Source organism: Ochotona princeps, chromosome 4, assembly GCF_030435755.1.
Source record: "Ochotona princeps isolate mOchPri1 chromosome 4, mOchPri1.hap1, whole genome shotgun sequence".
NCBI lineage: Eukaryota > Metazoa > Chordata > Mammalia > Lagomorpha > Ochotonidae > Ochotona > Ochotona princeps.
Window position 1 is genome coordinate 93,671,329 of NC_080835.1, and position 72,089 is coordinate 93,743,417.

Here is a 72,089-nt window from a genome sequence, read left to right on the forward strand (position 1 = left end):
GCTGTGACCATGCTTGGAGAACAATGTGCAAAGAGCTGATGCAAGACAGGCCCACTAGAGGGTGAGACTGGTACCTTAAACAAGTCTCTGTCACTTTTCAAAAGAGATCATAATAACTTTGAAAACCATTAGTCAGGATTACAGAAAACAAAACAAACCCTTGTTTAGGTACCTGTTTACTCATCACGCCACAGTCAGTTGTCTGAATCACTCAAAGTCGTGCTGTCTCACCTGCAACTCAGCCGCCTGATCTGACAGCTGAGATCCGTAAGGAGAGACCTGGGAATTGAGGGCAAGCCTATTAATTAACCTCATCCATTTCAGAACAAAAGGTCTCCCTCCTCCACTTCAGTCCCTATTTCCATTGCTACCACTCTTACAGGAAACCAAGGGGAAGAGAGGGAGAAGAGAATTTGAAGGGATATCGACTGAGTGGCACACAGCTAGAGCCCGCGGGCTGTGAGATCGCCTAACAGACACAGACCCATAGACACAAGCTTGTGTGGACTATCACCACAAGTTCGGATCTACGGGTTTGTGGCAACAGGCCTCGGCTTCTTCTCTTGTTTGGGGGTTTGGCATGTCTGAAAATAAAATGTTAAAACCATTAGTCCCACGAAAGATTCTGCCATTCCATTGTGTTAGACCGGACTTGGAAAGGGCTCCGACCTGCTCTTCAAAGGGCCAGAATTAAACATCAGTATCAATGTTCTTTCCCACATGTGTCCCTCGGTTTTTCATTTACTCTGCAGGTGCAGTGAGCTTTATGTAAATCTGAGCTCACTGTTCAATGTATGGAAGACTCAGTCTTTGTAACACAACTTTGGCGAAGTGATATCAGTATAGCCAATCAGCAGAATAAAACAATGATTTAAATGATAGGCAGATAGAGTTAGGCAAGGAGACACACAGAAGGACTAAATCCACAAGAGCCTGAATAGAGGATCTATTCTTTTAAATGCCTTTAATCGCATGAAAATGATGGTGAAAAGTTCCTTTTGTGTTTGCATTCTGGGAAACAACTAGAACAGACCAACAAGCACTACCAATAAACTTGGAGGAACATTTTCTGAATACCGAAAAGTTTGTGTTTTTGTTCCCACCTCTTTGCCCACTCCTATTATTGTTTCAAACACATCCAACAGTCAGCAAGTTCGGGTGCGTTTGATAAATGTCGAGCCATGACTGAAATGATACAAAGGCCGCTGCCAACATTGTTTGGAGACACCGGGCTGAATCACTTTCTATGATCTTCTCCCAAAATGATTTCATTCACTGAGGGCTCCTGTTGTAAATTTTACTGAAGGCATCATCCTCTGGGACACAGGATGGAAGGCTCAAAAAGCCCCCTCCTAAGGTGTTAGGAAAAGCAGATGCCTCCAACCCGTTGAAGGACTTAAAAAGAGATCTTTCTCACTGGTGTGAGTTGTGACTAGACATCCAGGCTCTGAAAATAATTATCCCCTCTTCCTTGACCAACGGACATTCACTGCTTTCTCAAGAACGTGGGAGATGAACTGAGGCTTTACTAGTCAAAACAAACAAAAAGAGCTGAGTGAGGGAATTATTGAGATAAAAGAGCAGGCCCTCATGGATACAATCTAGAAGGTAAAATCAAGATATAGGACCAGTCATCTGAGGAAAAGGACCAAGATGCAACCACTCACAAATTCTTCATTGCCTGCCTCTTTCACCACAAGGGAGCTCTGTGTATGACTGCCTGGAGCCTGCTGGTGCTGTGCAGGTTGCCAAAACTGAGAATTTAGTTGTAGCCCTGTGGCTTAATTTTCAGAGCCAAAGAAACAACAATAGCAAGTGGAAGCAAGCAGTATGCAAGACAATCATCTTCAAATGGGGCCTTCATTTGTTGAAAATGTTGGTTTCTTTCTAAACTAAAAGAAGTTTTAAATAAACCCTGAACCTCTTAACTGCCATTGATCTTTCTGACAAAGAAATATCACCAAAAGTATTTTAACAACTGGAAGTTTGAACACGGTCAAATATTGCTCAAATAGGCAGGCTGTAGAACTTTTATTAAATTGGGAAGAAGAGGACGGGATCCCAAATGCAATTGTTATTGCACTGACATAATGCAGCATACTAGCAATGGACTTAGGACTGTCAATGTGATCTATTTAGTCATTCATACACCACCACTTTTCCAAATGTGTACGGCAACCCACAGAATGGAACTCAAATGTTGCCCTGAAACCTTGCATCTCTCTCTTCCTTTGACAAATAAAGGAGAGTGAGAAGTTACTAAGTCCAAACAGTTTGGAGTGTCAGTTTCAGAACAACCCAGGTTTTAAATTCAGAAAACACAAGGATAATCAGATGATACCTAGGTTGCAGAGGCTAAAAAAATCATATTCTGATCTACTAGAGGAGGAAATGCTTGTTTAGGTATAGATACATTCCCTAAAATATTAATTTAATATCTTCTTCAAGACCTGTGTTTGCACTAAGGGAAAATGTGTTCTTTTCCAAGGTTATTTTGGCTTCATTCGCAAGATTCCATGGGGACTGATTAGATAGAAACAGTAATTAAGTCGGAAAATCAGGGCTAATAACTATAAATATTGGTGAAAGCAGGATGAAATAATTTACCAGTTCAACATATCATTTTTATGTGGTACAGACTCCTTAAGAAACACCAAAAGGAAACTGTGCATATTATGATGGCTCATCTCAAACCCCACCTGCTAGATATACATGAGAATAGGCCCTTAGAGTCCAGCTAGGACTAACATTAAATATCAATATTGTAATAATGTGGTTTCGAGAATCCCATCTTTCAGCAATTCAGCAAACTTGGTAGGCTTTTTATAGAGTTAATTCTCTAAAACTTGTACTTTTTAATTAAAATACCAAGATAGCCAGTGAGGTTAAGGACAGTGCCTGCTGGTTTCAAATGACTTCTGTCGAAATGATTATCAAAAGAAGCAAGCACTGTGAAGTAATGAACTTTAAAAATTGTCCCAAGTTTCATACAATTAAATATCATGACTATTTTCCTGAATTATAAAGCCAGCTGTTACTAAAAAAGAATTAAATATAGAATATGCTGATTTCTCATAATTAAATCTTTTGAGCATACTGTAAAAAAAATCACAATACTTGAGGAAATGGAAGGAATTGCTAAATTATAAAAAAAAAAAAAACACCATTACCTAAAAAAGGTAACTTCCTACAAATCCTATTTTCAAACTCACTTCCATCTTGCTAGGCCGATATCTTCGAATCATTCACTTGTTTCTGAAGAAAAAAAAAACAGTAAAAATATTTTAAACTTGATCAAGATTCTTTGGTGGGCTTTCAGTTGGTCCTTTTTTTGTCACTCAATTCTTTCGTGAAATCAAATTTGAAAACAACTCTACAATAAGAGTAAAAATGAACATCAAAAACTGAAATAACTTTCTGGAAAAATACTGGGACACATTACATTTACTTTGCTTCCAGAACTACATGATAAAATTAAAAAATCTGCAAATAAGTAACTTTCACATTCTTCCTGGAATTTCCCTGGCTACCAGCGGTCTCAAGAATGATTTTACCAGAAAAATAACCAAATAGGAAAATTAAGCCTCAGAATACTCCCAAATTCCAATGTTTCACACCAAACCATTGACTTGGGAAACATGCTGATGAAGTTATCAAAGATTAGTGAACGAATAGTCAATGAGGTAGGCAGAGATTACCTGGCTTCATTGAAACACCAGCTTAAGTTTTTGAACTTGAACCAGCTCGGGAGTCATTACTTCTCTCTGATGATGGGCCTATTGAAAAGAAAGCATATCTCTTAGTATGGTGAATTCGGAAATCTATCCCCCTTCTACCTCAGCAGGGTTCTTGGCTTGCATTGCCAGGTTCTTTCATTGGCTGTGCTTTAGATGCCAGGTCTGCCTTTCCTTCATTGTTCCTTTCCCAATGGAAGTGAACTCACTGTGCAGCTGCTTGCAAAGGGGAAAATCTCGTAGAGTTTTACCTGGTCGTGGATATGAACACCAAAGTCATGGTGATATCAGCAGACGCACGCCTACAGAGACAGTTTCTGTCCCCTACTTCCTTTTAGTTTAAAAGATATAACTCCTGTGCGAACTCTAACTAGACCTTCTTTGTCCCGAAGTCTTGGGGAAGTCCCATTGGGTAATTTGTGAGGAAGGAAGGGAGAAAGAAAAAGAAAAGAGAAGGAAATGCAAAAGTAAAACAGGAAAGAAGCGAACAAGCTTCCTCAAATCTAGCCTCTGGCAGTCACCCAGACTCCACACTTGGAGCAAGTGAGGCTCCCCATCCTTGGTGTCTCTACAGCTTCTCCCCTTTTCTGAGCTCTTGCCTCTTACCCTCTGCAGCCTTGCTGTTCTGCTGTGAGATCCGACCGTCTTGATAAAACAGGTACAGCCAGGATTGCTACTCCGGCAGGAATCTGTTGGTGCCACACTCCCCCAGCTAGGCTAGCACCACGAGGACACATCACTGTGCAGGAGCAAGGCAGAGGCTTTCGGCACCAACGCCAGCCAGCCAGTCTAGGCAGCACTGAAGGAAAAATCGACCAGAAGGGAGTAGAGGAGGGAGGAGACTGGCAAGACAGCAATAAAGGAACACTAGCAACTGTTATCTGCCCTGTTCCCACCACACTCCTCACAGTCCACAGCCTGATGGTAATGACAAAGGAAAATGTGAATAGGTCCACTTAGAAATAAAGTCATAAAAATGGCGTATTAGATTGAATGAAAACAAAGATGCCTCCTCAAATCATTTGGACTTATATTTTGTGTAGTTAAACACATTTGACGACAGACCTCTAACAGAAACCAACTATTTAAGAGTGAGAAACTGGAGGTTAATTTGCTTTCGCCATTCCTGACAAAACAAAAGAGGAAGAAACTTCGCCAGTACCCAGTGGTTTCGTGTGATGCTGGCTGGGGGAGACTACTTTCACTTTTAAAAGAACTTTGGTGATGACAACTTTTCTTTCTTTCTAATATGCAATTAATGATGCCAACCCACAATCTCCATCCTAGCTATGTCAGCCGTAAGTCAGGGAAGGAGAATCAAAGTAAAAAAAATATAATAATAAAACCTAAAGAACCTGGCTTTTACATGGAAATACAAGACATATATTGAAGAATTCAGATTTCTGTCATTTCTTTAGTATAACTATCCCATCTACCACAAAAATGCTTCCTGTTTACCAACCAACATGAACACCCCCTACTGAAAGTTATGTTTGCTTCTAAAAAAAAAAAAAAAAAACCTCACATTAGATTAGAAAATAGGGGCGCAGGGTGACTTGGGACATAGAACAAGACAAAATGACTTGCATCCAGTGAGAAAAGAGGCGATAGAAGGAGACGGTATTTCCTTGGCACATGGACTGTAGAACAATGAGGTTCTTGTTCCGGTAAACAAATTACAGCGCCTGGCACCTTCACCATGATACAGTTCAGAAGAAACCCTCAAAGCCAAGAAACTGGGTACAACTGAAACAGAAAACCCCTTGCCCTCCTCTGGGGTGTGGATGCACTTGGGAGAGGCCACAGCCTGCACCCCAGGAGGCAAGCTCCTCTCCTCCAGGGCTCTCCGTGACCCCTGACTCTCCCATTTCCCTTTGAAGCAACACAAACAACCGGACAGCATACAGTTTTAAACTGAAGATGGGAAAGGAAAACATATTAACCTACTTCTTGCTTTCAACTTTTCCTGAAACAGATCTGTTTGCTCTCCAGCCATTCCCAACATTCCCATCTCTCTCCTACAACAGCTTCATGGATCAATCTGGTACTCTCTCGGCAACAGCAGAGTAATAAATAATAACTGTATGTAAAAGACGTGTTATCAACCTACAACATTTTGTGGCTAGATTTCTTTTACTTTTTTTCTCACAGCTTCTTTGGCAGGTGGCAAAAAAAAGACAGAGAGAAATATCAAGATTTACATTTATATTCACCATCAGCCCCAATAAGGCAGTTTTTTGTACTCCCCTGGGGCAATTTCAAGATAAAGTGGATTCAGGTAAAATCACTGCCACATTTAGGGTCGTCTGCCTGGAGCAAGCCCAGTCACATAAAACCCAACATATCAAATCCCTGGAAGTCAGTTTCTGTCTAATTGCTTTCTGTTCATTTTCTAATTAGAATCACAGGGCCTTTTGTGTTTGGGAGGGGAGAGGTGATGCGGAAGAGAAAGGCAGAAAAGCAAACCAGAAACAGAGGAAGGCAGCGCCACGATTCCTCTCCTGCTTTGTAATCCACAGGCGTACCAACAGCCACACTCACACATATGCCACACACAGGAGCCCGCTCGGAGAGCAGCGAGGCTGCAGACGAAATCTGCACAGCTGTGGCCTTAAGAAACAGGCTCTCTCATTTCCCTCACAGAGATGGAGCTTTCTGGAAAGCTACCAACAATCCACAAAGTCACCATGCCAGGGATCAGAGCTGCCGGGATGGTGGAGCAACGGGGGAGGGGGTGCAGGCGCAGAAAGCAAAAGAAAACCTCACTGCCCAGATGAAGTGATATTTTTCTTCAATAGAAGTGACATAGGGGACTGATCAAGACTCCATTCCCATTTCACTCAGGGTTTGGAAGGAACCCACACACATTAAGGGAAAAATAAATTCAGACAGGTTGCTAAGGAGACTTGTGTAAACTCCAAGCACAGACATATCTCTTGGCCTTTCCCCTGAGCTCCATCTTGCATTCTGATCACGCAGCTCTGCAGCGACGTTGCACCAACCCTCTGCATTCAGCTTCATGCAGACTGGCAAAGCACAGTGGTTGCGGAGATCCTCATTTTTCAAACATCACAAGCTAAAATGCTGTGTGCGTGTGTGAGTACGTGTGTGCACACAGGTGTGTATGGGTACAGGTGTAGATGACCAGTTGGTGGGGCAGGGAGAATGGAAGAACCTTATTTTGGGATTCTTATATTTTAGGTGCAAAACAAAGGATGTTTCTACTCTTGTGATTTTTGGGGTTATAGGGGGAAAGAGCAGGTAAAACACTGGAAATTTCCCTTTACTCACGGACTCTGTACTCCTGCGATGCCTAGGACTTCGCTGCCTTGCATCTCCAATTAAGATCACACATCTCTCCCTGAATGTGAGCTGAGGATGAGTCATTGTACATGCTGTTGTGGGGGCCCTGGCCCTGCAGAAAACAGGGCACTCCACAAAGCAAAATTCTGCTCCCTTGTCCCCCTGCCCCCCTGCACCCCTGCAGCCCTGCTCAGGAGGACAACCCAAAGAGACGGGCTTTCTGCTGACTAATTGGGCCAATTTACAAATCCTCTGAAGCAAACAGCATCTCCAAGGAGAGATTCTAGTGTGATCTCCATTCTTCAGAGCAAAGAACTTGTCCCATAGTAACATGTTCTCAGTAGCAGCTGATCTTTGTCAACATTTGATTTAAGGGAAAATTAACGTTCTCGTTCAGGACAGAGATGTTGTACTGTACAAGCCAATATTTTCTTTTCTCAGCTTGCTGCCCTGGACTTTCCATGGCGTTCCCCCTTCCCCAGGACACCGTGAGGGAAGACAACAGACAACCCAAATGTTGTGCACTGAGTCCAGCCTATGTGTATGCATTTGTGTATGCCTTGTGCAAGTTCACGTGTATTGGTGGTTTTGTATGTGTGTTAACATGTATGCATGTGTGAGTACATGTGCATGTCTGCATGTTTCTCTGCCTCACTGCAATGCTGAGATCATCAGGATACAAAGCAAACTGGCCTGATGCTCATTCCTTTCCTCCAAAAAGCCAAGTTCATAGCACTTGCTCACCAACCGCAACAGAAGTCCCAAGGAAGGGCGATCAAGGAGCTTCTTGATGTCATCACAATCCTATGGCACAAGATGTTGGGAAAGAGATGGTACCTTCTCCTGCTCCAAGAAAGCTAAGGAACCTACATCTCTTCCTTCTGCCAGGGTTTATCTGGTTTTCACACTTCAAGGCTAAAGCAAGCTGTGCTGCCTCAGTTGAAACAAGAACACCAGGCAATTCTTTCACTAGCAAGATGGAAAACTTGTTCCAGCCACGTGCAGAGAAACACATAGTCCTACAACTAGCTCTCCAGCCCATCCCCTCCATGTGGACCCCACGAAATAGATTTTGCCCTTGATTTTAGAGGCAGAGAGGATCTTTGGGGTTCTTTGCTTCCTTTTCCTGATAAAGCACATCCTCAGATGTTTTGTAGTTTGAGGCCATCATGACTAAAAATGAAAAATGAACCTAGTGGGAGAGAAGTAGTGTAGGCCTCCCCCAGCAGGCTAAGAGGCAATTACCCTAAGGCCTTACTGGTCTAGGGGTAGGGGAGAGATACCTACATTTTTTGTCCAGGAAGCTACAGTAGCCTGAACCCCAGAAAATCCTGCCTGGTTGCCAGCCTGGTTTATCTATCCTGCCGGCTGAGGCTGGGGGGGATTGTCTTATCTTAACATGAAGACACATTTGGTAAGATAACACATGATTACATATCCTCAAAGAAAGAAGAATTAATTTACAAGAGCAACACCACCACTGCTCCTGAATTGTAGGAGTCTTTTTCTAGATCACCCTCAAAATGATTTCCTTCTTAAGTTGGCCTATGCTTTTTCAAATTCCCTAAAGAATGGAAAACATATGAGATATGAGATCTCTTCCATTATACCACCACCTGCCCTCCTTGCAACCCTGGCATTCTTTTGTGGGAGAAAAAGAAGCAAGAAAATAAATAATAAACATGGCTAGGCTAGCCTAGAAGGGAAACTGCATCAGGTGCTTAAAAAGTGAGTTTGAATTCTGTGAGGATGAAAACTAATATTTTTTATACCCTATTGAAAAATCTGAGTGGAGCCTGCTATTTGAGACACAGAAAAAAAAACAAGTATATTAGCAGTGGCTGCTGACTAACACACTGCTGAAACATAAATCAGTGAATACAACTGCATCTGCTCAATTTTCAGCATAGCTATGAGTATGTACTTGTACATGTGTGTCCATTTGTAAATGGTTTACATTCTAGCCATCCAAATCTCTCGTCTCCAGCTGTGAAGCCAAAGACTACGTCTTTTTCACACTTTGTAAACTCTCTTTCTCCTAGAGCGAGGAACAGAAGATTATACCATTTCAGCTTTACTGAGTTAATGCTGCATACTGCAAACATTTCTATATAGCTCAAAATTTGTCTCCTAGATTGGTATTATTATTCCACTGGGAACAGGAAGCTGACACGGAGCACAATCGTGTATCCTCCCTAAACTCATGGATTAGTATTATAGCAACATCAGAATTCCAGTTCCTCTCCTCTCCTAAGTCTGGCTGAAGGACTCGGGGCGGGGGGGATGCCCCCTTCCACGTACTTTGTTTTCCCCTTCCACTTAATTGGTTTTCCTTGCAAGTCGGCCATTTTATATTGCATGTGACTGCAAGATACAGGAAACACGACAGGCATGAAATCTAGCAGCCCCATCTTTGGTAACTGAGTGGATAGGCAACCAAATGATGCTCAGACTGGGACCTGACATCAGAGATCAAGGACAGTTCTAAGCCTCCAGCAGTGTAGGCAAGCCAGATCAGTTGTGCATTGTTGCTACCCTATAAGTGACAGAAAACAGAACAGTCTCCCAATTCTGCAAAATGATTTAGTCTATCCAGATGCAGACAGATACTTGCGGATCCATTATCTGAACCTTGGCTTTCATATACATGATAGGACTGAGAGGAGAGGAAATGCCACATTTGAAGAGAGGACATCAAATGCAAATTGTGCTACGTGAAGTATTTACATATTTTCTATATTTCTCCAAGGCAAGTACTATTACTGTATCATTTAAAAATCACTAGCATCTCAGGGTGGAGGGTGGCATTCAAGTGGTTAAGATGCTATTCCTGGACAGAATTAATCCTTAATATAATCACATCTTTTTTTTTTCATCTCATAGAAACATTTTACTTATGGGGTTTAATATGGACCAGACATCACCTTATGGATGGCTCATAAAGCCAAAATTATCTTTCCCATTCCTTCTGGTGTGGAACTTTTGGGGTGGGAAATAAGAATGGGTGGAGTAAGTGGAAAGTCAAATCTCAAACCCCATTTAGATGATTTCTAAACAGAAAAGACTGGAAGGAATCACAGATACAGCCCCAAACTCCTTTGTGAAACATCTTAATTACACCATGAAGAGCTCCATTTGCCACCTGTTTGTGTATGCCAACTCACACTTAGCGGTACAGTATGATCTCAGTGAGAAACGCATGTTTTTTAATATATTTGAAAGTCAGAGAGACAGATATAAGGAAAGATGCCCCATCCTCTATTTTTCACTTTCCGAATACCTGCAATAGTCAATGTGAGGTCAGGGTTAAGCCAGGCCAAAGCCAGTCACTCAATATAAGTCTTCCACTTGGGTAACAGGATACCCAACCAGCTGAGTTATCACTGCTAATGTCTACAGAAAGCATTGCCAGGAAATTGGCATTAGGAAGGGAGACAGGCTTCAAACCCAGGCCCTGGTGCACAGGTTCCCAAGGGGTGTCTATTCCTCTAGGTCAACCACCCAGCTTAACGAATGAGTTTTATGAGTACTTAGTAAATGCTATGGTTTGAGCCTGTTATGCCAGAGTATGCGTGTTGCGGGCTTGGTTGCCGGGATTGCAACGTGGAAGGTGGCAGGGTCTTTAGGAGGCAGAGCCCAAGACAGAGGTCACATGGGAAGGATTGTTGTGGAACTTCAGTCAGCTCCTGCACAAGTGAGATTTGCCCCTCACTGTTCTGTGTCCTCCAGTTAGCCATGTGACCTGCCCTTTCACACAGGCTTTCTTCATGACACTCTCTGCGGCAATGGGATGCAGCCTTCAAACTAAGCCAAAGTCAGCGCCATGCTCCTAGACATCCCAAACAGGGAGAACAGCAAACCTCTTTTTCTTACATATTGTCCGGTTACAGGTGTTTGATAGGAGCAATGGAGACAGGCTAACATACTCAGTTATCAGTTACCTCTGCCACAGTGATAACACAGATGGTAAGGGTGACATTCCCAACTGATCTCAGACCTTATTGATGTTTCCTCCTCCTCATGGTATTGGAGAAGCTATTTAGCAGCCTCCATGCTATGAATTTCTAACTTCACAAAATCTACTTATTATTATTATTATTATTATTATTATTATTATTATTACTATATCATCTGGATATTCTAGCTAATAAAAAAGGAGTCATGTCAGGCTGCATGGAGTAGATCCTGCAAATTTTATTCACATGAGCTTTAAAGCATACTCTGAATTACTAGAGTGAAGTGGGAAATGGTAGCAAAAGAATTCCCATCCCCTTCCCCCACCAATGGGAGAGCATGCCTTTTGACATTTAAGTTACTTTTGAAGGCAGGAAAAGAGAAAAAGACATTTCCACGCAGCGACAATCTTCAAGTCCACTAATCCTAACAATGGTTCTCTTCAGTGTCTATGCAAGATGGGATGTTTTGCAACAAAGATATCGCACAGGGCAATGCCACTGAGGCAGGGTGGCATGACTATTTCTACTGGGAAGCTGGAAGGAAGCTGGAGAGGATAAGCAGAGCAGACCATCCCTAGACGCGGATTTGTCCTCTACATCACAGACGCTATCATGCTCCTTCCTGTGAGAAGGCTAAACAACACTAACTGAATGGGACAGATGATAGCAGCCTTGTCCTTCATTTGGGATGCTCAGCTGTGAATCTCTGCAGTTGCAAGCAAACGCTTATGGAAACCTCCAAGGTTCTCCAGTAGGTGGCCACTCCCACGAGGAGGTATTGGCTTCAGTCTGTGGAGTGAGTAATCGCAGTCAAAGCCTCTCTTCAGACATAAAGGTCGAGGAGATCATGGCCAAGACTGTCTCTCCATTGATCTAGATTCCTTCATGAACCTCATGGGATGAGCTGCAAAATCCAACCTCTCCGTGTCGCTTCCAGCCTGTGCAGGAACCAGCTTTGTTTTCACATCTGCAGGATGAGGTGGAGGACAACCCCGGGGAACTAGCAAAATGGCCTCTGAAGATGGAGGCCTTCCAGCCACTGAAGGAAAGTCACCCGTCCTCTGAACAAGCAAAACAGATCCTGCTGAAGTGAGCCAGCCCCCCAGCTCCTCCCCAGCTCCTCCTCTCTTTCAATCTACTTGCTAAATGGACCCAAAGGGTCAGGACTGCCAGATGGTTTTCACTGACCTGTGTGCAGGCAGCCGGGGATTAGGATAGAGTCATTGATGAGTTTTCCTTGTGGACTTGAAGCTGCCAGCGGCAGTGCTGAGCACAGCAGTCAGGAGCCTCTACCTCTGAGGTGGGAGCTGTTGAGGAGAATCAGAGGCTTGACCTCCAAAAAAGGAAGCCTGGTTGGAGACTAGAAGTAAAATACAATAAAATCTCTGTTTGCTACAGGTTTACATAGGCTCCCCGGGGTAACAGAACATGATGAGAAATTCCATCCCGGTGTTCAGCCGAGCATCATAACCTTGCTTTCCGCACATCTGTGAGTTCTATTAGTGCTCAGGAGACAGACTTGCTTGTGGCTGGATTTGGCAACCATAGTTACACAGCAGAGGCCGTGAAGATAGGAGAGCTGACCGACAGCTGTCTCTAGCTCCTGCTAGCTTCCTTTTGGGGGGATAAAAGCAAGTGGGTCACTACCTCCAGCATACCCCTCTCCTAAATTATCATTGCCACACATGTGTAGGACATGTCCCCAGCAGAGCTGTTGAAATCCAGAGCTGGATTTTCTTCTTAGCAATTTACAGTCCCTCTAGACACATGGCAGACAAAGGAATCATCATATCCTCACTAAGCTCACGTAAAAGCCCCAAGAAGGAGAAACACTGACTTACTAACTGCCTTTCTTAAGGCATATGTCTGGCTAGCCTCACTAATGTTAATATGAGCACATTCCCAGTAAAATGTCTTCGCAGAGGGATCCAAAGCTTTGTTGTCTCCACTGTGTGGTTTCCTTTTTTGTTTTTTTGTTTGTTTGTTTGTTTGTTTTTCTCTCTCCACTATGTCTTACCTTCACTAGCCTCTTACTTACACACACACACACACACACACACACACACATCTCACAACCAGGCTGTGCCAGATGGGCTCTCCATCATAGGAAACAGGCAGAACATTAAATGTTAGAAAATCTGGCTAGTCTCTTGAATTTCCCCACTTGAGATTAGGACTGGAGCTGTCACTACACTCTCCATGAAAACAAGGCTGCTGGACCCAGTGCAGTGGCCTAGCAGCCAAAGTCCTCGCCTTGAACACGCCGGGATCCCATATGGGCACCAATTCTAATCCCGGCAGCTCCACTTCCCATCCAGCTCCCTGCTTGTGGCCTGGGAAAGCAGTCAAGGATGGCCCAAAGCTTTGGGACCCTGCACCCAAATGGGAGACCAGGAAGAGGCTTTGGGCTCCTGGTGTCAAATCAGCACAGCACCCGCCATTGCGGCTGCTTGGGGGAGTGAATCAATGAATGGAAGACCTTCCTCTCTGTCTTTCCTCCTCTCTGTATAGCTGACTTTCCAATGAAAATGAATAAATTAAAAAAAAAAAAAGAAAACCAGGCTGCCTTTCAACGAAGGGCTCCAGTACGGGCTTCATGCTTTATGGTTGTTTGCATTTCTTTCCTAGAAATGACTTCAGCTCAGTTCATTTTTGTTTCCATTCTGACAGCTGCTATTAATACCTCCTATTTACAGAACACACACCTCAGAGCAGCTCAAAACATTTACAGAAATGAACCAAGCCTTGCAGCATCCTGTCATGTGGACAGGGACTAGATATTACTTTCTTCATTTTGGAGGGAGACTGAGCTATCGGGAGGGCAAATTTTCTTACTGTACTACCCAGAAAGGACCCAATCACCCACTCATTTCCGAATTTCTGCTTAAGCTGCCAATTGAGGTGGGTATTTGTTTACACTGTACTTGCTAGCGCATTGCTCTAATATTCTCAGCTACACAGGCAGCATACATATGCACACATACACACACATCCATCGTGCTGTGAAATACTGATGCATAAATACGTCTTTCCATGCATCTCCCCATGAGTGCGCACCATGGGCTTGCTCAGTTTGATGACCAGCAGACATGTGAGTGATGGGTTTGTGGTTAACCTGTACCTCTCTGAGTTGTTTGCTTGATCTCTTGCCAGATAACTCCTAGATCTGACCCAAATATCACTTGCTCAGATGATCATGTGGTTCTACCAGGTACCAGATTTTCAGTGACATTGTAGCACCCACTCACACATCCAGCATTCATCCCACTGAAAATACATAAAGCCATTACAACAAAAGAAAAAGTAGTTTGTAGTCTTAGAGACAGACAGGAATCCAGTTAAAGCCCTAGTTCCACCAGTGTTAAGATCATGGACGGTCTCTAACTCCTCATCTGTAAAATGAGTATAATTATTCATTAGGGCATTATTTGCAATTGGCACAAATCTAAACAGTTGAATACATACCAATATTGAAATGGTCAAATACATAATGACTCATCAATATTAGGGGAAATTCAGTGGCCATTACAAAAGAACTACACATACATAAAGAACTGACAGAAAAAGATTTTCAGGATATATTAGTTTTAAAGAACAATTTGCATAGGATATGTTGGCTCTCTAGTGATAAAACACTCATAGACTATGCTTTTATTAGATGTGTGGTTCCTAGAAGGGAGGGAATGAGATAAACCATATAAGCAGGTGCAAATAAAGTGTTCAACTAATTAAAGTGCCATACATTGTTATCATTGGATCCCTACGGGGCTAAGACTATATTTTAATCTTTATTCAAGATCCTGGAACATCATAGTGGCTGATTCATGGAGAGAAATAAAATTATTCAATGAATGCCCCAAACAGGAATTAGATGTGAGTCAAGTAAGAATAGTGTTAATGTCAGTCACAAAGTCACATATTTTTGGCAAATGTTTGTACGTTGGGAGGAAGCAATCCTTTGGGAGGAAGCAGGATTAGGAAGCTTGAGTCCTAGATGCCGGATGAGTATTTCCTCACGTGTGGTCCCAGGACTCCCAGCAGCCAGCATGCCTAGGGGCCTTAGTAACCACAAGGATTCCTAGGACACACCCTGATTAGGATTGCATTCTTTGGGTTAGGTTCCAAGAATCTGTGTTGTACATATTTTTTTTTTCTCTTAAAATGATCTTTAATTGAGAGCTGGAGAGACAGACAATGCACCATCATGGTGCATTCCCAGCTATACTGGAAGGAAGCTGGATAAAAGTTGAGTGCCCAGAATGCAAATTATACTACAATATGGCTGCCAGGATTATATGTGGTGGCTTAAACCACTGTGCCACACATCAGCTTCACTTTCCTTTCTTTCTTTCCATATATGTGGGGGGTGAGAGGGATTTTTCTTTCCTTCCTTCCTTTATCATTCTATATCTTTTTCTTCTTCTTCTCTTTCCCTTCCTTCCTTGACTAATTTTTAAAATCGTGTCTGGCTCTATTATACTCTATGAGATGATAACACTTTGGATATACTCTGTTAGTAGATGAAAAAAGACAAAAATGGAAGGAAAATCATACTGCATTCATTGGTTGGGAGAATTAACATTGTTAAAATGTTCATTCCACCCAAAGTAATCTGCAGATTCAACATAATACATTTCAAAATTCCAATGGCTCTCCAAACAAATAGAAGAAAAAAAATCAACATCCATAACCAAAAAAAAAAAAAAAACCCTCAATATAGCTAACACAATCTTAACAAGAATATTCATGACCTTTTTAAATTTACAAATGTATAATAAAGCAATAGTAATCAAAGCAGTATGGCACTGTCATACAGGCCAAGGATATACTATGGAAAGCCCAGAAATAGTTCTATTCATATGGTCAATCAATGATGGACAGAGTATCAAGAACACAGGGAGAGGGAAAAGAAATTGAAGCCTTTTTGTTTCAACAAATGATATTAGGAAACCTGCTTATCCACATTGGAAGAATGAAACTGGACACATATTTCAAATCATATGCAAATTCAACTCACAGTGCATTAAAGACTAAAGGTTAAGATTGAAAATGAAGCTTTCTAAGAAACAATAGGGACAAAACTCCTTGACACTGGTCTTGGCAATGAATTGTAAAATATTATATCAAAACATAGCCAACAAAAGTAAAATGAGGACAAACTGGGTTGCATCAGACTGAAGATGTCTGCACAGCAAAGAAAACAACACCGGAGAAAGCCAACCTACAGAGTAGAAAACAATCACACAGCAAATGGCCCCTGTGGGGTTAAACTCATTTTTAATCTATACATAAAAGTTCAGAAACCATTGGTTGAGAACAATTTTTTTAATTATATAAAGGGAACACATTTCATGTGTTTGATTAATACCATTGTAGGAACATAATGATTATATCCATTCTGTCCCCTCTCCAATTTGATTTAGAGAAACTCACGAAGTTTTCCAGAATTTGCTCTCTTCTCTAGAAAGTAAGGATGGGATCTTCATATTTTTTCAAGCCTTCAAAATCTTTCCTCTGAGTAATTCAATACCTGACTTTAGGTGGATCTGTGTATAAGCTGCACTAGATGGACTGTCATACCTGGCTGAAGTTGTCCTTCATTTCCTGGAATAACATTTGGACACCCCTAAGTCTCAGGCTGCTTGCTATCTTCTCTGGCTCCTTATAGTCGTTAACCACAAAGCAAACATTAATCAGTAGATGTCCTGAGCATTGGTTCTAAATTGTTCTAGTTGTGTAAGCAAAACAAAATTTTTTCATCTGTGTGCATTTTGTTGTAACTCCAGTAAACATATTAGCATAGTATATCTAAATTAGTATTTATATAGAAATAAAATAATCTTTCTCTCTTGCACATACAAACACAATTGCATGCACACACAAAAATTAGGATTATGTGCAGACTTTGGAAGAGACACTGAAAACAATGTTAACGATAGATTATTGCAGAAAGTCAATAAAAATGCCCCTTGCTAGCCTTGAGTAAGAAGAATGTGTCCAGCTATTTTTAAGGAAATTAAAAGCAATGCCCACTGATGGCTTAGTTGAAAAGGAGCTCTCTAACACAGCTTACATGTATCAAGAAAAAGATGAAAGTGCTAGTATTCATCAATAAATCCCACAGAATTTTTAGGAGGCAAAATCAAGAGCCAAACTAACTTTGTCTTTAGTCTTCAGATATAGAAGAGTTCCTATGAAATCACAAAAAGCACGCTAACACCAAACAAAAATGTTCTGAAAGAAACATCCACCTGCAGAAAGGACTTCGGGATCAACAAAACTGAATTTTAGCCTTATTCACTGCAGTTGCCAAGAGTTATTAAGACATGGCCTTAGACGCTTTCTTTAGTCATTCATACCACCTAATTTCTTCATCTAAAAAGTAGAATAATAATCTATTTTTCTATGTTACAAGACTATTAGGAAATAGGGCACATGAAAGTATCTTGCTGTGTGCTTAAGGCATATTAAGAATTTAGTCAATACTTCCAAGAACTCCCTCTCTCTGTGTCTTTTTTTTTATTTTTTTTTTTTTTGGCAATGGTGGCAGGTAAGTGTCTTGTCTTCCTGTGTAAACCTGGTAAAGTAGAATTAGGGCTACTCAAGGTGTTCATACTATTAAAAATCTTGAAGTTTTAACTCTATAGAGTTTTTTTTTCATTCAATTATGCTCTAAATTCTATTTAGTAATTAAAAGCAAGTCACAGATATGCATTATGAATATTTTTGTCAAATATTGGCGCCTAAAGACAAGGAGACATCATAAATAGATGACCAAGATTACTGAGGCTAACATATAATCAGTGATTTGGGGCTGAGGAATCCTAGGACCAAGGTCACTGCCTGGCTCATAATAAGTATCAAAACAACTATGTGCTCAATGAACACTCGATCTAATACTTCTGGCTATGTAAAAGTGGAAACAGACATTTTTAATGGACAGTTGATAAAGAATGGATGATAAAAATATACCAGTTAAGCCCACAATTTCCCTGGATAATTTATTTCAGAATCACTTTCAAAAGTCAGTCCCTCCCCCGCTTCACACTCCCCCAAAATCTAGACTCCTGGACTTGAAATGCTGTAGTAATTTTAGTAAAGTTGGTGCCATGGTTTGAATTTAGATGTATCTATTAAGTGCTGGGAGCCTTTATAAGGTATTAAGCCATGAGGACTTTTCTTTTGTGGATGTGTTTAAATCCTTGCTATGTTTGGATATGGTTCATCCACAAAGTTACATGTGGAAGCTTGATCTACAACTGCAGTGGGAATTGGTGGTGGGGTAGAAAAGGTATGGACTAGTGAAAGGTTTTTGTTTACTGGAGAAGCTGTCCCAAGACGGGATTGAAGTTATTCATCTGAGGTCCTTCAAGTCTCTCTGGAGCAAGCTGTTGTAAGGGCTAGCCCCAATCATGCCCTGGCATCCTATTTGGCAAAGTGATCTATCATTCTGAGGTCATTACCATGGATGAACTGATGCTGGCACCATGCCCTTACATCTGCAGAAGTGTGAGTTAATAAACCTGTTTTTTTTTTTTTTCTTAAAGTTAGGAGAAGCAGATTAACACAGGACATTGTGAAAGAGGTTCCTCTGCATCTTCCCATCTCTTGCCCTCCTGTCTTTTGCTGTATGAGGACACAGCAGACTCCTACAGACAAACGAGCCTGCTGGCATTTTGATCTTGGAAATACCAGCTTCCCAAAGGGTGAACAGTAAAGTTCTATTCTTTATAAATTAGCTATTCTGTTAGAGAAGTACAGAATGAACTCAAGTTCTGTCACCTCAGTAGTGTTCAAAAGTTTCCAAGAAAGAATGTTCAAATTCTTGAATTACATCTACTACACTTGGAATTCTTCGGCCCTAAATCAGGGGACTGACCGAAAGCAATTAGATTTGGTTTCTCTCCTTATTGCAGCCCTGGCCCCTCTCTTCTCTCTCATCTCTACCCATTCGTACGCACTCTTCCTTTCATCTATGGACAAGACAGTTGTGACGTGCCTACACGACTGTCAGCAGCACAGTCACAGAGTTCATATTCATTGTCATGTGCCTAGCCCAGCATGGGGTCTGACACACACAAGGATGGAAAACAATATTTGCTAAATAAATTACATACTAGCTTCAAAACTCAGGGAAATTTCATATCAGGGAGAAAAATTCACTGTTTTACCTCTACAAGAATCCCCAGCTATTTCTACTACAATCCATTAGTTCATTTTTCTGGCATACATTATGTTACCCTGCATTTCATGTGTATATTTATCTGTTTCTTGCCTTATGAACTGTGAAAGTCTGAAAGGTGTCGGGAAAATCTTTCTTCACATCTTCGCAAAAAAGGGCACTGCAGGCTCCACTGGTGGATGAGTCACCAAGCATGGCTGACTGACTCAACACCAACATGATCTGGGCTGCCCACTCTGAAACTCCAACGGGAAAATGGACCCTGTCTCATACATCTTGGCATCGAGTGCAGTGCCTGACACAGTCAAGATCCTCCGTAAACAATGAGGAAGGAAACAATGTGAATGGAGAATACTCAGAAAAAGTTGCTGTAACAACTACTGATGGGCTTTTCTATTCATTCACAAACACTCACAGAATGTCTAGTTCGCACAGTCACTGTGACTTGCATTGAACTGTATATGGATGAGAGCAAGTGTGCCTGGCATTTCACTCTAGGGAAGAAGAGGGATGCTACAGAGGCATGTGTGCTGGCACTGCCCTCAGGAAGGAGAGAGGGCAAGCCCTTGTGAAGGTGCTAAGGAGGTATGATGGAGATGGTGAATGAATATGGAGAGAAGAAGAAAGAGAAGACTTAGGAATCTCGAGGGAAACTTATCGGCTCCTCTAGCCAAAAACTTCTTATAAAGACAATGTACTCAGGACATCAGCCATCCTTGAAACACTCTAATGGTTTAGAGTGATAGCAATTTTTGAGATATCAAACAGACATCATTTGTACATCACGATACTGACAAGATTCACCCCAAACCCCAACATTCCCAAGTGACTGATTCATTTAACAGCTTCAAGGGTTTGTGCTTAAGCATGGGCTGACATCCTTCACCTTGCCACACCACATTAAGGTGTCTTAATACATGTTAATGCGTATGAAGAAGTGCTAAGGTTTTGTCTCACTTAGTTTTTACAGCGTATCTGTTCCCTTGTGCCTGAAAGTCAATATAATGTTTTGCATCAGGAGTTTGGGCTCAGTAGGAAAGACCACCCAGGATAGTTGAGGATAATGAGGAAAGTTACTTGAGAAATTTTCAAGATAGATGAACAGGAATGGAAAAACTTAATAATTGTTTGAAAAAAAATGTATTGACTTAGAACGAATGTAACTGGTTTGAATATCAAGTTGAGTAAAACAAGAACCGGGATGCCTCTGTATTTGGTCACACAGAATCCACTGCATTGCAAAATCCATCCCTGTGTAAAGTTTTAACTGCCATGACCACCACAGCCTTCACAACACCAGAAGTGTGGTCACAGACCCTGATCTCCACCTCTGCAAAATGGAATCTTTATGGTCGTGTGAATAAGACAGATAAGCTCTGAGACATGGAGTCACATAGAAGTGCCTCTCTGTGTTACCTGACACAAGAGGAGTGCACAGAGGCAAGAAAAGAGGTTTTCACCTAGAAGAATCCTTATCCCCATGTATCTCCTTTCATTCAGTTTCTTGCAGTTGTATGGACTAACGACTAACCAGGTAGAGAGGTAGAGGCAGAGCCCGGAGTTTCAAACTCAGTCCTTCTTTGTGGACAGCACCTCTAAGTAAGGTACTTAAAGTTTTCCTACCCAGTTTTTCTCACCCAAGATACACTGAGTTGGTAAGTACAATAATATTGCATCTATAGATGTCCAATAAATGCTGACCAATTCTCCTTCCCTAGCAGAATGATAAGATAAAGGTCAGTGCTAGGTTTGTTTACACTTCTTGTAAAACAAGGTGTGTTTCAGAGGAACCAAAACACACCTAAAGAATAGCACTGAGTAAACAAAGGTGAGTCCACGTGAGGGTGTTTCAAAGAGTCTGTAGAAAGTGGAATTAAAAGGTAAGCTTGTTTTGATTGAACAATTTGAAATGCATGCAGAGATTTCTCAAAATAAAACTTTTACAAACTTAAAATATTTGAGAGGCAGAGGAATACACAGAGTTTATATCCAAAATGCCCACAGTGGCTGGGGATAGGGTAGGAAAGGCAGGAGCCATGAATTCAGGCCAAACTCCACGTCTCCCACACGGATGATGGAAACCCTATCACGGAAGCCATCATTGCTGCTTCCCAGGATCTTCATTAGCATAAAATGTAAGAGCTGTAGCTGTGTATCAAATCCAGGCACTCCAACAAGGTACTCAGGGGATCTAACTGCCTGCCCAAATGCCCACCCCTTCTCTGAACTTTCTGAAAACCCCTGGGTCTGGGCCTGAGTAGCAACTAAGGAGGGAAGAATGGTGCTGTTCCTTTAAGGCATCACTTCTTTGTTTCATTCTCTTTTGCTCCAAAGACCTCGGTGTTTCTGGTTCTGCGATGTGACGACCCACTGCTGGGTACCAAGGTCCTTGTTGAGGATACCTCACGCAGAATTGGCCTGCTGCCATGCACCCTTTTAGCCACACTACCATCCTGTCTCTCCAACATCTAAGGCAAGTTCTTCCACTGAGACAAGAGACTTTCGAGACTTCTTATAATATGTATTATAGCCTTGACTTGATCTCTCAGCCTGACTCAGGCAAGGCAATGTCATTCTGACTTAGCTCACCATTTCTTTTATGAAAGTCAGGATTGAGAGAAAGAGGGAAGGTTTCACATCTCTAAGACAATTGAGGGCTCCTAGACAATTGTTTTATCTGAATGGATGTAATTGCAAAACTCAACTGTGAACAAATTAGATGGCAATTCACACACTGTCAGAAAGCTCATTCAAAAGCCTTACATTCATATCTCTAAAATTTCTATTTGTCACAGAAAACAGATGGAGAAGGCACTTTCTTTCAGTGGTTTATCAGTCAACTGAGCTTCAGAAATATTATATTCATAAACGCATTACATTGTGGATCCCTGAATTTCCCTTATCAACCAAATACAAATGAAATATAAATATTACATTATTTATAATACAATACAAACAGCATAAATCCACTATTGTACTATTTTCTGAGGATTAGGTACTGAGATAGACCAAGACAAATGCAAATATAGCATGCATTTTTATGTTCCTTGAAATAGTACTTAATTGTTATTATTTTAATCACTTGTCATATTTCTATCATTTGAAAGACAAATGGATAGAAAGAAAAAAAGTTACAGAGGGACAGAGTCTGAGGTAGAGAGAGAGAGAGAAAGAGAGAAAAGAGAGTGGTCCTATCTCCTGCTTCACTACCCAAAAGCCTATAATAGCAACAACTGGATGAGCTTAAAGCCAGGCAGTAGGAACCCAACCCAGCCCTCCTATGAGAGTAGCAGGGACCTGACTATTTAAACCATTACCTGCTGCTTATTGGGGTTCATTAGAAGGAAACTGGATTTGGGAGCAGAACCAAGACATGAGCCCAGGCACTCTGTTAGCAAATGTGAGTGTTCCCAACAGCATCTAACTGGGTGGCCAACATTCAACGCTTTTACTGATACAGTTAAGATGCAGATTTCAACTTTGCATATACAGTGAAATCTACTGTCATGGATCTCAAACATCCATACGAATTTTAAGAGCACTGTAAACTCTCTCCTTAGAGGGAAGCATATTTTGTTCAGGATTTAACATGCATGAGTACTTTTGGGGGATTTACAAACCCCTCAGGGCCAAGGCAAAGAAGCAATGAATTGAAAGTTGTCACTGGGGAAGCACTCTAGACCACAGAAAGGGTGGTCTAGAGTGATGCATGTGATGGTGTGTTTAGAAATTTCTCCTTGTCCAAATCAACCTGGTTGATGCAAACTCTAGCAAAGCAAGTCTTTCTCAAGCACAGAATTGACCTGTAACCTGACTTGTCATACTAGACCTCAGACCACAAGCTACAACCTGATTCAGGAGGAGGTGTGTTTGTGTGGAAGCAGGCGGCGGGGGGTAACTCAAGCGAGCCAGGAGCAATATCTAAGGATATAGGAGAGAATATTTCTAGAATGAATGTTAACCACGTAGTTGGGCTGTGCCCCTTGGTCATGACCTTGAGGTTCTAAAGCATTAGCGCAAACAGTTCTGAACTGAGTAGCCATTTCACAAACAGCCCACTGCTCCGCAGGTTGCTACTCTCTAACTCTATCATCATGACACCGCCATCTGCAGCAACTGAGCTGAGAATTCTCAAGACAAAATTAATCACACCCGAGATTCCACTCTTATATAAGAATCACCTGTCGCTGATACAGAACCTGCAACACCTCGCAGAGCCAAGCATAGTCAGAATAGAAAAGGCAGATTTTCTCTCTGTCTGGCTAATTTTGAAAAAAATCCCTGTGCCCTCCACTGCCCCTCAAAGGACACTGTCATTTGTCTACTTTCTGTCTGCCTCACTACTGTCAGGGGAATGACGCTGCAAGAGCCACAGGCAATCTGTCTTCTCGGAGGTTCTGTGCAAGCAATGACCTCAGTCGGCTGCTGTTGAATCTCTCCCCACAAGCTTCAGCTTGCTCTTGTCACCAGCTATGTTAACCATAAAGCAAAGCCTCAACTCACATTACCAAATCCTGAGAGAAATCAGTGCTACCCTGGAGCTAGACATCGCTGTAGTAAAAGCAGCAGAGCATCCTAAGGAGAAACGCATTGACAGCATTTATATCTTTATATTTACATATCACTTTGACTCATCTAAAGACTCCCTTAGTTTGAGTCCTAATTGTGGAGACACACATTTTAGCTAAGCAATAGAAGGAAGTAGAGCTGTTGAAGAGGTGGTATTCGGACACCAGTGGATGGTGGGGAAGGCATAGAGAGAAAGGTGTGTCCTATATTTTTCAAAGGGCCAAGAAAATTACATGGAGTACCATTTGGTCAAATTTGGGAGAGTCAAATTAGGGTTAATACGTGTGTCTGAGAATGTTTGAGCGTGTGACCTTGGGCAGAGCTCCCTCCTCTGGGTTTCCATTTGTAACATGTAGGAATAGAAGGAAGTCTTCTTCCTGCACTGGCTTGCCAGAATGGAAGATAGAAGAAAAGGCCTTTGAAGCCAATAGAATTATGCCTCTGTCCATGGAAATATAAACAACAATAACTCCAAGCCTTCAGCACTGTTTCTGAATGAGTTCTTTGCTTCCTTCTGAGAGGTAAAGTAGTTCATTCCATGGGGAAAAGTCAAATGAGGAATGGGAAGCCATGCCCTGTTCATTCTGGCTTAATGTTATGCTGCGTTATTATTAACAGAGAGGATATTCAATATAAGTTAGACAAGGTTTTACTGCAAGTTCGCCATGCACTAAGTGCTGCAATAGGTTTCCAATTTTTCACTCAAGTGCAATGTTTTATGACATGAAAGTAAAATAAAGGAATCATTTTCTGGAAACTTCTCTAATTCCGGAGACTGCACTTTGGTTAATAGTTTTGCACCTCTGAGTAGCACCAGCTCTGCTTCCCATTAATTCCCAGTAAGGTATTATCATTCTTTGGCGTGTCCTTGTTTTTCTGATAGCAAATATATGCCTAGTTTAGCCACCTTCTTCAGTTATTTTGTTTCCCTTAAATGGTTTCTAAGACAAAGCACTAGTAATTTTACCGAAAACAGTAGTCTCTTCCCAAATACGGCTTGTATGCACAAATTAATTTCAATACAAATCATCGTCCTTCTAACCTGAAAGTACTTGTCCTAAATGTTCTGTATGAATGCAATTGTGTATATTTGCATTTACACATAACCAAATGCATAAAGATTATATAAATGATGGTGTTACCTTTAGTAGGATTTCCTCATCACATTATGTATTTCTGAGAAAGTTACAAAATGGTGCACTAAGCGTTAAGGTATATGGGCCTTCCTGAAGAGAAGTAGCCTGGTGATCACCTTTGGAGCCACAGATAACATAAGCCAACATTTGCTGAGGGGTGATTGCAAGACTGGGCACCATGCTTAAAGGTTCACACAGTCAAGGTTCCTTAAGCCTCCCAACCACTTCATGATGTGCCAACTATAATTTTCCCATTTCGGAGATAAGAAGTATGGAGCTAAGAGGAGTTAAGTAACTCAACCACAGAGCTGAAAAGGGTTGGAGTCTAGGTTTCAACCGTAGCAGTCTGATTCCCAAAAGATGGTGCTTATCTCCCCACTACATCACCTGCAGTAAAAGCAGATAAACAAGAACCAGTCTGTCCAGTGCTCAATGTCCAGTTCCCGAGGAGCTCATTCAGCACTGAACGAACACTATCTGGACTACACATGCTAGGAAGCACAGCAGGAGTGTCTGTCTACCTGTTTGGGTCAAAAGGCATGAAGCTTTCTGCTCACAGGTATTAAAGCAGCTGAAGAAAGAGGGTTTTATCTGTTGATTAAATCAGAAATGAGCTAAATTGTCTTGCCATGCTGTAATTTCTTTAGTACCCCTATTTCCTTTTCTGAAAAAAAAAAGTAAATAATATGTTCTAGGGCTCTGTGAGAAGTGACTGGGTAAAATAATCGGAAAGCGCTATGCAAACTGTAAAGTGCTTTAAGACAATTATCCCATATGTTAAGCAGCTTCCAAAATAGCAATTTCTTCAAATGCCCTTGCAAAGTAAATGAGCCACAGCTGCTAGGATGCGCAGCAAAGAGACGGAAATCCAGCTCTTTACAACATGCAAGGAGAAAATACACACCGTAAAATTACCCCAGAGATGAATGTTACAAGAAGCATGGAAGTGCCATCAAGTTGCTTTGCATGGTTAATTCTAACAGAGAACCAGCATCAAAAAGATCAAACAGGACAGTTCTTCAGGCAACCTGGGGAAAGGCTCCTTACTAACACCTTCAGTCTAGTTAGAAACGCAGAGTGACACTCACCTGAGGAGTAGAAGTGAGGTGGCCAAGTTTATTGGCTCTTCTTAGCCTTTTCCAATAGCAAGTCTGTTGGGAAAAAAAAAAGGAAGATTTAAGAGAAAAGGAGAGGAAAGAAGGATGGGGTGTCCGTGGAATGCTGAGAAGCCTTGAAAGTGACTCAGCACTTGCCGAGGGGCAGTGAAAATAAAATGAGTTTGTTGAAAGATCTCTAATAAAACTCAGCTTCCCTGTAATCTCAGAACAAGATTGCACCACTAAAGAAAATGTTAACACAGGGCAAAGGGTGTGGGGGGGTGAGGAGGTTGGTTTGGGGGGGTAGGCGCTGTGGTTTCAAGGAGGTTGCTTGGGGGTAGGGGAATTTGGGAATGAGTCAGTTTTTTTTTTTTTCAGATGGAGTTGTCTAAAGCTGGAGGAAGCTGGGTTGGATCTCTGCCCTCATCCCGGTCTCAGTGTACATGCCAAGCCCTGATACTGAGTGACGGCAAGACCTTGGCCTCACCCTTAGCACGCATGACAATCCTTAGTACCCTCAGTACAGATTCCTGTCACAGGTTATCTGAGATGGATGCTTAGCAGATTTTAAAAGTATTTTCGGGAAAAAGAAAATTTCAGCTCTTCTGAATGACCAATTTCTATCTTAAGCTACTCTTTTAGCCATTAAGCTCTATGCTACAACTGCCCTAAATTTTTTCTAAACTGGCCTTTGTGAACAAGGATGAACAACTTTTTTTTTGTTACTATTAAAAAACTAAATCCTTCATATATGCAGAACTTCAAAAGTTTCTGGGAAAGGGAATTAAAAGATAAATTCATTTCACTGCAAAATTTTTGAAATCCCAGTTTTTTGGGATAATACACATTTTCTGTGAACTATTTGAAAATCCCTCTTATTTATATCCAGTTGATCCTATATTAAATGCATCATGAAAACCCAATCAGTTATTTTCCTTCCAGAATGGGAACTCTCAACTCCCTACCATAGCTTATAAATAGAAAAAAATAAATATTTTGGCATTATTTTTCCTATTTTGTGTGACTGCTAACTTGGTGAAGGGTTTGTTTTTATATCTTATAAAAGCTGAAAGGTGACAAGGTACGGAGACTGTAAACTCCACCTCCCACACACCATATAATGGCTCAATGGCTAAATTTTCACCTTACAAGTGCCAGGATCCCATACGGGTACTGGTTCATGTCCCAGCTATTGCACTTCCCATCCAGCTCCCTCCTTGTGGCCTGGGAAAACAGTAGAGGATGGCTCAAGAACCTGGGACCCTGCATTCATGTGGGAAACCTAGAAGAAACACCTGGCTCCTGGTTTCAGATCAGCTTAGTTCCATCCACGGTGGTCAAATAGGGAGTGAACCAATGAATGGAGGATCTTCCTCTCTGTCTCTCCTCTCTATAAATCTGATCTGTCTTTCCAGTAAAAATAAATAAATCTTTTTTAAAAAAAACAGTGAAAAAATTTTAGAACTAGAAATTTGATGTTTCTGTATTGTTTTCAAAATGTTTGTATTAATGTATTTTTTTTTTTTTTAGTTTTAAAGTAAGATTTATTAGAAAAGCTGAGAAAGGAGACTCCCGTCCTAGTGACGAGAGGGGGTTCTGAGATAGAAAAAGACCCTTACCCCCTGCCATAGTGGCAGGAGGAAAAGCAAAAAGACCCTAGTCCCCTGCCATAGTGGCAGGAGGAAAAGCTAAGAGAGAAAAAAAACCCATACTAATGGTGGGGAAAGCATCTTTTAAAGGTTCCCCTCAAAGATGTTTCTCCATAAACAAAGGAAATTCCTGGTTTCCATGTATTAATGTATTTTATTATTTTTCTAGAACAAACTCAGGTATCAAACAGCTGACGACTATTTTTCATCTATAAAGGAAGTTGCTTGGTGTTCAACAACTAACTACCATGGGAGAACCCAGTGTGACATCATCCATTATCTTCAAAAAAAATGCTTCTCAAACCAAGTTACTACTGTTTGTTCTTTCCCTTGGAAAAATTATTGGTCTGGTTGGTTTTCCTTTGTTCTGAAAAGAAAAAAAATTGGAGTCTTCCTTCCTTCCTTCCTTCCTTCCTTCCTTCCTTCCTTCCTTCCTTCCTTCCTTCCTTCTCTTTCTCTCCGTCTTTCATGTTGGAATTTCTATTCACAGAGAGGGAAACTCTACTTTTCATCAACCAGAGCAATACTCAGTTAAGTTTGAAAGGATCAGGTTCCAAAGACAGTATATTTTGGTCTTCTGAAAAGTGAAGAACATGTCCTCTCATGGGACAAAGATGAGATTTTCCTTTTGTTTTTAACTTTAATCAATGCCAAAAGCTGAACCATCCCCAAACACATGTTCACAAGGATGAACTGAAATCCATGACCAATCGCAAAGTAAGCTGACACTTTCATTCTGACTATGCTAGGAACATGCATTTGAATTTGACTTGGATTTACATGAGCAATTCAATAACTCAGTATAGTGAAAAGAAGACTTGGGGCTTAGAAATCAAATCCTGTAGTGACCTTGGTGAGGATTTTGCTCTTTTATGGGCAGCTTAGTAGAGAGGGTCAGTTTTTTAATTTACTTAACAATCTGCAGAGAGCTTTCCCATTGTAGCACTTAATCATTTCTCTCAACTCAATTTCCTCACACATACAATTGAGTTAATACAACTGTCTGTGTAGGCTATCATAAGACTAAATAAAATGTATATATAAGGTGCTTACTATAGTGCCTGGCACATAAAAGCTGAGGGATTGTTGCTTGTCCACCTGGCTCTATATGATTCCGCTGCCAAATTTTCGTTACCAACAAAGAGATGTTGGCCATGGTAACCATGTACTCCTACTCTTTACCAAAATGCACACATACGCATGCACACACACACAGAGAATAGTTCCTTAAACAACTTTAATGGTTCTTACTTAAGGAAGCCTGTCACCTAATACTTTTATTTACTGGACACTTACAATGGGCCATGAATTTTAATGAATGGTTTGTATGAAGAGTCTCACTTTTCCCCCCTACAACTCTGAATCCATTACTATGATCATTCCTCTTTGTATTGAATGCACATGTTACTCATATTAAAGAATCCTAATAAGTATATTTTAAACATCTATCTTCCATAATTATATTTTATTAAAACAGTAGATTAATGTTTGTGTTCCTCCAAAATTCATGTGTTGAAATCCTAATCCCAACATGATGGGATTAGGAAAAAGGCTTTTTGGAAAAACAAAACTAGATTGTAAGGGTGCAGCCTGCATGAATGGGAATAGTTTGCTTACCAATGGGAGCTCAGAGAATTCTCTTATCCTCTTCCCACCATGAAAGGACACAAGCACAGGTCAGTACTGGATGAAGCACAAGAGGACATTCTGATACTCTACCCTTGGACTCTGTCATTTATGAGCAAGCTACTTTGTGGCATTTTGTTATACCAGCCTCAACTAAGAAAATGATTATCATTGCAAAACACCTATGCAATGTGTTACTGAGTTACATTTTATAAATTCTGTTTCAGCAATGTACTCAGACATAAATCTCTATCCTGAAAGTGACAGGTGTTTTGTGTTTTGTTTTGTCTTGTTTTGTAACCCAGAAAAGAAACAGAATTTATCTATTTGGAGTCGCAAGTCCACTACATTTCTTTGCAAAATCAGGTAGGTGCTTTCTACTGTCGTTAGAAGTTTATGGACTACAAAAAATAAGGTTAATCAAAACTTCTATTTATATACGTTGAGGAACTAAATTCAGTATGTAAAAGTTGCCAACACTGATGAGGTTTGATCCCAATCATCTTTTTGAAGCAAAGAATCATTGAAGAAGATTTCTCATAAAAAGTGCTCCACTCACATTTATCATGAAAAAAAGTATTATGAACATGCATACACCCTGAGTTGAAAAACAAAAATTTTCTATACAAATAACCTAATTTTAAACATTTTGAAGGTTAGTGAAGCAATGAGGAATGTCTATGTGAGGTATAGAAACAATTACCAGAAAAAGGATTCCTTGTTGAAAAAATATAAGATTCCTGTTTTAAAAGTGCACTTTAAAAAGAAAAAAAACAAACACAAAAAAACCACTTAAAATGACATACTCACAGCATTGTATTTTGTTTCACTTCAACTAATTTTTTAAATAAATATTTGTAGAGGCATATACTGAAGCTTTGTTTTCTTCTAAACAATTGTTTGACATTTTAGTAGAGAATGCTCATTTCTTTGAATCTGAAGCAATGAAATGAATTTACACAGGTTCTCACTGCTGCTCCCAGCAGCATTACAACTCTTAATGTGGATGATACTATCTACTTTAAAGTCAAATATACTGCTAGAATCCAAATACCATTACTATTTCCCAACCCAACAGAATTGCGTGAGGAATTTTTTTCCCGGGGCGGATGTTGTGGTGGAATGGTTTAAGCTGCTCCTTGGGATGTCTGCATCCCACATCACAGTAGCAAACTGCTGACTTCATTTCTGATTCAGTTTCCTGCTACTGTGCCTGGTAAGGCAGTAGATGAAAGTCCAAGTACATGGGGCCCTGCTCCCTATGTGACTAATGCAGTTGGAATTCTAGGCTCTTGGTTTCAGCTTGGACCACCCTTGCTTCTGTGGCTATTTGGATCTTGGACCATACTGAAGCCAGGAATCATATATTGAAGTCTCGGTCTCCCACGTAAATGGCAGGGACTAAACTACTTGAGCAATTACCTACTGCTTCCCAAGGTATGCATTAATAGGACGATGAAACTGGAGTAGAGCTGGGATTCAAACCTGGATACTATTTAGGATGTGAGTGGCCCAGGTGGCATCAACTGCTGAGCCAAATGTTGGTGTCTGTCTTGGCACCTATAAGGATCATCAAGTAGCACAGTGTTCTTAGCATATAACCCTGTACATATCACATTAGCACAATCGGGAAACTTACTATAGTTGTACGTTTCTGAGGTCAACCCCGCCCCAGACTGAAATAATCAGAATTTTTTTTTTTTTTTGGTAATGCCCAGTCATCTATAACTGTGCAAGTTCTCCAGATAAGTCAGATTCTCATTCAGGGTTGAGAAATATTGAGGAAGAAAAAGTGTTCATTTACAAGTGTATGATGACTTCCTTCTGGAGACAATGTTAGAATACAGACTTTTATCTCTTCTTGGCCTTTTAAGATCAACTCTGGAATACAGATGTTTCCCATGGGTAAATGCTATAATTGGATGCAACATCCAACAGTGTCTCCATGGCCTGCTCTCTTTCACTAACCTTTGGAAATGCTCTTTCTGGGCATTTGCCTCGAATTAATGAGAAAGTGCTAGGCTACTCACATATTCCGGAGCCCTGGTTTAATTGATTTCACAATGCTCTGAGTTGTGTGACCCTAAGACTTTTCCTGTTGAGATTTAGGATTCTGGATTGTGACAAATCATTCCCCAATGCATCTTTAAATTGGCAATCCCATTGTGAATGGAGGGAAAAGGCCAGAATTGGAAGATTATAAGAATTTGTAAAAAAAGAAAAATGACTTCTTCATTAAAAAGCTAACTCCTCAAGTACCTCACCAAGAGCACTTTTGCGTTGATTATTCACACAGCAATCATCAATATGTAAACTAATAAAGAATAGAACTCCACACAATCCATTCAAGTCGAATTCTCTCTTAGGCCAAATATTTTTAGGATTCTAACATTACTACTAATCCTAAAAAGGTAGACAAGCATCCCATTTTACAAATGATCTAGCAAATTTTTGGTGAGTTACCTAAGGCCTCATTGCTATGGACAAATTCCCAAATGATACCAAGTTTCTTAGATAATAGAAATGATGTCTGAAGTCCCAACTTGGTGACAGATCCTGGCACTGACCACACATTTAGGGAACTCAGTATAACAAACCCTGATCACTCAGTGTTAACTTTTGCTGATTTTGAACCCCAGAAGAGTAATAAAAGGCGTAGAAGAAATCTTGGAGTAACCAAGACGTCATGAAGACATGCAACAAGGTCCTCACATTGACCATGGATCATTTAACTGAGGCACCACATTGTCTCATATCGCAATGAAGGAGAATTTAAACTGTTACATTATGTTCTTTAAGGATTTCACACCCAGAACAAAACGTACAGACAATACATAGAAGCATAAGCTTGTAGAATGTGCTTGGGTCAATGGTAGATAAAATCTGGCTATGAACAAGTTTGGCTCAGTGGTAAATAAAAACTAGCTGTGGAGCCCAGCAAAATAGCCTGGTGCCTAAAGTTCTTGCCTTTCATGTGTCAGAATTGCAAATGGGAGCCGATTCGGTTCCCGAATGCACTGCTTCCTATCCAGTTCCCTGCTTGTGGTCTGGGAAAGTAGTAGAGGATGGCCCAAAGCCTTGGGACCCTGTACCCATGTGGAGGAGACTCCTGGCTTCGGATCAGTTTAGCTCCAGCCTTTGCTGCCACTTGGGGAGTGAACCAGCAGATGGAAGATCCTTCTGTTTCTCCTTCTCTCTGTATATCTACCTTTCTAATAAAAATAAATAAATACATTTTTAAAAAAGTTAGCTCCAAACAAGTCACACTTCACAATTACAAAGAAATATCACTTCCAAAAATAGCATACTTCCCAAACTCGCCTGAATTCCTTCCTCATTAGCTGAGTGAGCTGTTAAGTTTGGATCCACACTGTTTCAAGTCCCTAGCAGCTCTATTTTAGCAAATATTCAGAGTAAGTCAATACATCTATGTGACTGGAAGTTAGAGACCAAGTTCAGGTCTCCTCTCTGACACTTACTGGCTTCATACACAAAGGCAAATGTTTCTGAAGGTGGAGGCATGAAAATGAGATAACCTCATACAAAAATTTTTGAGGGGCCCGGCGGCGTGGCCTAGCGGCTAAAGTCCTCACCTTGAATGCCCCGGGATCCCATATGGGCGCTGGTTCTAATCCCAGCAGCTCCACTTCCCATCAGCTCCCTGCTTGTGGCCTGGGAAAGCAGTTGAGGACGGCCTAGTGCATTGGGACCCTGCACCCGCGTGGGAGACCCGGAAGAGGTTCCTGGTTCCCGGCTTCGGATCGGCGCGCACCGGCCGTTGCGGCTCACTTGGGGAGTGAATCATCAGACGGAAGATCTTCCTCTCTGTCTCTCCTCCTCTCTGTATATCTGGCTGTAATAAAATGAATAAATCTTTAAAAAAAAAGTTTTTGAGAAAGTTAAAAATTTTAAAAAATGAATATAAGCTATATAAAATGAGACCATATTTATCAACTCAGTTAATATTTTGAGCTTCTGCAATGTATTCTGAGTGGTACCAAGTCTGTGAGGTGTCTAAGTAAACAAAGAGGACGTTGGTGCTTTCTATTCTGTCATTAGAATAGATGACAGATCTTCAAAATTAGTAGCCTAAAGTGGCTTGAAATAATAATTTAAAAAAAAAAGACAGGACAGGAGCTTTATAAATGAGTTGGATTTGTTTTATGAGGAAGAATAAAAAGCGAAGGATGCTACACTTAATGTTTTGAAAAGGTTGCAGTATCATTTTAAGATTAACTTAGTTCAGTGAAAATGAAAGGGAAAAGGGACAAGTTAGTCTGAAGTCATAGAAAAGGAAAAAAGATTTAGGCGAGCGATTAGAAAATGTTTTTTTTTGTTTTTTTTTTTTTTTTTTTTTTTATTCTGGAGCTGGTTACCACAAAACTGTGCCGAGTGTCTCCTGAAAAATTTTTAAAAGCTAATTACCCCTCTCAAGGGGTTTAAAAATATGTCTTAAAAATGGAGCCATTTTCTAGAATTTCTGCTTCCAGAACTCTGTGAATGGTAACTAGGTGAATTAAACGTCTGTTTTCTTATCCCTCCCTTATTTGACTTGTGTGTATAATTCCAGAATTGGAAATTCATAGACATTGCTATGAAATGCATCACACACCATGACTCATTATGAAAAGGACAAGTGTGTAAATTGCCTTAGCAGTGAAAAATCCTCTGCCTCTCCTCCCCTTTCTTCCTGGGACAAGACTTCAGTTCTTTCTCTCTGATTCATATCCTGAGGAAATCAACATGACACAAAATAGCTGTGTTCAATAAAACATGTCTCCAACCCACACTTTAAGAACATAAGCTAAATTCAGATATTTATTCTCTGCCCAAGTCAAGTCTCCATTCTAGAAGAATTTGGTGTCATTTCACAGAGTTAACACATCAAGAACGCCATCCATATAACCAAAATTAATTCTCCTTATTGACAGAACCACAAAGTCCATCTGCTATGACCACAACAGCCTTTGGAGTCCATTGGTGTTAAATGTGTAAGATGATTTTTCAGAGTAATAAATAACATTAATAGGATGCCTACTAGGTATCAGAAACCATCCTGAGGTTCACATACTGTTTTATTTGATCCAAACAATTCCAGGAGATGGATTCTATGAACATTAACTCAGAAAAGAGGGAGTTCAGGTTCTGAGATGGTGTAGCAAACAACAGAAATAGGATTCAAGCTCAGAACTTGAGGTAGAATTTAAACTTCTATTTTTCATTTAGTCTTTTTAGAAAGGGCACATACAACATATCATCATGTATGTGAGGAAATGGAAGCTCAGGAAGACAATAATTTAATCAATAACCTGAAGACTAGTGATGGTTTGGACCTAGAATCTGAACCCCAGGCAGATGATCCCATGGTTCATATTCTGGTTTCATGAAAGTAAATCCCAAGGAGGTGAGTGTATGCTTTCACATTCACTCCATGCAAATTATTCTTAATTAAATTTGAATAAACAAACATTTACTATGCACTGAACATTGTATGTGGGAGACTTCTCACATAGTACGAGAGAACAAAATATTCTCTATCTGCCTCTAATGAACTTTAAATTCTAATTGGCAGAGAAAATGCACAAACGACAGGCTAAGGTTAGTTGCGAAAAAATGTGTTATCCTAGGTCAAATAATCTCCTATTATTGAATGAATTTTACTGTAGGCAGAATAATATCCTATGACTGAATAAATTGTGATTGAGTAGAAAATGGATTGAGGAAAGTTTCTTGGAGGAGGTATAAAATTATGCAAAGCCTGGTGCAGTAGCCTGGTGGCTAAATCCTTGCCTTGCAAGTACCAGTATCCCAAATGGGGGCCGGTTCATGCCCCAGCTGCTCTATTTCCCATACAGCTCCCTTCTTGTGGCTTGGGAAAGCAGTAGAGGACAGCCTAAAGCCTTGAGACTCTGCACCTGTGTGGAAGACCCAGAAGAAGCTCCTGGCACCCGGCTTTAGGTCAACTTAGCTCTGGCCATTGTGGCCACTTGGGGAGTGAATCAGTTGATGGAAGATCTTTCTCTCTGTTCCTCTTTCTCTCTATAAATCTTCTTTTCGAATAAAAAAAATCATTAAAAATTATGCACATGATATTTGCTATTATCCTCCTGGCTATTTTGTGGGTAGGAAGCAAACATACTTTGGAGAGCCTGTGAAAAGAAAATGGAATCTTAGCCTTTAATGGTAAGGTTCTCTTAAAAATATGGCTAATGACCTCAGAGAAACAGAAAGGTTGAAAGAGAGGAGTTTTCTTTGATTGTAGTTCTATTAGCCATTACTCTTCCCCTTGGCTAGGTTTCTGTAGGATCTCATCAAATAAGAACTACAACAGTTCTCAATAAAACTCATGCTCATTTTTTATTAAGAAAAGGGCAGGGCAGAGAGAGGGAAATAGTCAATTTTAATATTATCAAGAGATTTTTCTAAGACATCTACCCAGTGTAACAGCAAAGAAGAAGAAATGTCCCCAAATTAATCCTGGGAGTAATGCTTTTCTGGATAAATGGAGTAAAACCTTGATTGTCTTACCCCTTCCTCCAATTTAATCTAGGAAGAGTTTGCTTTAAAAAGCTTCTGGCATGGTAAACATCACTCCCTGTTTAGAAGATTTATCTAAGCAATGTTTGCCATTTCTATTCTCAGTATGCATTCAACCTTTAATAGGATCATTTGCTGAACATTCTCTATTAATATTATCTTCCTACTATCTAGCAACAATACACATTCAAATTGTTAACAACTAATACAAAATGTCACCATTTTCAGAGCAAATAACTTTGGGAAACCTGAATCCAAATATTCTGCCTATTTTACTTAAAAACCTTACATACACATATATGCATTTGGCATCTCCCATGAAGACATAGGATTTCTTAAACTTGTTTGACCTTAGAATACCTGCTGACTTTGTGGAATTTGTCTTGATATCTCATAGACCTCTTGTTCCAAGAAAGCCGTTGTGTTCTCCATCCTTACATAAGTTATAAAAGGTAACTTTCAGGAGAGTTAGATCCAAATGGACAGAAGAGTGAGTGAAGAGACAGGACTACCAACTGACCATGTCACTGACCCCATACCTGGAAGTGATGAGCCTTCAAATATAGGCTCGCTGAATTCACTGCAGAGGAGGAATGACATGTCTCTGGCATTTAATTGTGTGCTTCTTAGTGCCACCTTCACAGAGAGCCAGAGAGTCAAGGTTGCTACAGAACCAAGGAAACACAAGATGAAGGAAAAGATGACGCACAGCCTGTTCTACCCACTGTCTTTGAGGGGGACTCGAAGAGCTCAGATTCTGCATTTGTTCAGTGTGCTCCCCACACCTCATCAGAAGGTAGGACTCATTCACACTGAATACCAGAAAGCGTTAACAAATCCACGACATAATGGAACTAAAAGTAGGAGTTGTTTTTGTGCAAACTTTTTCTTAAATCCATGCATAGTGTTCTTCATAATACATGTTTCCCATGTGCTATGAGAAAAAACGCACCAGAATAAATTCGATCTTTCAATCCCATTTTAAATGAAATTTTTGAAGTATATTAAAGTCACAATTCCCTAAAGATCATTTATCTGAGTGTGACTTTAAAATGCCATTATTGGGACAGGCGTGTATAGTTAACTGCTGCTAGGGGTGTCCACATCCTACACCACAAAGAGGGACTCCAGTCCCCACTTCCCTGCACTGCCTAGCCAGCTCTGCTTATGTGCGTGAAAGGCAGCAGAAAACGGTCCAAGAACTTGGGTTCTTGTACTTGTGTGGGAGACACTGCAGGAGGCCTGGCCTCCAGATTCTACCTGGCCTAACCCCAGCTATTACATATATTTGGAAGTGAACCAGTGGATGGAAGTTGTGTCTCTCCCTTTCTGTCACTGTGTTTTTTCAATAAATAAAGTTTTGGAATAATAACTAAAATAAAATGCTGTCCTCGTGTTATAAATTCTGATCATTTAAAGAGAAGAAAATGAAGACATTGAAGGGAAAAGTGCGCCTCTTACAGTATATTGAAAGAGAGTCTCAAGTGAAATGTCTATTTTCAAGAAAGCGGTCAGCATAGCAGAGAGAATCCCTTCTAATCAGAAAACCCAAGCTACTCCATTCCTATCAGATCACGGATACAGCTGAGTCAGACTACCATATCCTTGGAGTCATAAATGTACTAAAAAGCCCTGTCAACCCACATATTTTATGCACTTACCAATAGTACTAACTAAGACTTTTAGCCAGTAAGTAAAATTAACTTATGATTTAAAAAATACATATATTAATTTTTATTCAAAACGAACTTACAGAGAGAAGGAGAGACAAAGAGAGAGCTTCCATCTGCTGATTCACTCTCCAGTTGTTTGGTAGATCTGGGACAAAGCCAGGAGCCAGGAGTTTTTCTGGGTGGCCTACATGGGTGTAGGGGCCCAAGCATTTGGGACATCATTCACTGCTTTCCCAGGCATATCAAATGGAACTGGCTTGGAAGTGGAACAGCCAAGACCCAAACCATACCCATTTGGGATGTTGACACTGCAGTAAGAGGCTTAACTTATGTCACAGGACCAGCCCCAACTTACCTCTAATTACAAGCATTCCCAAATAACTATATTCACATCATACCTCCCAAATATCTTTGCCAATAAATGAGGTTCTATTGTACAGATACAGTCTTGAAGAATATCCGGAATGGCAAATGTTGAAGCACAGTCACTTACACTAGTGATTGGGAACCCTACATCAAGGTGCCTGGGTTCAAGTCCCACCTCTTCCTCCAATTTGGCTTCCTGATAATTACACCTTGAGAGGCACCAGAGCATGGCTTGAGTATTGAATCACTGTCACCCAAATGAAAGGCTCAGCTTGAGTTCTTGGCCTCAGTCTGACCCAGTACCAACTGCCGAGGGCATTTGGTAATCAAAAAACTCCTGGTACACTTCTCTCTCTTGCACTCTCTGCTCCTTAATGTTCTCTCTTGCTCTCTGCCCCTCCATGTTAAATAAATAAAAATAAAACACAAAGATTAACTTTTTGAGAGACAGAGAAAGAAAGATACCTCTTGCCTTTCGGCTCCCTCTCTTCAATAGCTCTGCATTAAAAGTTTGAGCTTGGATCAGAACCAAAAATGTAACCCAGATGCCCTACATACACGGCACTTAAAAAAAAGATTCATTTATTTTTATTGCAAAGTCAGATTTTATTGCAAAGTACAGAGCAAAGGAGAGACAGAGAGAAAGATCTTTCAGCATGAATGTTGCATTTTTTAAGAGATTTATTTTTTATTGGAAAGTCAGATATACAGAGAGGAGAAGAGACAAGAGAAAGATATTCCATCCAATGATTCCCTCCCCAAGTGACCGCAGTGGCCGGAGCTGTGCCGATCTGACACCAGGAACCCAAACCCTCTTGCTGGTCTCCCTTTTGGGAGCAGGGTCCCAAGGCTTTGGGTCATCCTCAACTGCTTTCCCAGGCCATAAGAAGGGAACTGAATGGGAAATGGGGCTGCCAGGATTAGAAACATCACCCATATGGGATCCTGGCGCATACAAGGTGAGGCCACCGTGCGGGCCCACATGGCACTTTTAATTGAGACAAAACTGCTGCCTCCCAGGTTCCATCTTGACAGAAGCTGGAATTAAAAGCCAGAACTGGAAAGCAAACCCTGGAACTCCACTTGGGACACAAGCATTTAATCACTAGGCTAAGCGCCTGCTCCTGACTTAATGAATAACCTATGTTTATATAATCCCTTACAGTTCAGTGAGAATTTTTATTGACATTTGTTATTTTTATCCTCAGTGTAACTTTCAGAGATGTGCTTAGCGTCTTCATTCTAGGACCCCCAAACTAGAGTTGGAGAAACTGTCACCAAAGTAATACCTGGAAGAGCAAGGTTGAAATTCAGACTTTTTGATTTCAGATTTTGTTCTGTCAGCTATTCATGAAGTAAATCAGTGACCTACATTTTCTGGGAGAGTTTCTGGACAAGTGAATGGTGATCCCAAACCTTTCATATGTAATATAATAGATAAAATAATATATATAATATAATATAATATAATATAATATAATATAATATAATATAATATAATATATATGATATAATATAATATATTATATAGTATATAGTATATATAATATAATATATAATATAACATATAAAATGTATTATATAATATATAATATATATTTATATATAAAATAATATTAAATAATTATTTTCTAATTGTTTCACGTGTTCTTGTCTATCACATATATAATATAATATAATATATATTATATAATATAGAATAACATATAATATAATATATAATATAATATATATTATATATAACATATAAATATATAATATTTAAATATATAGTATATAAATATAATACGTAATATATATTTATATATATAAAATAATATAAAATAATTATTTTCTAATTGTTTCACGTGTTCTTGTCTATCTTACTGAGACTGAAGCTTTACAGGAATCTCCTGAATTTCCCATACTGTGTTGTCACTACAGATAATGTTTTTTCCCTCTAGACTAAGCAGTCACAGTCCATGGACTTGGCACAGGCTGGTGGTCATCCATTTCCATCACTTCCCCTGCTTCTCGTCTCATCCCTGGTTTAGGCAGAGTCATCGCCTGTGTGCTCTTGTAACACCTAGCACTGATGTCCGTGCTGCACTCCTCCCACCATACTGTGAACGTTTTCCACTTAGTCACCTGGGGAACAGGAATCTGATATTACTGCCCTTGGAAACCAGAATATAGTACTAAATAGACTGTGAATGATGGATAAATAACAGTAAATAACATAACACAAAACCAGTTGAGGCAAGTAGAGAATTTGAGGAGTTCTCAGTATTCTCAGAGAGAAAAATCAATCAGAGCTAGTGCTGTGGTATATAAAGCTAAGCCTCTGTTTGTGGTGCCAGCATCCCATATGGGTACAGGCTCATGCCTGGCTCATCCTCTTCTTATCCAGCTCCTTGGTCACAGCCTGGAAAGAAACAGAGTGCGGCCCAAGTGCTTGGGTTCCTGTACCCACATGGGAGACCCAGGGGAGGTTACTGGCTCCTGACTACAGATCAGTTCAGCTCTGGCCGTTGCAACCATTTGGGGAGTAAATCAATAGATGCAAGATCTTTCTGTCTCCCCTTCTCTTCATAACTCTTCCTTTCAAATAAAGATATTTTTTAATCCATCAGAGACCACAAAAAGCAACACATCAATTGTAGTTCCCCAGTGCATGTGGGTTCAATATGCTTTGGGTGCCTACACAGGTAGGGATTAGACAGGTCCCAAAGATAATGAAGGTGTTTAGGTTTTGAAAAAAAAAAAAAGAAGGAAGTTACCAAACTGCTCATGGGGCTGAGATGACAAATGTAAGGCTGGGTTGAAATGAAGGAAAGCATTGGTCTCCATCTAACCTAGGGCTTCCAAGAGCAGTAGTTTGTCCTGTTACCTTGTTTCCCTGCCTCAAAAGACTTCCCAGAGACTTTGCAGCATTTCTTCAGCCGCAAGGAGACAACAGATCTGCATGAACAAAGCTGATTCAGTAAGAGAAGCCAAGCACCAAGGACGTGGGCCTCTGATTACAGTTCTTTCTGGAGGATCATGTGCCTCTATCCTTCCTGGAAGTTGGCTGTTGAACCTTAGCTAGATCGTGCTGGGTTTCCATCATTCAAAAGCACAGGAGTCCTGACAGATGCTTAGACCTGCTACACATGGAGATTAACACAAACAGGTTTTATTTCTCAAATAGACGTTTTCCTATCATCTAGTTCAATAGCTTTATGTAAAGGTGAAGTACAAAAAAGCTTAAGTGCCTTTCCTAAGGCTAACTATCTTACTGTAAGAGTTAACACCAGAAACTGAACATTTTTTGCAGGATGATATCCCATCCACTACAGACTGCCTTCTTTGTATTTGCCTGGCAAAGTAGCCTCAATTAAAAAAAATCAACCTGAAAAATTATTCACATATTGGCTATAAAGTATTGACATTATTATTTTTTTTAATTCATTCAAAAAATAGTCCCCGATAGGTACTTGCCTCTATATTAGGTGGGTGCTTTGTAATAAATAGGTCATGCTCCTTGACCTCAGAGTTCACCAAATCTAGGGAGATGTACTATAAGATTCCAAAGCCCATATATCATCATAGTAGCCACCTGCAAGAATTTGCACTTATTACTTTTGCAATTGCCACTAGGTACCTTTTGAGTCAGTTATGAGGCAAAGAAAAACACCAGCTCGGAATTTTATAACTGCATTTAAATTCATTTTTACTAAAAATAAAAAAGAGTGATACAAAGCTGGACCAATTGGATATGACACTTGGTTATTTTTTAAAAACACAAAATACAATCTAAAGACAATGATTTTCTCTACTCAGTATGTTGATATGCTGCAGGTTCTGAGGTCTACTGTAACATGCCATGTTCAAAGATGTTTTGCCCAAGGCTGTGCAGCGTCACTATCCTGGAGGAAATCATACTCTTCAAGATGGGTATTTTTTTCCTTGCATTTGTTAAAATAATGAGTTCAAGAGTTTATATTAACTTCACAGACAGGCATGCTTCTGCCTAGAGGCAGGTGCCAGTATCACCTTAAGTCACTTCCAATGTCTTCCAGGTCTGTGATTCTGCGATGGCTTATGCTGGATTTGCCCAAGCCTGTGATGGGCAGAAGAGCTATTTCTGTCCTATTTCTCTTCCTTATATAGGTCACACTCCATTGCAGTGAGTACCATAACAGTAAGTACCTTGTGGCCTGGTTATTGGAGACAACCTGAAAAAGTGAAAAGCAAGTTTGACCTCCAAGGCAGAGTTGGCTGCTGCAGAATTTGACCTGAATATTATTTAAGCAAAAGAAGTAGCTGGTGTCTGAGACTATCATTGCAGAAGAGTCAAAGCAAAGGCACAGCAAAAACGATCCATGAGTCCAAGGCACTGTAGCCGGAGCCCTAAATCAATGACTCCAGCTGCCTGATAGGTACTGCTACTGCAAAGACTAGAATGTCAGGGGATTCTAGCAGTGCTAATGAGCCTTTCTAGAAGAATGGCATGCATCTTGCGTCTGCCCACTCCAGCCATGGTGGTCAAGAAACTTCCCCAGCCTATTAATCCAGGCCTGTGGGTAAACCCTCCTGTTGAACCTTAAAGTGACTTTCTTCATTCTTTCCAAGAGGACTTGAATCACGCTGCTTTTGCTTACATTGTTCTTCACTGAAATAAGATGCTCGTCGCTGCTCTCTGAAATATTCCTTTCCTGGAATGTAAACTCCCTGAGGGCAGATGCTTATTTAGCTGATTCCCAGACTTATTTAATACCTAAGTCTTCTTATAGGACTGTAAGTTTCAAGCAAGCATGAAAGCTCACGCCTAACACATGTAACATGTGCTCAGTGATTATTGTTGGAAATAACTAATGAACAACGATGGGCAGTTATTCTTTATGGTCCATATCGCTTGCTACCCTGCTTCTCCCAACACAGCTATGAGTCTTTTTCCTGAACCTTTAGCACTGCTCACATTCTTCTACTATTATATTTACAGAATACTCTCTTTACTACTCATGTTATATCTATTTTCACACCAAACTGGGGGATATTTTATATCAGGAGCTATATATCACAATGCCATATTTTTGACACATGAAACAGTAGGAATTTAACATGTGTTTACTGCTTGTATGATTGAAACAATGACTAAGAATTCTTCTCACAGCAAATATTAAAAACTCACGATTTAACCTCACACCAATCCTGCCTCAACTTAGAACCTTCCACGAATCGTATTGAAGCTGCTGTGAGTCACAGGGCTTGGCAGGGGGAAGGGAGGGGAAGGGAGTGTTTGTGGAGGATTTGTTTTCTGGCCTCAGTGAATCACACGTATAATCACCCGCACTGCATCCTGTCTGGGGAAGTAACCAAAATCCCTATTTCTGGCCCCAATGGCTTTTTGGTTTTATGAGTAAATGCCACTGACACTCCACTAAATAAATGCCCCTGAGAGGTCCTCATCTGATGCTCTAACCTACAGTAGTTAGGGTCATGACGGAGAAGCAGTCTAGCCACCACAGCACAAGACAAAGATGTCCGCCCTTCTTGTCTTGTCTCTGAATTCTTTTCTAACACCTAAGACACAATAGTTCTTGCCCCCTACCCAGTAAAGAACAGATTTTTAACCCGCTACTTTGGGCCTCAAGAATCTGCCTTTGATCTGCTTCCCTCTCCACATTCCCAGGTGCCTGGCCTAAAGGGAACGGCATTCTAAGAACACACACACCCTACCCCTGCTGGGTCTCATCCTTCCCTCTGCTTCTTCCTACAGTGCCAACCCTCTTCCATTCCCAAGTGTTTCAAGCTTATATGTCTTTAAAATATCACTAATTACCTCTTCCTGCACAATACCTCTCTCCCATGATTGTCCCACAAGGAAAAATAACTTCATCTTTGAGCCTGCTTAAGATTCAATCTCTCTTCCCATCCCACTGCTCATTTAGACTGTGTGTAATAAGCACAAATGTGCATATTCTTCACTCTAATAAACAATTTCCTGAAGAAACTAAATCTTGATCAATGAGATACTTCTTTAACTCCTAGTGGTACTGATAAAATGGAAACTACGAAATGAAAGCTGGTTGAGTAGAAACCCTTGTTCACTTAATTAAATCCTTACCTTTGACTTGGAGTTTTGGGAATGGTTGAATGTGGGAGTTTCTTATTCTTATCTCTCTTAATTTATATCTCACTTATTTTCCAATAAAATATAATGTTAAGAAACTATGTGTTAGCACAATGGCTTAACAGGCTAATCCTCTGGCAATGGCACTAGCATCCCATATGGGTGCTGGTTCATGTGCCAACTGCTCCACTTCTGATCCAGCTACCTGTCTGTGACCTGAGAAAGCAGAGGAGAATGGCTCAACACTCTGGACCCTTGCAACTATGTGGAGGATTTAGAGGAAGCACTTGCCTCCTGGTTTCAGACTGACTTGGCTCAACTCTAGCTGTTGGGGGCATGAGGGGAGTGAACCAGTGGCTGGGAGATAGCGCGCTCTCTCTCTGTAAACCTACATCTTATATAAAAATAAATCTTAAAAAACAATAAATCTTTCATCCTTGCAAACCAGTGGTGTTTGTATCTATGGACTTCAAGTGTTAGGTTAGGTTTACATTCTTTTTTTTTTTTTAATTTATGGATTTTTTTTTTAAATTTTCACCTTTTATGTTCCATGGGTTCCATAGATTCCATAGGTTATGTTCCATAGGTTCAGGTATTTTCCCTTCCACCCTCCCCACATCTCCACCTGCTCCCCCTCACTGTTTTCTGCTTTATTATTATATTAGTATAGTTCTTCAGCAACAGTCAAAGTCCATCTTTCTTCCATTTAAATGTATCCTGACACTGTTGTTACAGACAACGGCAGAGAGTCCAGCATCCTATTGTTAAGATATATTTAGCAGTTCATTGGGAGTCCATCTTTGATTTGGGAGAAGGGATGCATACTGCAGTGTATCTTCATTTTCTGGTATGATAGTCTGTTACATAGGTCCTCTAGGTAACTATATGTACAAGCATATTTACCTCTAAATCTATTGATCTTGTATTTTGCATAACGTTTGTAAGGTCTGCATTTTAAGACTCCTTCCTTCTGCAATCTAGCACCTTGTGGCCTATTTTCATGATAAAAATTACAGCTCAGAAGGGAAAAATACACTATTGACGTTAACTTGAATAAAAAGAAATATAATTAACAGGGTATCCACTATTTAGAAAAGCAACTTTTTAAAAACGATAACACATTTGAAAAACAAAGGATTTTTGGTTACTGACTGTTTTGATGTATCCTTGTCACAATGTCAGTTTTAGGGCAGATACACATTCCTTCGATGTGGATAAATGAGAATTGGTGCAATAGAGCTTAGCTCTGTTTGGTGACTAAGCACCCTGCTTTCCTTTCTGCTTACTAGTATAACTCTGGTGATGAGAATGGGGACATGGACGCAGACAAGGTCAAGAGTATCCAGGCCAAGGTCAGATGCAGAGAGAACAGCCTGTTGTCAGCTTCGTTCCCTCATTGTTTTTTGGCACCGATTCATCTGTATGGATGCAAGACACAGGCAGCCTTTCTTATAGTTTCAAAGCTATCTCCTTGACTGCTTTCCTAGAGACAGCCACTTCCTCCTTAGAGGACAAGTTCTGCCTGTGCCATTTAATAGCTGAATGACACTGGAGAACTCTCAGTTCCTCCATCAGTTAAGTAAAGATAGCAATACTGTTACAATGGCAACAGATTCTACAGTGCTGCTCAAATATTAGTTGCTGTTCAAAGATGGCTTTTTGCTTTTCATTAGATCCTATACCAGGGGATAGAAAACTTTGGAAGGGTCCAGTAATGAGTGTTTTAAGCTCTGATACAACTAGTCAACTCAGCCTTTGTAGTAGGAAGGCAGCCACAGGTGGCATGTCACTGAATAGGTATACCATGTGCCAAAAAAACTTTATTTACAAAACAAGAGCTAGATTGGATTTGGCCCACAGGTCATGTTTGAAAATCCCTACTCTACACCTTCAGTGAGAATGAAACACCAAAGGCAAGGGCGGATATCTCAACTCTTTCTCTGGCACGAAGAAGTTAAGATTTCTGAGCAATTGTCCCAATATTTTCAGACATCATTTGGTGTCATATTTTGAAATCAGAGTTTTAATCTTGTACATGACTATCTCCATCTTTGTCCCCTCTCCCCATTATTACATACCTCCCTAGAAATACGAGTGAGAAGCACAAACAAACCCGAGCTTTCCACACATCCTTGACCACACTGTCTTCAGGGAAAGACAGTCCTGATGATGGTTAAGGAAAATATTAATCATACTTGTGAAAGGTCGCTACATTTTTTTCAACAAATTGGTCCTTTGAGCAAGATGAATTTTAATGGATTGGTTTATTAACCTAAAGGTTGAAGCAGACTTAGACTAACCAAGTGATTTGTTCATAATTAGTATTATTTATAATTATTTTACGTGGGAAAAATATCACCTTAAATGTCAGGATGTTGTTTAATTGCTTCAGATGAGATTCAAAATAATTGACTTTGCAAATGTACTTTTAAAAACTCATTTAAAAATATCTGAAGCTACTGACAGACTGTCTAAGAGAAGAAAATTATTGATATTCATTGCTAGGAACAGGGAAGAAACTAATCCCTGATTTTTCTTTTAATCACATGAATTGTGGTCACTCTTGGATTCAAAAGTAGCCAAAGTTCTGATACAGCAATGGGTAGGATCCTTTTGCTCACTAACTCTGCTAAGTGAGCATGCCATGTGGATACTGATATTTGTTATTTGTTAAAACAATAATTTGCACATATTTTGTACTAAACTGAGTATAAGTACCATGTTAAAAGGAGAAGGAATATATGTAGGAAGGATTTTCAAAATATTCATGGAAAATGCATTGCAAAAATTCTGTGCATGGATTTTAATTTATTTCCATGAACTTCTCAACTTTCCATGAACTTTCCAAAGCCCTCTTACATGTGTTCAATGGTTTAAGAAAAAACACAAATAGGCCGTGTACACATCGCACATCCATACATGTGACTGAGCTAGGATTTTGAGGGTGATTGGGCATATGGTGACTGAAAACAGCATATCCATCCATATTCAAGCAATTAGTTAAGGGGTAGACATGAAAAGTAGAAAAAGTATATTAACATCTGGGGAAAGTCAGCTTTTAAAATAATTCAGAGTGCAAAATACGGGTGATACAGTAGTAAGAAACATACGGCAGAGTTCTGAGGCCTAGCAGTGCCACAGCCCCCTAAGAGTTATGACTCGTTAGGAGCAAGGGGGAAGAGGAGCCACACCTGTATCTGGTACATGAAGAAGACAAGCAAGTCATGTGGCTTTGGTCTACACTGCCTTCCCCATCCACCACACAACCTCAGAAACCCAGGGGAACACCGAACGTGTCTCCAGGCATCAAAGCCGCCTTCAATTTTCCCAGGTAGGTTCTACCAGCCAGCCCCATTCTGAGCCATTTTCCAGCTGAGCCACTTCAATAACAAGGGGACAACTGACCCAGAAAGCACACACCAGGCAGGGACTACAGCGATGGGACTATTAGCAGAGCCTCTCGCGTGTTCCCCCCAAGCACATTCAGTCTGATCATGTACCTGAGGCACGTGTGCCACTGACTAGAGCTGCAGGGTCCAGGATACAGACAAATCCTACTCCCAGGCAGCCAGGAAGACACCATCAATCATTATCTGCATTTTGAGCAATAGAAAAATGGATTCAAGGTTAGGAAGAAGAACAGTTCATGGTGGCTCAGACCCTAAGAACATAATGTTTTCCACTTATCTGCTGCACTCTGAAAAGTGCTAAGAAAACACCGGGTGGAATCCAAACTCTCCCACAAAGAGTGGAATTAGATATACATGAAGAAATCTGTGGAGGTGGGATTAAAAGAGACATTTATTTTGGCGCAAGAAAAGTCGCAGTCCTGGTATGATCTTTTTAGCATATGAATTTCCCCTGATTTCTGAAGTCCTCGCAGATAAACCTTGTGTTTGAATTCCATTCTCCATGAACTTTTTGAAGTACTAGGCAAATCCCCAGCTGGGAATGGGAAGGGAATATTAACTGATTAATTATTATTAATGCCATCTTCTATTTAGCTAGCAATTATAATCTATTAAGAGCATTTCTCCACATTGTTCTTCCTGATCAACCCTCAGAAAAACCCTGTGAGGCTCATCAGCAATATATTATTATCTCTGTTTCATAGACAAAGAGAGAGGAAACTCAGATGTTTCCTTGCTTTGCTAATCTTGCCAGTGAAAGAAACAGGCCTTACCTAGCGCCACTGGGGAAGAAAGGAAGGAAGAAAGTGTGAAGTAGTTTAGAGGGGAGGAAAGCTGGAAATGCCACCCGAACCAGCAGAGCATTCCTTCCGGTTGAGGTCAGAGTCGCGGTAGGTGTGGCTGTGTGACCAGGTCCTCTGTGAGGCACACCTACTCACCGCCAGTTTCCTGGTGCAGCTGAGCAACTCGCTGTCAATCTTCGTCTCCTGAAGCGTCTGGGGACGCCACGTTGGAACCAACTTCAAACCAACTCAAGTCTCTGATTCAGTTCCCAGACCCTCCCTCTCCCGCTCGCATCATACCCCATGGCCGATTTTTTTTTTTTCTTTTCTTTCATTGCTGCATTCCCTCAGAGCCAGTCACTGCACTCTCATCTCGGCGGAACACGTCTACTTCTCCATCTACTTCTCCAGGCTCTGTGTACCCCACCCCAGCCCCGTCCTCAGCCCTGGAGCCCCCGAGCCATCCTCTCCCGGGTCCTACCTGTAGTCCGCAGCCACGAAGGCTGTTGGTTCTGTCTGCCTGACGCCGCCAGCCTCCATCCAGGGCCTGGGAGCTGTGTATATCTTCAGGCTCTTTGTTACTTTGCTTCCTTCCCTCCTGAGGCAGGCAAATAACAACACACAGTAAAAAATAGTTTCAGCTGTAGTTCCTGCCTGCAGCTGACTGAAGTGTTACCTCAGACCCCAAGAAGCAACAAAGAAATCCCACAGTGGGGTGAGTGAAAACCAGCTAGCCTTACAGGACAGAAGCCGAAAACTTCAGCGCTTCCCAAATTCCGCAGCCCCGGCGGCCCTCCGGGGGCTCCCCCTGGTGGGAGATGCGGGGCACGGCAAGGCAGAGCCCGCTTGGGCCGGTGCCTGGATGGGAGGAGGGTGAGGCCAGGGCGAGCAGGCTCTGCGGCTGGGTCCCTTCAGAGGGCGCGGGCCGGCTCCAGCCGCCAGCAGCCACCGGGAGGCCTGCACTTCGAGGGCCTCCGCAATTAATCAGGGAAATGCTTGGGGGAGACAGTTCTCGGCGTCTGGAGGGTTCCCGGTGCAGGTGAGTGCGGCATGAGTAATACGCTAGTACAGCCCCGGCTTTGTCTGAGAGCTGGTGATTGGCAACCATTTGCCTCGGCTTCAAGTCCAAGTCTCGGCCTGGCACAGATGCATCATCAAGCAGGACATTCACACAGGGCTGTCCTGGAGAGACAGGCGTGGTCTCTGCCGTCTGAGTAAAGAATGATGATGGTCCAGTTCTCTGGCCCAGTGTGGGCACTCGGGTATTTGCTGCCAGGGTAATCCTGGCCGCACACTGCTTCCCACCTTGTTGAAAACAGACTGGATGTTCACAAGAATAGCTTTCTCCAGAAAGATCCAGTCTCATTCATCCTAGCTCACCCTCGCAGGCAAAATAGGACATCATAATATATTACTCTTTTTCTCCAAACAGAATCCTAGAGGCTTGCAACCAAATGACGTTTCTCCCATTCTCCAGAAAAGCCATGGGTGGGGCTGAGATGGAAGCCGGGCTTTCCTGACCTCCACTGCCCTGGTGAGAAGGGGGAGTGATGTTCGCTGACCACCCTTAGTGCAGGGCAATGAGCTGCACCATTAAGGAGCATTGATCAGCTTCCCCACTGGGAGAAAGCTGTGCTAGGCGTGACACAGACAGATAGACCCACATCCAGCCGGCAGGAGAGAACTCGCCATCGGGTCAAATACAGAGGCAGCGACCAAGAGGGCCGGTGGGAAGTTGTCTGTTTGCCAGCACAGTTAGAGGGCCCCAAATCAGGAGACTGCCGAAGGACCGCCGTGTGCTGGCACTGACTGTGGGCTGCCACCTGCCTTAGGACACATCATGTCAGCTGCCATCAGGCCATCGCTGAGAGGGTAATTGTGAAATTAAATTAACCCCATTTTTTGGATGAAAAAACTGAGGTCAGAGATAGAAATCAATTCTGAATCTGTTTATGCCTGGAGGAGCTTAGCTGATCACATTGAACTTTCTAGCAGTTCTGAAAAAGGCTTTCATCTGGGGCTGGTGGGCTAAGATGACACTTCATATTGCCTTCAGCAAACTGACCCTCAGACCAGTTCCCACAGATATCAATTAAATTCTGTCACGTCCCTGATGTGGGTGGCAGCTTTGGACCCAACCATAGACATGAGTAAACTTGGGGTAATCTTAAATCTCCACTTATTAAGAACAATGGCTATTTCTTGGGCTTTTTGTCCTTAGAAGCAACAGCATGGCAAGACAATGCTGCTGCTAAAATGATGATGGTAAGCCAATCAGTATGAAGAGGTCTTCAAAACATTCGTGGGGAATGCTTTATATAAACTCTGGGTAAGCAATATGGTGTGCTGAGTTAAGCCAACACCTGTGACACCAGCATCCTGTAGGGACACCGGTGGCTGTTCTAGTCCCAATCCAGCTTCGTGCTAATGTACTTGGGAAAGTAGCAAAAATGCTCCAAGTGCCTGGACCCCTGAACAATCATGGGAGACCCAGAAGACGCTCAGGGCTCCTGGCTTCAGCCTAGCACAGCCCTGGCCAATCAAAACAGCCATTTGAGATGGAACCAACAGATGGAAGGTCTCTCCTTTTCAATCTATAGCCTTTCAGAAAAAAAAGTATGCATTGAAGTAAACATTCTTTGCACTAAGTAAACTCTTCAGTTTCCTATGAATTCTTAAAGGCCCCTTACTAGCTGTGGTCTCAATAATATTTGGCAGACCTGTATTGGGTTTGGGGATGAATATGTAAGAAGTAAACTGCCTTGCAGATACGTAAATTTTGCTAAAGGCTCAAGGCAAACAAACAAAATGGCAACAAGGATGCAGAGAAATTGAAAAATGTTGAAAAAAAAAAGATTCCTCCCGCATGCAAGTGGAGCTAAAGCAGTGGTGTGTGTGTGTGTGTGTGTGTGTGATAGGCCCACTGTCAAGGTTGGAATCAAAATCTGGAAATGTTGCTCAGAGAGAAAAGAGACCTGGAGCATTGTGGAGGAGAGGTGGGGTGAGGAAGAGTGAGCCCTGGGCCGGGGGTGAGAAATAGGAAAGTGAGTGGGGAGAGACGGGGAGTCTGACCAGAGGAGAACATTCTTGTCTTTCTTTGCCTGTGATCATGTCGGGCAAAACGGAGTACAATAAGAACAGTAAAGCAGAGATTTAATCATATTGTGAGGAATTTGGAAAACAGTCCCTCCTGAGACAGATGCAGATACATCTGTGTGAACGCTATCTTCTAATAGCCAAAGAGCTCTCAGCCAGAAAAGAGATGGGGTTCTCTCTGTTCAGCTTCAGGAAGCAGTACCAACCCAGTGGGGAAGAAACTCCCACCAGAAAGCATCTCGATTCACTGCAAGAAAAAAATAATTCTGCTAGTTTCGTCCAGTATTGAAAAGGTCCCTTCCTGTCTGGAGAAGGCTGTCAGGGATTTGTCCCTGCAAGGGGATGACCGAGGACTAAGGCTGGCTGGACCAGAGCAGCCCCTGCGGCCTGTCGAGCTCTCGGTGTCTCTGGGTCTGTGAGCGAAAGGACAAGCCTTGGGCTAGCAAAGGAGAAAATGTACAGAACCAAAGTGCAGCATCCTCATCCGGAGCATTTTGCTTCCTGCGGAAGGTCGTGTGGTCTGACACGTTTATCAAGTGTCCAGCTCCAAAGCATAAGGCTGTTTCCTCTCTTTCCCTCATGATAGTGTTTGTTTGACTGCTTCAGATAACTTCAGGATTTGGGCATCCCTGGGTGGGACAGCCGCCTTTTAGTATGGTGGAAAACACCAACAACATGGCACAATCCTTACAATCTCAAATTATTTACTTTACAGAACATCTCAGTTTTTAAAAAAAAAAATTGAAAATATTTTGAGTACCCATTGTACTGATTTTCAAGACAGAAAGCGAGAGAGTTCCCATTCACCAAGTCACTCCAGAAATACATGCAACATCAGGGGGTTGAGCCAAGTTACACCAGGAGCTGAGACATCAATCTAGGTATCCCATGATCAACTACTTGATGCCTCATCCATTGCCTCCCAGGCTGTGCATCAGAAGGTAGCTAGAAGTGGGGGGTCAAGACAGGATTCAAAGCCAGAGGCTCCCAAGATGGGTGTGGACTTCCCAAGCAGCGTTGTAACCACTATGTCAAATGCCCACCACTACTGTCAAAGTCTGCTACAGAAACACCACACACGTGGATGAGGTGCCTTGTCGTGCTCTGATACATATAAACATTGTGTGATGCTCAAATCAGGGCACACACATCCTATCTCTGCAGCCATTTGTCATTTTTCATGGTAAAAACATTTTAAATCTTTTCTTCTTCTCTTCAATGCCGCAATACTGTCTGGAGTCACCTTTCTGTGCAAGTGACCGCCAGACCTTCTTCCTCCTGACTACCCATGACTTGGCATTGGTGGTTTAGAAGTCATCTTGTCAAATGCTGCTCCCGCCCCACCCCTGACTTACATCCTTCCATATCTTTAAGCATTGAGTGCTGGCCTCTGGTCCATGCGATAGCACACCATTTAATGGGGCTCAAAGAGAAGCAAAACATGCACAGTCAAAAATGCATCTACAAGACAGTGAAACAAAGGACAAGAAAGCAGGACCTTTAGCATCAGCCCAGACTAGAAAGAAGAGTGGATTCACTGGGACTTTGAAAAGTTAGAACTATAGCATATCTTTAAAAATGCAACCCCTAGGCTCGGTGTGGTAGCCTAGCAGCTAAAGTCCTCCCTATGGGTGCCGGTTCTAATCCCGGTGGTCCCTCTTCCCATCCAGCTCCCTCTTTGTGGCCTGAAGAAGCAGTTGAGGAAGACCCAAAGCCTTGGGACCCTGCACCTGTGTGGGAGACCTGGAAGAGTCTCCTGGCTCCTGGCTTCAGAGTGGCTTAGCTCCAGCCGTAGCCCCCACTTGGGGAGTGAATCAGCAGATGGAAGATCTTCCACTCTGTCTCTTCTCCTCTCTGTATATCTGACTTTCCAATAAATATAAATCCTTTTAAAAATGCAACCTCCATGCGGGGGGAACACACTCAGAACACATATTCCTGTAAAAGCATAGGTGAAATGGTTTCCCTTTCTGTGATTTTTTACAACTATATGTGAGGCTTCTACTGCAGCCTAAGAGGGCAGAGGGGTAGGAGCAGACATAAATGAACATGAAGAAGTTTGCTAATAAGAAAGCAAGCAAGCTTTGGGTGGGCTGGCACGGGACTTGCTCTTGGAGGTGACTGCGTGCTGTGTGCAGGGAGATGGTGGTTGCTATAACACAAATCTGGAGAGGGCAGCACAAGACAGAAGAGGGCGCTCAAGAGTTGACCCAGGTGAGCAAAGGAAATGGGGGGGGGAGAGCGGGGGAGTGAAGGCAAGAAGGAAAATGGAACAACACAAGAACAGAAAGAGAGCTGTGAAGACAGAAACCAACTAGAAGTCCGAAGTAGCCGGGTGTTTCCAAAAGCACATCAGGGTCTCAAGAGGTGATAAGGCAATGCTAAAGGGAGGCCCCAAAAGATCTACATGAGAAGGCAGAAACAGAAACAATACCAGAATCTCCCTCCCCCGACCACCACCATAGAATTAGTTTCCCCATTTCTCTGAACAGTTTATTCCTGACTGCAACAACAACAACAAAAAAAAAGCAGAGTGACAGAATTAGAGAGGTCTGATACCTTCCATCCAATCATTCATTCTCCAAATGACTATCACATCAGTCAGGAGCTAACGACTCCGTCCTGCTCTCCCTTGTGTGCCACAGGGGTGGCAAATATTTGAGCTGTCGTTATCTGCTTTCCCAGGTGCTTCCGTAAGAAGCTGGAGCTGAAGCAGAGCAGACAACTCTGTTTTGGGCTGCCAGTGTTGCAAGGGCTTAGTCTGTTGCACCACAACGCCAGCCAAGAAAGACTGTTACTTTATTTGAAAGATGTGGATATGTTCAGTGTTGATTGAATATCCCGAATGTGCTCAGGTGTGATAGAAGCTGCATAACCATCTTAGTCAAATTCCATGCTGTAAAGCATCCCTACGTAACCCAAATTACCACAGTCCGTTAGCACATCTTTGCTTGGTAACTACAGTGAACCAAGGATCATGGCACACATTAAGAACACACCCAGACAGTCAGGCCCTCCCTCACGGAGGTCCAGGGGTAACAGGCAAGTGTAAAAACTGAAAAGGATTATAGGGTGTCTTGGAGGAAAAGCAGTAGCCAGCAGGGTGTTCCTGCTTCTTACACGTGTGTAGGAGAAATGGGACACTCTGGAGCGTCAAGCGCAGTCAGCCCACAGGCAGACATTTTGTGGCCTGTGGACATCAGAAAGCATCCCCATTTCCCAAGGACCAAATGAAGGGGGTGCAGGCTGAGACAAAAGAGGGTCCCTGAGCAGCTGCTGGGAGCCCAGCTTGGCAGGATGGCCAGCTTTACCCCCAAAGGAATTAGGAGGTTTGCCACGGCAGGAGAAAGCCTCCCACCCAGGAGCTTTGCTTCCCAGACCCCTCACACCCCACCTGGCATGGGCAGCTCAGTAGACCTGACCTCGTTCTGTGGCTCAGGGAGGAAACAGCCTCTCCAAATCTCTCCATTTTCCCAACTTCTTTCCACCTCTGGTTCCCGGATGAGCACAGATCCTTCTACCCACCCCAATGCATTTTCTTCAGGGAAGCACTCGCATGTTCCTTGGCACAGGTACAGCTTGCTGAATACTGTTAGACCAGGCCAATTACAACAAGCCCTAAAACTGCTGAGCCAAGTGGTTTCTTCTGAAATCTGCTTACACTGCCTCCCGGAAAAGAACAGGGGCCAGCTCGGTGCACAAGCTACATACACCAAATGCACATTTCACCAAAAAAGGGATGAGGCACAACCAGTGTGCACTCTGATTTGATGTTGCTCAATTACATTTCATCCAGTTTAGGAGATGGGACAGCATAGCTTCCAGTCAGCACTCTTGAAGACTGGCTTGAGAAAGGGCTGGGAAGGCTGTTAGTGCAGGTCCCATGGGATCTCCAATTGGCAGGACTTCTATGTCAATACTCTCTCTCATGCCAGAACTTTCAATAGCTTCAGGGTTCAATACTGCAATAACATTCTTGCAAGTTCTGACTTTGGGAGGAAGATGGAGTCAGTATAAAGTTACCTTTAGGCTTATTTGGTATAATTGTGAAGGAGGTTGAACAAAAACACCTCAGTTTCAGAAGAGATGACTGAAAAGCTGTTTTCTGGTTTGGAAATTATTTACGCTGTGAGTTTTCAGCTTTTTTTTTTAAAGATCTATTTATTTATTTGAAAGGCAGAGTTATACATGCACACACAGAGGGGGTGCGAAGGAGAGACACAGAGAGATTCTTTCATCAGCTGATTCACTTCCCAGATAACCTCAATAATTGGGATTGTGCTGGGCTCAGTCCAAAATCCAGAGGCTCCTTTCAGATCTCCCAAGTGGGTGACATCAGTAGGGAACTGCAGTGGAAGTGGGACAGGCAAAAAAATTTTGTATCTATACGGGGTGCTAGCCCCACTGGTTGGAGATTAACTTGCTATGCCACAATGCCTCCTCCTCAGTTGGTTGTGTATCATTCTAACAGTAGAAAGTGCGGTGTTCTCTAGCTATTCCTAGCTTAGGGAGATCCATGGGGGGATGTCTTAATGGTAGCATATCAAGTAATGGCATAGCCAGTTCGCAGTTAAAAGTGATCCTTGGGTCAGACATTTGGCCCAGTGGCTAAAACGCCTGAGAAAATTGTTCACATCCCAGATCAGAGTCCTGAATTTGGTTCTTGGCCCTGGTCCCTGTTCTCAGTTTCCTTTTGGTATAGATCCTAGGGGCCACAGAAATGGCTCCGGCAATGATACTCCTGCCACTCACATGGGAGACTGGAATTATTGTGTCCTGGCTTTGGCCAGTCACTGAGAACTGACCAATTCTGAGAGATCACTACAAGAACAGCCAACAGTGTGCTTTCAATAATAAAAATTGTCCTAAAAGTACGTGTGCTCCTGACACTAGCATCAGTTCATGGCGAAATGAAAGGCACCGGGGTTCATCTTCCAGGCATGAGTACATTCTTCATTCTGGGAAACCAGCCTCTAGAAAAGGAAGGCTAGACCCATTTCCCCAGGGGAATGAATCACATGTGTCCTGAGATACTAGAAGCAGTCATTCAGAACCGAACTTGACTTAGAAACTAACATGTCACAAGGTCAAAATTGTCCTTCTTAACTTAGAAGACAAAGAAATTGGGAAGATTTCCTTATTTCCTTTGCAAGTGGGGAAGTGAATTCTAGGAACCTAAGCTGATCTACACATCTGTAATCAGAAAGCTTTGCCATTGTGGGCAGTGGGGAAAAAAATCACCTAAGAGTGGGCTTTGTCAAGATCCCACATCCCTTCTTGATTCAAAAGCCTTCAGCCCCCCCAGTAGGGACTTGGGAATTCAAAGGATCCACATATCCATGCTTTTGAGGAAAACTGACAAGCTGAAATCTGCCTCAACCTAGAAGGATGCTTAGGTTTTCTGTATGAAGTTACGAATACTGGCTACAGTTCCACACCAAGAAGCACCCCAAGCAAGAGCAGCCTCCAGTGTGGGGAACCAAAGGGGACAGAAGAAGAGTTAAATTGTTTGTCTTTAATGAAGAATGTAAGAGAATCCTCTAGAATTTTTTGGGGGTGGGGAGGTGTTTCCATATGTCCTTGGCAAGGACTAAACTGGCTCATAAAAAGAAGAAAGCCTCTTGCGCACAGGTAGGTCTGTAAAGGAAGAGTTTTCATTGACTGGAGTTTGTTGAGCAAAATCATGCCTTTTTCTGCTTTGATGTCAACATCTAAGAATGTGTTGCCACATCACTGGAGACACCCAGAGGGAGACGCCACTGGGATAAACCCAGCAATGCTGGGCCAAAGGATTCCCTCTTGAAAACTGATAAAATGACATCCTCATTCACTCGAAAATGCCCATTGTCTTTGGGTGGCATCCCACCCTCTCCATTGGAAGTTCTCCATTTCATTGTTAAAGCTAAGGAAATCTGGTACCATAGCCTCATATTTGTGAGTACTAGAAGGGAGGATGGGAGCTAATTTAAACAACTAAAGGGCACCTGCCAATGGTGCAGGTTGTAGCCAATGTTAAACTTCTCCCTCAAGAGTCTTTAGGGACATTTCCTCACTTCTTTGTGCAGACAGCTTCACTGACTAAAAGCAATTTCCATATTAGATGTTATTCTCATTAAGAGATGGAGCAGAAGAATAAAAATCAGATTCCTAAAATGGCATTATTTTCTAAGGAAATATATCTTATTTGTACCGCCTCACCAAATTTCTGATTTTGTCCTATACTCTGTGAGTCACCCCACCACCACCCCAAGTGACAAATTCTAGGGGTAAGTTTGCAAAGCTCATAGGTACTGCTGCTTCCTGATTATTTATTAGCAAAAAAAAAAAAAAGGCACAGGAAGTTCAATGGCTTCCAGTGGCCATTGGACAAATTTCCAGTTACTCTCTGGGGAAATCTGGTTGTGACTATGTCATAGTTACTCCTGTACCCATGCCCTTTCGGCTGAGTTGCCAACCTCTGCCTGTTCATTCTTCATTGAATTTCTTGAATTTGCTCCCTTCTTTTCTTCTTTATGCTGCAGTTATCCATGAAGTTTGATTTTTCTTTTACTGGACGATTGCTCTGTCTTCCCACTTGGTTTCATGATACCAGTAGCCACGTGCTAGTAAAGCATTGTGACTTCCAGTTTTGTCTTCCTTATGCATGTTTCTGATCATGCTCTTCAAAAACCCTAGATAACTGGGTACCTACTGATCACATTCCAAATGAGTGATTCTGACTACAGACCAAAGTGCAAGAATAAATGGAGCCTTATTCACAAAGATTCAATGGTTCAATGACTCACATGTTACCCTATGAATAAAAGACAGAGGTCCAGAGAGTTCCTCAAGCTTCATGTAACGGAAGGGTAGGAGATCATTTTCACTTGTCCTATAAAAAGAGGTCGGGGCTCAGAATAGAACCAACCCAGGGATTACAACCACCAGCTGATCGGAGTGATGGACTGTGGCGGGCACTGTGCTTACTAGTAGTGCATGTAGGAGCCTGGACTGGGAACACCTCAAAGTTTCTTTGGGGATTCCCCTGAACAAAATGGAGGAATCAAAACATTATGGAGTAGATCAATCAACCACCTCAGCTATATGTTTGCAGCGAAAAACTGGACAAGGGGAAACTCTAAGATGGACTATGTCAATCAGTGGACTCTGCACCAGGCTCATTGTACCTGGATTGTTGCTGATGATATGTTGGAGCTTCTAATTGATCGAGGTGACGCTCTGCTGGCTCTGCCCTCAAACCTGAGAGGGCCTCCCTAAGAGGCCGTTGAACTTGACTGGACAAGTGGGATGCTGGACTCTGTATGGTGTGAACTTGTAATTAGGGAATCCCAACGGAACTTGAGCTGTGGTTATGCATCAAGGTGAAGGAACTCACCATGGGGGAGGGGTTTGGGGTGAAGGGGGGAGAATCCCAGTACCTATGAAATTGTGTCATGTAATACAATGTAATTAATGAATAAATGAATAGAGGAAAAAAAAAAGTCTGCTTCTTGTCCTAACGAAAAAGTCTTTGCCAATGTTTGCCTTCCATTATCTCTTATGCTGTCAAATTCCACTATCTTTATTTGTTCCAATGGTGAGTTCTGTGCTCAGAAATGAGACTAGCAGAGTAAAAGAAAAACAAGTGGCTCCCAAGAAAAACACTAGAGAAATGATGATGTTTTGAACTGAGAAGGGCTGTAACGGAAAGATAAATGAATGGATATTCAGATTCTTGGTTGCTCAACATTCTGTATCTTAGAATCTTTATCATTTGCAGACTGTTATCTTGAATGTGTTAGGTTTTTCTCCACTTCACTTGTGCTTCAGTTACTCAACATAAACATTAACATACAGCACCAAAAGTAGACTGCAATCATAGCGCCTGTTGACATAAGTAGTTTAGTTGAGAAACATGTTCCAGTAAAGATACTTAGGCATCAGAAAGAGATATACAGATACTCCAAATCATCTTGGAGAACATTCATACCCAGGGAATATTCATTACTGAATATTATTGAATGCAGTAGTGGTTAGGAGTGGAGAGCAACTCTTCGCATTTTGTTGTGAGGATTCCAATTCTAGACCAACTCCTTTTGTGAGTATTACAATGGATGCAAAGACGTCTCCCTCTAGAGAAGGCCTACAATAGTCCGCAGTCACTTCCCTGGTGCTGGAAGAGAAGGAACTGCAGGGATAACAGCCACAGAGAGGAAAGGGCCAGCTTTACTTTAGATGAAAAGCAAAGAAGAGAAGGTAGAAAAGAAAAAAAAAAAAGAGCAGGAAAGAAGAAAGGAAAGGAGAGAGCTCTGAAACAGGATGTTCAGGTTTGCCTGACTCGCCCCACTCCGCACAGCTAGGAAGTTCTGAAGATCTAACCTGCATGGCTTCTGCTGCTGTTGTTTGCTTGATATTTACCACAGATTGCTTATCACCTCTTTGCAAACAAAGAACAACAGCCCTTCCCAGATGCTCATTTGGCCCACCTAACAGAACCTCTCTACAAGCCATGGTTAAAATTTTTTGTACCCTCTAAGAGGCACTGAACTTCTCTTTCTAAGAGCTGTGGATTTCATGCGTGGAGAGGCAGTCCTGCCACGCTTACACAGAAGGCCACAGGGGACAGGAGTGGGGAGGCTGACTATGAAGGTGTCCTCACCAGCGCTTCTGTCCTCGACAACAAAAGTTCAAGTGCAAGCTCAGTCTACTCTCCAAACCTAACTAAAGAGAGCTCTGGAATCAGACACCTGCTTTAGCCCTCATCGGTCATGTACAGAAGAGGACAGCGAAGCAGGACAGACAGCAGGAGAGCTAAGGTGTGTCCTGTGCTCAAGCATCCACATGGTGCTTGTGTGGAAAACCCCATTGTTTGCCTTGAATGTGGGATGAGCTTCTTAACAAACTTTGCAACATTGCAACATAGCCAAACTTGCTCTTTACATAACTAGAGAATCTTCTGTTCTATAAAGTAAAATATGAACTCTGATTAAAAAAAAAAAAAAGCTCAAAGCAGGGGCAAAGTAAATAAGTCACGACTTCAAAAGGTTTTGGGATTTGCATCCACTGGCAGCCTGGAGCATTGGGGATTTCTCACTGAGCCAAGCACAGACACTGAGACCTCCATGTCTTTGAGGAGATACTGCAAAGGCAGGTAGTGGGAGGGAAGAGTGGAGATCCCTCCAGTCTCGGCTCACTCTCCATTCTGAATTACCTGGTTGTTCAATGAATCTCGAGCTTGCTTTTCTTCTCCATAATATGGGGATGTAAAGGTTATATAGCTCACAGGATGGCTGAGAAGGTTTCAATAAATGGGATAAAGCCCTTAGCACAATGCCTGGCACACAGGGAATGGCCATTTTGATGGTACTTGTTGTTTCATGTAAGACTGCAAAATCACGTCTGGGAGACAAAGTAGCCAAGACAGACAGTGGGAAAGAGCCCTGGGGAAGTAACCAAGGAACGACCGTCTCCAAAACCATGCCTGTGACCCCACTGTGCAGGGTTGCGGAACATCTCTCCCATTCATCCAAGGCCCGGCTGGCTCCCAGACAGTGCGCACCGCAGCAGCACAATAAAGACCTGCCTCCCACAAGATGGGCACCACGCCGAGCGGATCCGGGGACCCAGAGGAGACATCTCTGTCCAGCATTTCGATCAGGGCTCTTCCCAGCCAGCTCCTGGGGCGCACACAAAGACCCATTCAGAAGGACTGGAGTTCTGAAAGCCAGCAGATGAGCTGAGGGGCCGGGGAGGGGGTGGAAAAGCGGCACAGCGCCTGGCACGGACCCCACTGGGCCCCGCCCCAGGCAAGTGGGCGTGGAGGGCTCAGGTCTGCTGCCCAGGCTGCACCCTTTGTTCTCCCTCGGATTCCTTTCTCTGATGGTGGCCCAGGGCACCAAGGACACCAGCTGCCATGGCTGGGATTGAATGACCTCCCAGAGGAGGCTGGGAACCCCCACCCCCATAATGCCAGCCCAGTAGGCAGGGTTTCCAGTGGATACAGGCCATTGCGAGCTGGCTTGACATTTCAAAGTACCTCTTTCTGGGAAAAAACTCCTGCAGAGGTTCCCACCCTGAGAAGGTACCAGCTGCAGCCCTCAAGTGAGAAGCTGAACTGTTAGACATTATTTCCTCAGAACCGCAAGTGGCTCCATACCCTTCAGGCTCAGTTTTCCCATCTGTACAAGGGACTGGAGGAAATAAATGGTTTGGAATTCCAAGAGCAGCTGTTAGAGAATTTGAAGGTAGAAACCGATTTATTTTGTCCAAGTCAGCATGCAGCCAGGCCCTAGCCTTTCTCTGTGGGGCCTTGTGGATTGCATGGGGAATTCCCCGCCTAAGACTCCGAGTAGCATCGCCCTGGGCAGCCCCCAAAGATGTCAGGGGCATCAAAGATGTGCTGACTACTGGAGTAGGGAAGATGCTTGAAGGGCTGAGTCATGGTGACCAGGTGAAATAGGATTTCCTCCTTTACACTCGCCCTCTTGATTGTAGATAGAGGCGGTTCCAATCAGGGGATATGACCAACATGGATGAGAAAACTGAGCCCCATTGAGACACCAAGACTGGAAGATATCTGCTACAAGACATCTTTCCCAGATGACAACTCAGAAGGCCTGAAGGGATTTCCTATCATCTGAAGGTGTTAGTGTGTCACCTGATAGAGACAGCTGGAATGTGCTGACCGCATGAGTGCATCTGGACATCTGTCACCCAGTGGTGTCAACATGATCGTCATCTCTTCCAGGCAACATAAGGTTTTAGTTGTCTCTGCCTTCTCATGGGTCAGGCACCATAATTCACTCATTCTTTAGCTCCAGCACCTAAAAACATGGTGGCAGGCCTGGTACGGTAGTCTAGCAGTCAAAGTCCTCAACTTACACACGCCAGGTTTCCATACAGGTACTGGTTCATGTCTGGCAGCCCCGCTTCCCATCCAGCTCCCTGCTTGTGGCCTGGAAAAGCAACTGAGGATGGCCCAAAGCCTTGGGACCCTGCACTCATGTAGGAGACCTGGATGAAGTCCCTGGCTCCTGGCTTTGGATCAACTCAGCTTTGGCCATTGCGGTCACTTGGGGAGTGAATCAGCAGATGAAAGATCTTCCTCTCTGTCTCTCCTTTCTGTATATCTGACTTTCCAATAAAAATAAATAAGCCTTTTTTTTAATGGTGGCATTAGATAGGGGCTTAATAAAATAAATGAATGTGTCATCTCTCTCTAGAGTAGTTGTTGGCATAAGGTCTCATTTATATTCTACAAGAGTATCCCATAAGCTTTGCTCTCAAGGATTTCTACCTCACGTACAGCTGACATCTTTCCTGCACTCATACATTTCCTTTTACTTTTTTTTTTTAATCTCAGGATACAATAACTCCTCACCACTCTCACTCTTCTCAAGGAAGTAATAGAAATCGCTGATAGCACTCATCATTTCTTTCTACCGAGTCAGCTTTACTTTGAGGGTGGGTCGGGGAGGCTGAAATTAGAAAGGAACTCTCAGAATCTCAACTCCAACCATCTCCCCTTTTAATAGACAGATACAAAGGACCTTCAAGAAAGAAGAAGGTCCAGATAGAGTCTGTTCATCTTAACAAGCTTTCAGGAAGCACCTGCTACGTACGCTGTTGTGACAATGGGAGAATGATGAGTGTAAGTTTCTATAAGCCAGAAATCCTCAATGGGAACAGGCAGTAATAGGAATACTTCACTTATAACAGGAATACTTCACTTGTTGGTTTTTTTTTTTTTAAATGCAACACTCTGCTTTCTTTGTGGTCCCTTGGTTAGAATCACCCAGATTTCTAAGGAACTGTGCTAAGAAAATGAAAGCAAAGTTTTCAGTTCCAGAACACTTGGGAGAAGCTGAATGGCCCCATAAGGTGACATGCAGGAGACATGTTGGGGTATTCATTAGAGAAGTGCCAGGTGTCTGTTGACATTTAGAAAGAAATCCATTTGCATTTTCATGGTGAAGGAGAGGACGGTCTCTACCCACCACACATTCAGAAAACTGGCAGGAGCTACCGGTCAGCAGACCCCACACTGCCAGGCTCCTTCATTATGGCCAACAGGCTCAGGGTCTGCGTGACTTGAGTCCGGTCATCTGGGGACATTTGGGATTCACAGCCTGGGAGCCTGTAGAGGCAGTGCAGATAAGAACTGGACAGATATCTGGCAGCCTAAATAACATCTGCGTGGTCTGAGGTTTTGGCTGTGACTGCAGCTGGGAATCCAGGGCTGAAATCCGGCCCGCCTGCATTGGGAGCTCATTTCAGCAGGTGGCGCAACAGAGCAGAAACCAATCATCAGAGGGCCAAGAAGGAAAGGCTGGTATCATTTCCGCTCTGCAACAGTCCTAAAGGCCAAGGCAAAGGGAGCACACTCTCATTCCTATCCTGAAAATAACGGGCTTGCTGGTTGGACATGGAGCTCATTAGCAACGTTTCTTAGGTAAAAAAAAAAAAAAAAAGCCAAGGAACGCACGCCTAGTCTGGGGGAAAATCTTGGATGTCTTGAACATTTAGGACAAGAAGACAAAAACAAAAACACAAGATTAACTTTGGGGGCAAGATGAGATCTCCTGGTGTTGAAGCCCTGGACAACTGATGGTCTAAGTAGAATTCCATACAGTGCCTTGCTCTTCCTCCAGCAGGCAAGCAAAACCCAAATAGTAACAACTAAAAAAAATATTATGGTGGGTAATACGCTGGAAATGAACATCCTTCAACAACAACAACAAAATGGAAACATGTCTACCTCTTAAAACTACCAGAAAAATCCACTTTCTCAGTATTCCCATCTTGGCATAGGGTCACCTCCAAGTTATGCCTTTAGGGAAAGAGGAAGGCAAGTTCCTTTCCCACATACACTGAGCACAGTCCCTCTCTAGATACAGGGCACAGAGAGCCAACCGATGTTAGACAGCTGCAGTTTCTAAGTACTAGAATAAAAACATCATGCCCCAGATGGGAGACAAGCAATCTTCTGTGAAAGATAACAGCCGAACACAGTAGACTGCTGAGATGTGTAACAAAAAGCTTTGCAGCAAATGCTTAGGCAGTATGGGTTGACTTAGGGAAGAAGCTCAAAGAATGCAAGGAATTTTGCCTACTTTTCCATGGGGTTTGCTTTCATGTTTTTACTTCTCTCATGGGAGGTAGATACTTAAGTTCTGTTATGTAAACATTTTCAGTGCTTAAGTAATATATCTTTATAACAAGCATTGTATATACATACTAAATACACACACATATATGTCAACATACATAACAAAGTGTTGCTTTGTTTAAAAAAAATGCCCAAACAGTTGATAAGTTTGTTCTAGGTCTTTTGCAAAAAGCATCTGGGTTCATGTTTTAACCAGGACAGTAGATACGACTGGTATTTACCCCGTAACTCCCACTGCACCTATGAGTCAGGACCCCTACATCACAGATATGCCAGTAGCAGAGTGCATGAGGACTGTAGGATTTAGGCTCCAGTAAAGACAAGGGCAGAACACAGGAAGGAAAGTAGAGTTTTCTCTGAATAAGACCAGACAGGCTTCTTGGAGACAGACACAGGAATTGCTGGGCCACTCTGCAACTTTGGACACATTGAGTGCTCTGCCAAATTGCTTTCTTCACCTTTCAGCATCATTTCTTCACCAACACTCAGCTCTGATTTCATCTACAGCCCTCCTTGTCCAGGGCCTGTCCCTCAGAAATTCTCTGCAAAGCTCATCCCGAACAAGTAACAAGGGAGTGATGCTCATGGCTCCATACCCTCTGCTACAGGTTCACTACACTGCTTCTCCTGCTTCCTCAGGAGCTCCCACCTCTCCTGCAACTCCTCCCTGAGCTCAGTTACTAGATACGGACAGAATTCTCAGGACTAGCACTGTGGCATTGTGCGCTAAGCCTCTGCCTGCAACACTGGCATCCAATATGAATGCCAGTTCTACTCCTGGTTGCTCCACTTGCAATCCATTTCACTGCTAATAAGCCTGTGGAAGTAGTGGAAGGTGGCCTAGGTGCTTAGGGCCCTGCACCTGCATGGGAGAACTAGATGAAACTCTGGGCTCCTGGGTTTAGCCAGTCCCTCCCTGGCTGTTGAAGCTATTTGAGGAGTGACTTCGTGAATGGAAGCTTCTTTCTCTGTCTTTCCTTATTTATCTTTAATTCTGCCTTTCACATAAATTAAAAACAGATTGTTAAAAACAATACAAAATGCACATGTTTGAATTCTGAATAAATAATAAATAATGTGTTAGTATGTGTCCGAAATGCTGCATGTATCAATTTCCATGTGTAACTCTAGAAATCTGGCTCTTAGCAACACTGAGTTCGCATCTTGTACACCGTCCTTATCTCAGGGTGACCATTCAAAGCTTCAGGGATATTTTCCAAACACTGGATTCTCCTTTGCACCCAAATGAAAAGGGACACTTCTAGCACACAATTCTGGCAGGTTACAAGGGTCCAAGGGTCATCTAATCAATTTGTGGGCTTTTTTAAAACCTGTATTTGATGTATTTATTTAATAGAAATGAAATTTAAATGGCTCAATTTAATATAATACCCTTATTCAATTAATTTTTAAGTAGGTGACTTATTCCTTTACATTTAAATGCAGTTTGATGAACTATGTGAATTGTAAGACTATGACACTTTGCAATCTGTTAAATTCATGTTTAATTTCGAAGTATGACAGGCTGCATGTCGTGACATTTACCTTTCCAGCTCCTGCTGGCTCTTTCTACTCCTTCCCTCCTGCAGGAAGCAATGGAGATCCAGCTGGGAAGGGAGGAGCCTGCAGAATCATACCCAATCCTATCACAAGGTGCTTGTCATCATGAAATTCTTGTACAAAAAATAAAGTTGCACTCTTCATTTCACTGTATTGGCAAATGGCACTATTGAAAACAGAAACATCTTGGGTTGCTTTCCCAAATTCTTTCCACCAAGATTAACATTCTTTCCACTTACATTCAATCTCTCTGTATAAAAAATTGTAACAAGAATAATTTATAGCTGTATTGCCCTATCTTTTTCATGACATAGAGGGGATACAATAATTTATTTTTTATAGCTTATTTAAAAGGCAAAATGGGAGAGGAGTGAGGGAAAAAATATCTTAGAGTTCCCATTTGCTGGTCCACTCTCCAAAATGCCTTCGATGGAAGGGGCTGAGCAGGGCTAAAGCTGAGCTGCAGTAACTCAATGAAGGTGTCCTGTACAGGTGTCAAGAACCTAATCACTTGTGCCATTGCTGCTGCCTTTTACGGTCTGAATTAGAAGGAAGCCGAACTGAGGAGCTGCAGCTTGCATGCCAATATACAACCTGGACATCTTGACCAGCACACTAACTGCTAATCCAATTATCTGTGCGATTCATCTAAGTTGGGAATAATTTGGGAGATTCTCAATGGGTCTTCATGACAAACATTAATTTAAATCTCATATAGCATTCATATATATATATATAAATGAATGTACTGTGGTAAAGGGTATTAAGTACAAAATGCTATAAAATCTTCCAGAAAATCATTTTCTATTTAAGAACACCTAAGAACTGATTTTTTAAATTAAAGATTATTTAATTGAAAAGCAGAGTTACAGAAGCAGAGACAGAGAGATCTTCCATCTTCTGGTTCTTTCTCCAAATGGCTGCAACAGCGAAGACTGGACCAGGCTGGAGCCAGGAGCCAAAAATTCCATCCAGGTCTCTCATGTAATAGCAGGCACCCAAGTACTCAAGCCGTCATAGGCAGAGGCTTAATCCACTGCATTGTAACACCAGCCTCTCTAATTTCTGATCTTTAAAGGTGAAGATAAAGCTTACATTTGCTTTCAATGTAATTAGAGATATAAATTATAAGGTAGATAGAATTGAAAAAAATCACTTTTTATAACATAGGCAAAGCAAAGATCACCCTTATTGGTAAGCCACTGACCACTAAAAGAGTCATCTAGTGGCAGGCATTTGGTGTTGCAGTTAAGACCTGCGAAAAGAAGCCCATGTCACATATTGGAGCACCTGGATGGATTCCTGGAATGACATCCTGCTTCTAGCTTCCTCCTAATGCAGACCCCGGGAGGTAAGAGGTGATGGTGTAACTGTGTTGTATTTCTGTCACTAATGTTGGAGATCTGAAATGAGCTTTTGGCTCCCAACTCCAGCCCAGCCAAGTACAGACTGTTGCCTGCATTGGAAGAATGAATGCTTAGATTAGAGTGCTCTATGTGCGTGTGTGTGTGTGTGTGTGTGTGTAAGAGGGAGAGGTGAGGGAGGGAGGGAGAGGTGAGAGAGGGAGGGAGGGAGGAAGGGAGAGGTGAGGGAGGGAGGGAAGCAGGGAGGGAGGGAGGGAGAACACACTTCCGTGTCTCTTTGTCATCTCCCTTTCTCTGTCTTGATATCACTTATTTTTTTTTCATGAAATAATAACCCAGTTAGTACCAGAATGTTTTAGCAGGAAAATCCAGAGAGTGAGGTGAAGTTCAGCTGCCCTGGAACACTCTAGTGGCAGGGCTCCTTTTAGAGCTGCCCACATCCGAACATTTGTTATACAAGTTAGGGAATGAGTATTCAACTAGAACTGAAAAAGTGTATCTAGATTGTCATCAGACTGATTTGTTGTGTGTTACCATCATGCAGCATGAACAGTCGTCGCTGTCTTAGGACACATGTACAAGGCATTTCCAGCACCCCAGGACCACTTCACACTGAGACGCTCTGACTTACAGACATCAGGGACAACATAACTAAGCTCTGGCCCATGCCTAGCCTACTGCTGATGCTGCAGGTACATTTGAAGTGAATGAGTGCCAAAGGAAAGAAAAATATTCTCTTTATTTATTTCTTTTCTTTTTTTAAGATTTCCTTATTTTTATTGAAAAGTCATATTTATGGAGAGAATAAGAGACAGAGAGAAATAGCTTCCGTCCGCTGATTCACACCCCAAGTAGCCGCAACGGCCAAAGTCAAGAGCCAGAAGGCTCTTCTAGGTCTCCCACAAAGGTGCAGAGTCCCAAGGCTTTGGGCCGTCTTTGACTACCTTCCCAGGCCACAAGCAGGGAGCTGGATGGGAAGTGGAGCAGCTGGGACACGAATCAGCAATCATAAGGAATCCCAGTGCATGCAAGGTGAGGACTTTATTTGCTAAACATTTGCATCAGGCCCAAAATATTCTACCGTTTAATCAAATCTTCCCCAAATCCTAAGGATTGTAGGAAATTCAGACCTGTTATTCAAGGCAAACTCAAGGACAAGCAGCCTGTTCCATGCTGTCTTGGTATGTGCTAGGAATCGGTGTGGTTATTTCATTCGCTCACAGACTGGGCGGCTGTGGAATGTTAGCCACAGGGGTAAGTCTTGGAAAGGAAAGTGTGACAAACCTTCATCCTATTCAGCAGTAAGCTATAGCTTAGAGAGTGAGACTAATGCACAAGCAAAAACTCAGAGGAATCTCTGCTTGTATCACACCCATGACAAAGTTCAACAATTGCTAGGATTGGGAAAGTCTTTTCTGTCCACTCGCCCGAACTCCAGTTGTATGCTCTAACCAAATACACAGGATTTTACGTAGCATCTTGTCGCCTTTCTCCTGAATGATTCTCTTTTCTCTGACAACTTGCTTTACCTTTGACTTTTAAGTGTGTTTTCCCCTTCCTCTGGAAGAGAATAAGACTGTCTTCCTTCCCACTCTCAGTTAGCCCAGATGGTTTCTGTGCTTGGGAAGAAGGGCACAGCAACACCAATTTCCATTGTAACTAGGTTCCTACATGCCTGGAATGTTAAGCCCACACGGCTGGAGAACTGGGTTGAAAATGAACCCAACAGTGTTTTAGAAACAAGAGTTTTCTCTATTTGTCCCACTTCCTGGGCCTCAGCAGGGTTTTGCTGAGCAGACTTTGAAATCATCCATCAAACCTGTGCCTCTCAAAAGCTTGTCTCCTTTAGTTCCAGGCCTGGAGGATCTTGGGATTGAGCAGTGTGGTTTTCTTGACTCTGTCGTGGATAGCATAACCATCAGGGGGTCCCATCTGAGCCCACAGCAAAGCAAAATTAACTAATGTGCATAAATTGGCACCAAATGTCTATTCTGTGGAGAAATGCCAATGCCATTCTTTCCTAAATAGTTAATAAACTGATCTTCCCCCCGTTCCCACCAGCCTCTTTCTTTCACAATGGTCTGCACCTCACCTCACCTTGTGTTTGCTTTTCTAGTTACCATAAGATTTCAATTACATTTCCTCATTTGGCCTCTGACTTTGGGGAGGCAGATGAGGCAGATTTGATTTCTGTTATATAAAGCAGGAAACCAAAGTTCAGAGGAGTTGACTGTCAAGCAAGCCCATGACACATAGCTTTTCCATGTTGAAAAAGCAAGGGTTGGATCAAGGTCTTCTGACTTTCAAGCTGATGATCTTTTCAGTATCCCATTCAAATCCAGCCAGGGAGGAAAGTTTGAGAAATCTAATACTGAAGGAGGCTTCATACCCCGTCATTGTGCCCTCATTCTCCAACCCACGGCTCACTAGAAACATCTGAGTACCATCCATGTCTGAAACATCTTAGGCATACAGTTAACTTGGAGAAAAACTATACACAGGCACACTATCATCCCAGTGCTTGAAAGCCTTCACTAACTCCGTATGGTTCTTCTCAAAGTAAAAATGCTAGTAGCACGGTAGAAGTTCAGCGACTGTCTCAGAATCGTTCTATTTCTGTGCCGTCTCCTAGTTGCTCCTCGACAACTTTGCCACAGTGTTAAAAGAGGCTAAGTATAAAGGGATGCCATCTACAGCCGGGTATGAGCCAGAGACAGATAAAACACAACCTACAAATTTCAGCTTCAAAGGGGATGGCGGGGAAATGAATGCTTTAATCCTTTGACACAGATCATCCTTTGAAGTAAATATTAAGATCTCATCTTATAGATGATGTGATATACACTCAGAGACCTTTTAAAACTATCCAAAGACCATACTACAGCAAGCAACAAGGGTAGAAATCGAATTCAGTTCTGATTGTTCAATTTACCATTGCATGCCTAATGCATGGGCGTGTAACTGACCTTCCTTGTGCTTCTTGAGGGGGCTGGTTACATTAGATATTTAATCTGCCCACAGGTTCTTCCTATGTGCTTGATGGGTAGAATTTTTTCAAGATTTATTTATTTTTTTAGCTTTGATTGGAAAGGCATGTATACAGAGCAGAGGAGAGACAGAGAGGAAAATCTTCTATCCGTTGAATTATTCCCCAAGTGGCCACAATGGCCAGTGCCGCACCAATCCAAAGCCAGGAGCCAGGAGCTTCCTCCGGGTCTCCCACACATGAAGGCAGGGTTCCAAGGCTTTGGGCCTTCTTCCACTGCTTTCCCAGGCCACAAGCAGGGAGCTGGATGGGAAGTGGGGCTGCCGGGATGCCCATATGGGATCCCAGCGTGTGCAAGGCGGGGACTTTAGCCGCTAGGCCACTGTGCTGGGTCCTGGGTGATGGGGTTCCCTCCCCTCCTGTCTCACCTGTGCACTGCCCCTTCACTGCATGCGTCATCCCCACCAGTACCTCCATCATTCCTGCTTCCTCTTCCCCATTCTGTCATTTTTCCATAGGAAATACTACAATGTCTGCCATGTAAAATACCATTATGTATTATTTGCATGGTTATTGTCTAAGAAGAGCTAGGTATAGATTTTAATCTTTTTGAGTTCATTCAGAGCTCCTGAACAGTAAGAACCAGAAATACAGCACAAAGTATTTGCTAAATTGAAGGAATGAATGAGTTACAGTGGGCACTCAGTGTCATCTAAGCCAGCCTACAGATACTGTTTAGTAAACACCTTTTGCATATATGTCCGTGCATAAGTGATCTCATTCAACAGCCCCCCAGGTCTTTAAAACAAAGAGCTGACTCCTTATCATAAGTGAAGATGTGCAGGCTCAGAGACATTGAATTAGCCCAAGATCATACAATTGATAAGTGACAGAGGTAGAAACTGAACTCAGATCTAATTCGAAACTGCATAAATCCCTCTAACCTGTCACTGCACTTTTCAATATCCTAGCATCTAAAAGGGGTTGCCTTTGGATAGGAGATTTTCTTCCAAATGGATAGATACGTTTAACTCATTCCTAGTCAATATTATTTGTGCATCGATTCAGATTATACTCAAGAGCCTCCATACCCGGTGACACACCAGTTATTTCCTCTTGGTTCTGCAGTCAGGTAGCAATGCCTGTTGCTGAATCAAGTCTGGAAATTTGCGTTTCTAATCATTCAGAAATTTAATTAGTATCATGACCTTAATCAGGTGTGCTGCAAATACAGCTGATGTCATCAGAGCTCGCTTAATTAGTTTGAAGGAGAAAAAAAGTTCTAACCATCTGAATATGTCTCCCCTGGTGTCAAGGTGAAGGGGCCTTCAGGGGTTTGCAAAGGAGGAGAGAAACCAACTTAAAATCTGAATTCTGTGATTAAAGATTTTTTTTTGCATTACCTGGGAAAGGTTTTTGAAACTAGAATATCATTGAAATAAAAAATCTACATGTAACCAAGTGCCAAATTCAACCATATTTATGACTGTGGACATATACATTCATGTTCTATAGCATTCAGATATTACAAGTGTGTAATTCAATTGTTATTTATAAAGGTGTAAAGTTATTGCCCCAATTCACTTTTAGAACATTTCCATTACCACTCCGGGTTTCCTCAAAGTGCTTTGCCTCTGTCCTCTCTTCAATTCCAGGTAACAACAAATCAGGTCTTCTTTTCTTCCTATAAAATTATCTTTTCTGGACATTTTATATAAATTGAATCCTACTCTGTGTACTCTTTTGCAACTGATTTCTTTCACTAAGCACATTTTTTAGATTGTGACAGCAAATGATCATTAGTCTATGTGTTGCTCATGCT

General features: G+C 42.1%; 1 long non-coding RNA gene across 1 annotated transcript; it reads right to left on the reverse strand.

Annotated features, from left to right (window-relative positions):
- Window positions 1-3,699: 3,699 nt before the first annotated feature.
- On the reverse strand, window positions 3,700-48,848 carry LOC105941825 (uncharacterized). The gene is made up of 3 exons (XR_001168197.2): window positions 48,596-48,848; window positions 25,969-26,031; window positions 3,700-3,776 (listed from the first exon to the last, which is right to left on the reverse strand). It is a non-coding gene; the product is annotated as an uncharacterized LOC105941825 (long non-coding RNA).
- Window positions 48,849-72,089: the final 23,241 nt, after the last annotated feature.